The following is a 72,089-nucleotide window of genomic DNA, read 5'->3' as shown; positions in this document are numbered from 1 at the left end:
CTAAATTGAAAATAAACTTCAAATTGTGATTATCCCATTGCAAATTAAAGGTCGTTTTTAAAGAAATGATTACTTTTACAAAGTTTTAACCTATGTGAGAATCTAAATCTGAATTTTTTGTGCTGTTGTTCATCATCACAGTTTGTTTTCCCTCCTTGACCTCTCTCTTGTTTCGCTCTTCCTCCCTTTCTTCTCCTGGCGCCAGTCAGTTTGCTCAGAGATTATAATGTCGGGTGAAGACTGCGGACCAGATTTGAGGATTTAAAGCCTCCAAAATTGTATCCAAAGTGAATCAGTTCTAAACATAGCATTCCTTAATTTATTTGGAGTTGCTTAAAACAGAGCATATTTTTCAAACAAATTCCAACTTCAGTCTGTTTAACCCTCTAGCCCCCAAACATATCATTTTGATACAAGCTTTCTGGAGTGACGTAACATTCCTGAGTTATTCTACCTCTGAAATAGTATTTTACTTGCCTGAGTAAGTTAAGTTAGAGACACACTTTAGTAACTGTGTCTCTAGATATAATCAATCAGAGTTCCAGTTGCTTTTATAAGGCATACAAATTTTTTACTTTTTTGCTGTCATAGTTACATGACTTTCAAAAGCCCTTTGTGCCAACTCTGATATGAAAAGAAAATATGTTATGAAAGAGTACTGTTTCAACAAAAAGTTGGTGTTTTACTCAAAAGATTGCCTTCTTGAGTAGAGATGTCTATAAACTTATTTTGCAAATTTCCATGTATTTTATTACTCTCACTTATCAATTATGATATAAAGAACTTCAGAAAATCCAGTGATGTTTCATAACATTTTTTGTATTGTTAAAATCACCCAAAAAAGCTACATTTTCTGATGCTTTAAAAAAAAAAGTAAAACATCAACCTACAATATTGTGTCCAAAAGGCATCAAGCTTAAACACAGTGTATCTGTTCCTTATCTTATATGGAACTGATAGAACATTTTGACTTGCATATTGTTAAATTTAATTCTGAAATGCTAAATGTATAATTTCAGATGCAGGCTGCCATCTCTTCACCATACTTGGTACTTTCCAAAAGCCATGCTGTATCAATAGTAAATATGTTGCTAAATATGTTTTATAACTGTACCATATATTTTACGAGGCCTTAATAAAACGTGTATGGTCCCAAAAGCCTAGTGTATCAATTATGACACAAAAATGCAAGCAAAGAAAATCAGGCAATGTTCCAAAGATGTTTTTGGTCTTGATAATTATTTCTTATTTAGGAGTTGAACAAATGCATACATTTATATAGAAGTAGTTCTGAAAACACTATCTCTTTAGAAAAGTTTGGGCTTTCTTCAAAAGCTATCTCCATAAGGTGACACTTGTATTCAAAAAAAATAATATGACTGAATCATTACTATTAATGATACATAATGCTATGTAAAAGCATATGTATGTAATTTTTATTTTGGTTAAAGTGTTCAATAAACATCTTCATTTTGATTATCAGTAAGATAGTTGTTATAAAACATTATCTCATACTTTGTCAAAGTTTGTACTTCTCTTAAAAACCGACAGTGCAAATAAGGTGGTAAACATATTTTTAAAGATGTTTTGATAACTTTTTGATTATCATAACATGACTGCAAAAGAATAATGTTTCAAATCTGATATCAACTTAACATAAACTTGGAAAATCTCCCTTTCTTCCCCAAATGTGGTAATTTAAATAAAATAATCAAATAAACAGTTCAATCTTTTAAAATCTAAACTTTCAAACAATCTTTGAAGCACGCTTTCTCCAAAGCTTACCAGGTAAATTAATTATGTTAAATAAATCTTCCCTAAATTATTCAGGTTTCAGAAAATAGCTAAAAAAAATTGCAACTATGTTTGAAGATGTATGAATAGGACACACACACACACACATACACACTCAAAAAAAACACCGTTAGAATTTGGATCCCTGATGTATTTCCCTTCGTGCATTTTTGTCATTTTGATCTTATTTGGGCTTGGCCCTCTCTGGTGGGGTAAAATGATGCTCAAGAAGACCAAATGAGCTGGTCATGCAACTTCATTGTGGCTCTTTGATGATACTCGGTGGTCCTTATGTCTGTTCAAAGTGCTCTCAAAGTTTCTGGAAAGAGTGGAATTCCCTACTGACGCAAAATAGTCATATGTGGCAAGATCAGCTGGTGGACATAACACCAGGAGCTCTTCTCACCTGGATAAAATCGCCAGAAAGAACATGTTCATAAACTCCAATATCAGTTTTTGGTCGTTTGTCGAAGTTATCACAAGGCAGAGGGTGTTTTCATGAATTATGTCCCTAAAAAATGTCAATGATCGTTGTTTGCTGGTTTGGGAGTTTTGCTCCGCCCCCCCGGTGTTTGTCGTAAACCTGGCTCCTGGCTCCAATAAACCCGGGCTAAGAGCGCCCTGGGCTCGCCTCCTTCTCCAAGGCGATCAATAGGATCTCAGGCGCACTCCAAGCACTCTCTTACGTAGACATCCACCAAGGAGAGAGCCGATACAACAACACGGTTGATCTGCTCAAACACAAAAAATCTACCTGCTTTCTGAATCATGTCGTTGAGCCCAAAGCATACAACGCCTTTTTCAGTGACAGATATTTTGAGTCCAATCGAGGAGACCTACAAGAAGTTCAGTGGCATGGACGGCGCGGGGAATCTAACCTCTTCACTGGGAGCCTACCGACAACCTCAGGTGTCTCAGACCGGCATGCAACAGCACTCGATGGGCCACAACGCCACCGTGGCCACCACTTACCACATGCCGCACACCGTCTCCCAGTTCTCCCACGGCGCAATGGGGGGATACTGCAACGGGAGCATTGGCAATATGGGAGACCTCCCGTCGTACCAGGAAAGCATGCGGAATACTGCAGCAGCTACAGGATGGTACAGCGCCAACCCTGATCCAAGATACTCCACAAGTAAGTTCGATTCTCATTTTATCTACACTTTCATCATTTTACATTCTGTATGAACGCGTAAACACCAGATGACCCTATATTCTACTAAATATTAATTATGTAAGGACAAAAGTTCAATTTTTTTGATGGACAATATTTTACAAAAAAAAGAGAAAGAAACATTTAATGACTAAACTGAAAAGGAGATCATTCATTTCAAGTCTGGCTCAACCATTATTATTATTATTATTATTATTATTATTATTATTATTATTATTATTACTTTTATTATTATTATTATTATTATTATTATTATTATTATTATTTTGTTATATCTGAAGATTTTAAAACTTTTTGCAAAGTTCCAGAAATAATTTACATTAATAAAAGATAAATAGTTCAGGCGAAATAGTGTTCTCCTCTTCTGTTTATTGAACGCACGTATATGTATGTATTTTTTAAAGTTTCTAGATTCATGGGACCTTCCACAGGTATGAACATGAGTGGCATGGGGAGCCTGACGGGGATGGGAGACGCCAGCAAAGCTATGCCAGCTCTGCACGCTGCGCCCAGGAGGAAAAGGCGCGTGTTGTTCTCGCAGGCTCAGGTCTACGAGCTGGAGAGGCGGTTCAAGCAGCAGAAATACCTGTCGGCACCCGAAAGAGAGCACCTGGCCAGCATGATCCACCTGACGCCGACCCAGGTGAAAATATGGTTCCAGAACCACCGGTACAAGATGAAGCGCCAGGCCAAGGACAAAGCGGCGCAGCAGATGCAGCAACAGCAGCAACAGGACGGTAACCTGTGCCAACAGCAGGCGCAGTCCCCGCGGCGCGTCGCAGTGCCTGTTCTGGTAAAGGATGGTAAGCCGTGTCAGAACGGCTCCAACACACCGACGCCGAATCAGCAACAGGTTCAACAGAACCAACAACAGAGTCAACAGCAGAATGGAGGTGGAGTGGTGCTTGCGTCTTCAGCCGGAAGCCTCGGGCAGCATCAAAGCCAGCAGCAGGTGAACGCTTTGGAGCTGGAGGAGATGTCGCCTAGTCCGCCTTCATTGCACAGTCAGCTGAACATGGCCCAGATAGACACATCTGCTGTAGATTACACCAGTAACATGGTCAGCTCAAACCTCCTGTACGGCAGAACGTGGTAGGACTTTCAAAAGTACTGTTACTGTCCAGTTTTATGTGAACCTGCGGATGAGCCTCATATATATATATATATATATATATATATATATATATATATATATATATATATATATATATATATATATAAGTAATAATTTGGTGGCAAAGGGTCAAACGGGACAAGGCGCGCAAAGAGGCGCATGAACTGATCAGGACACATTTTCTTGACACCTCTGAAGGACGGAGTCTATTTTTGAACATTACACGAATAGCTACCCTCTACAGAAACCGTGTCGTTCCTGGACCTTTTTGTAATTCATGTTTTGGACCTTCCTCATAATGTTTTAAACGTAGTCTATGTTGTTGAAACGAAAAGAAATGCTGCTTCACTTCTTTGTACTGATGAGGAGGACAGGTGGGATCAGGTCCGAACTCCACTAAAACCACCGCTCCTCCTTTGGTATTTTATCATATCAATATTGTAAACTAATGTATTCATTTGATTAGACTTATTGAATAAAGTAGGTACTTGTACATTTGGCTAACACACACACACACCCACACACAAGGCGTTTTAACTGTATGATATTCGTTATAGCGTCCACAGTTATGTTTTCTTTAATATTTTTTGTAAGTTAAAAAAAAAGAAGGAACACATGCGTGATGGCTGCTGTATATGTTTCAAAACCAAGTGAACGTTAACAATAAATAACTTGAAGTGTGAGAGCTATTCCTGAATAAGTAATTTTTTAAAAGGGGGATCTGATTTGGAGTGCATTTTCATTATGTTGTTATTGAGACCAAATTGAGCTGGAAAGCAAGGTCGATGAGGGAGCCAGCATTGTTCAGGTGACATTTTGGAGGGCTGGCTTTCATGGGAGACATCACCTCTTTTAACATCTTTAGCACTTTTCAGCACGTTTGAAACAAGCAGTTTACCCAATATATTTATTGATACATTTTTAGAAAATCCTTAAAAAAGTATTAATATATATTTACTATATCTTTCTTTGATAGGGCCAGACCATCGTTATGATGCCGTTTAATTTCTCCGTTTTATTTTTATTGTGTGTGTGATTTTGCGTGCTTTCATGAAATACACAATTACAGCCAATTATTGTAATAAGGACGAAAAGCGTGGAATATGTGCCGCTTATTGTTGTTATATCACATTAACTATTATTATTATTATTATTATTATTATTATTATTATTGCATCAAGCGTTTCCAATTTACATTATACATTTTATTAGTTACATATTTACTTATATATTCTTAGAAAATATATCATTCATTATTGCTAACAGTGACTTAAAATTTAAAACCCCTCACATTTTCTACGGTTTAATTTATGCTCAACTATAACTCCAACGTCAGCTAAATATTCAAATTTAGTTCCGTGTCAACGCAGCCTAATTTTCTTTAAATAATAAATAAAAAATGTTAAGATCATTGGAAAAAAAAAAATTTATATGAACTATTTTTTGGCCATAAAGTTCGAGTTTTGTAATGTATGAAAACATCTCTAAAACATCAACAATCATCGCATTACAGGTGTGTATCAGATGTAACATGTAATGAGCTAAGCCATTTTTATCAACATTACAAATTTAACATAGGATTCAGTAACTTTAGTGGCGTTTTTACATTAATGTGACTGGAGTATTTGACTTTTCAACTATTCACTCTTATTTCCACATGGTGTTTTTCATCTATTCTATTTTATAATTGTCCCTTGTTTCATAGATTTTTTTTATTTCAAGTGTGCAACTATAACAAAATTAGCATTTTGTAATAGATTTGATATTGATGTATGTGATAAATGTAATTGTAAGAATGAACCTGAAAGTGATACATTAATTCCATGTTGATATTATTTAGTTTAATTTCATTTCAATAATAATAATAATAATAATAATAATAATAATCACTCCAAAGTATTAATGTCATACCCGTGTTAGCACCTTGGCTCTGTCCTCCAAAAAACCTCCAATTAAATCTGCAGGGGCTGATAATCTTATTTTTCATTTCCTGTGGTGATTTTGAACACGTTCAGAAATTATTTTTCAGTAACTCCCTCTGATGATGATGGCGATGATAGCTATCAGTGTATCAATAGAGACCTTGGAGGGCATTCATTTCCTAAAAAAAACACCTCCACATACCTGACAGCTGCATGTGTACGTTTTATCATCCCTGCACTTGAAGGAAGCTCCAGTAGCCAATATGCACCTGACGTTTGAAAGTAAAGTACGACAACACTTTCGGAAGACTCTCAGAGGGGGCTGCTAAACTAGAAATGCACTCCATAATACACACTTGGGTGCTGCAAGATGTTTCTCATAGATTTTTTGTCTAAATTATTGCATGGCTGAGTTGTCAACAAAGCGTTTTGATGGTGAACCACATGAAATGAAAGTGGAGGTGAAGCCATTCTTTTCTCTTTTCAATAGCCACAGTTATGGCGCACTAATAGGCTATGCTAGGTAATCACTGGTTATTGTGCCTGTTGTTGCTCTCGGTTTATTGGGAGATCGTGGAGGAGCTTACCTCTTTTTGTATGGCAATATGAGACAAGTTTGGTTCTGTAATTGGCTGTGGCATCACCATCGCTGGCTGGGAAGTTTGGGTGCTGCAGCATTTGAATCTATCTGCAAAAGCTGTATAAAAGATGTGATCAACAACCACTATCATGCATATGCACTCTTTGCTCAGGCACATTTATAAACACAGAAAAAGCAGTCGAATAACTCATACATTATATAAAATTACCTCTATTATACAATGCAGATATTTCCATCAGGGCTGGAAGGGGTCTCTATCATTACTTCAATGCCATATACAGTTATAATAAAGCACAAAGCAGGGGATATTGTGTTTTGCTGATGTAAAGGATTTCTTTGCCTATTCTTCTCAGGTAATTGCAGGTTGCACTGCATAATGTGAACACAGAAGGAAGCCTTGCCTCAGTCTCCTGCAGTACCCCCAACCCCCTCCATCCAACTCTCCTCCTCCCCATTATTCTACTTAATATGTCAGAAGGTCTGATCGCAGAGAAACCTTTTCAAGTCCTATTGATGTGTTCCTCAATTGACCATGGCGACCTAGCAACCTAGAGAGCGCTAATTGGCAAGGGCTCCACACTATTTGCTGCATAGTTTACACAGAAACATTGGCCCAACATGTAACCATAATAGTACACAAATCAGATATGTTTTGTTGTACTTATCAAACAGAATGAGAAATTGTTCCATATTGCAAGTCTTTGTGGCAAGGCAATTAAACTGAAAAGCTAAAAGCAGAACCTGGCCTAATTTCTGAGTGGTAGAGTGAATGGGGAGAGTGATAGGTTGATATAGGTCCACTTCATTTGTTGTTTTTAATGGTAGTATACAATATCATAAAGTAACTGATTGAGGATTAATATTCTTTGTTCACTTCTACATGGTTCTGTAACCTCTACTGCCCCTCCTTCTCTGAATATTGACCAAATCTTTCAAACGAAATTTAAGCCTCAAGATCCACTTTTAAAAATGTTTTAATTTTTTCTAAGAACATGAATGCACTGAATTCATTAAGTCTAAAAGATTTTAATTAGAGTTATTGCCCTTGTTATTGGCCAAGGAGAGACCGTCTTTGTGTGAGCATCACAAGTGTTGGATTTATTTAGTTTTCAGGAAAATTTGGCACTGCAAGCTTTTTGCCTGATAAAGGGAAAAGATCTTTTTTGTAGCCATTTTTTAATGGAAAAATACATAGATGGTCAAAAATTTTATGATTTCAAAGAAATTCTAGTTTTCTAAAAGCCTTTCTTACTCTCAAAGAGATAAAGGTCTCATGGATACTTGAAGACACAGTTGATGTTGTGGAGTGAACGGTGATAGTAAATTTGAATGTGTCCAGTAAACATGTTGCTAAATATAATTTACACATATTCTATAACAACAAAATTTCGAGGTGTTTTGTATTTTTTATTTCGCATGCAGGATGTAACTTTTTGGTATGATGATTACATGACTGCAAAACCATATATTGATGCAAATAAAAAACTTTGAGAAAATCCGATCATTTTTCAAAAACAATATTTTTGTTTTATTAAAAGCATTCTGTAAATGATTTTGATAATTAGTTCATATATCAGCCTTAATTTTTTTTTTTTTTTTTAAAAAGATTGAAGTTTAAAAATATAATGGTAAACGTTTTTGGAAAGAACAAGAGTGATAAGAAGTATGCAACGCCTTGTTCATATGTTCTCAGATGGTGTTTAAAGCACCTGCATTTGAAAGATTGTAGAATTTTTTGAATTTTGCAGGCAGCTGCCATGTTAGCACTCAAAACGCAGAATCAGATGAATATTTTATAAGATCTACCTCAGGGAGAGTGTTTTTTTTTTTTAGGGATACAAAATATTGCATCATCGAAGGAACTAAAGTTCCACATTTGAAAAAGTTATTAAACTCCAAAACAAGTCATTCCTCGGCCTTTTCTGTCTCAAAGCCAGGATGCAGAAGCACCTCCGTGGGGTATTCCCGACAGTAATAGATTTCAGCACCAGCTCAACTAATTTTCTTGAAAGAGGAGTTTGTGGGACTTAATGAGGCATAACTAATAGAGGTCCCACAATCATCAGCACCATGCTGGAAGCACCGTGGCAGGACAGAGCAACCATTGATTCTTGCTTCAAGCCTCTTGAGTTCCTAATCAGCTTCTTTTAGCTGTGTGTTTCAGGTCTGAAAAATCCATTGTTGGTCTGTGTCACTGGAGGTCAGTAGTTATTAGTGGCAACTGAAAACAGTTTCTCTAACTACTTATGAGAAAACTGAATAAGATGCAGACGGGGACTTGGAGGGGGATTACTGGCAGTGCAGCGATTCCTGGTCGCCACAGAGGAGAATGTGACATGAGTTTCTAATAAGGGATGCACGCCCCCACATCCCACCCCCTGTCATACCTAGTTAGACATAAACACGGACGCATACTGCTAACCTGGTTCTTTAACTGTTTACTTTTCCTTAAGGAATTTTCAGAAGGTTGTTTTGGATAAAATTGTAAGAACCGACTGGACATGTTTGACGCAAAAACAGCAGCAGAGTTCATTAAAGCATCAGAAATGTAATTCCAAAGAATATTTATGCTTTCTTCAGGAAAAAGCTATCAACAATTTTAAAATGCAGATACAGAATTCACGTAATGATCCAGGAACCAACTTTGTGATTTTTATTCTGTGCACGGATCAAATTAATCATAAGTTAATGAAAAGATGCATTCATACATCCGGCTGTTCTGTAGGGGTTCTTTTATGTGATACACATTCACCCTTGGAATATGTCTTTATGTGTGGAAAAAATATCCACAAATAGAAATAAAACTACCAAAGACATTTAATTATCATATTTAAACAGCCTAGATGAGGAGATGAAGTGAAAATTTGTTAGACGTGGAGTTCCTGCATTCAGAAATATGAAAAAAAGGCAAATTTACAGGACAAAAGAGTTCATCTCTGTCCTTCACAGCGCTCCTTTTTACGTTTGAACCAGCAAAGCAGCTTTTTCCCATCTCATCGTTGCCACGGTAATGGCCAGCTGCCAGTGTGAGGATTACTGGTTAATAGGGCTGGGACTGGAGAGCAGTTCAGTGAAGGTAAGCAATGGACAAGATCTGTGTGTCTTTAATACTAAAAAGTTGTTTTGCAAAGTGTGATTGCCAATAAGATTGTCTTACTTTTATTTCTTTTTATAATTTTTTTTGTGTTTGTAGTCACACATGAATGAATCTTCATTCTGTTTGAATTTAATTAACATAATTGGAAGTAATAGGTGATGACAAATTTTAAAAAAATTAATTGTAAAGTAAAATTAAAAGATCTAAAAACTCAAGGACAGAATTTCATAAAAGCTCATAAAAGTGCCCAAAGAAAAAGTTAATAGGGGGCAATGATCCAACAGCAAACAGCCAAACTCTCACACACGCAATCTAACATGAATGGCAAAAGATAACAGAAGCAGCCATCACTCAACAGCTATGTGTGTCAAATTAAGCCCAGAAGGACATAATGATTTCTTCAAATATAACATGCGCTAATCTGCCCCCTCCAAAACTCGCAGGCGTCTCAATATGACTGTCCCAGAGGGCCATGGGGGCCAAACAGGACCACCCACTTTCTTTTCAATTATCATCTTGCAACAACCTGTCTCCTCTCCAGCATTCAGCAGGAGACACTGACTGCTCTCTAGAGGGAATTACAATTAGATGGCTGTTTGTCCCTCGAATAAACTTCCAGACAGTAGCTGACAATCTCAACTCTGTGCAGCATGTGACCCTGAGGACAAACAGGATTACGCCCTAAATCCCATGTTTCTTTACCCACTCCCCTCGTCCTCCTGAGCAGCGGTAGTCAGGACGCAATGGGTGGTGACTAGAACTGGGAGCGGGCACATTGCTGGATTCCCCTGCAAACTCTGTAAAAAGGCTAATTACATGCAACAAAAATCATATTTAACTAATATAAAAAAGGAGTGAATATAGAATAATGTGTTGTGTATGATCAACTTTAGTTATCATCCACGTTTAACTCTTAAACTGAGGCTTGCAGAGCACCAGAAAATTTGAAAGAATCCTTCATAAAAATAAAGTAATTCACAAAAACATCTTCCTCTATAGGGCATTTGTTTATAGGTAGGAATACAAATGGATTCAAGAATTATTTATTTTAAAGGGCTATTTGTGCCTTGCAAATATTTTAACACCCTTCAACCTTTGTCACATTTTGCCACATAACTATAAACATAAATGTAACTCATAAAGATTTGACTCTCCTGAGTCAACACCTTGTTGAACCTCACTGCAATTACAGCTGCAAGTTATTTAGGGCATGTATCTACTAGATTTGCACATGTAGTCAACATTTTGCTGCCCCTTTTAGTCTTTGAAAAATACCTCAAGCTCAGTCAGACTGGATGGATAGAATATGTAAACATCAGCGTTCAAGTTGTCACACTGGTTCTCAAATGGATTCAGTTACTGACTTTGACTAGGCATGTTAGAATAGCCTAAATCATATTTCTGGATGTGATGAATAGGAAGAGTAGCTCTCTTACCACTTCCCCACTCAATCCCCACTCAGTTCCACCAAACTAGTGACAGCAGAAATTAGTAAACACCTCCTGGAACTGCAAGTCAAATGAACTTATCATACAAGATGCTTCTCTGTCTAACTCTCCTAAGAACAGTTGTAAACAGCATAAAGGAAAGGCATTGTTGTGATGACATTCTGAAGACGGCATGTTGGAAAGAGTAGAAACTTTTCAAGGAAGACAGGAGCCAATCTCAAGGCATTAAATTGCGAAGAAAAATACATTTTGAGTCATGTTTTATTCAGATATTTTTATAATAACTGAAGGTAACATAATTATTTGATTGTGCTATTAAGTGGTACTACGTCACTGGACAATCCATACCACCCCTTCAAGTCTTTTTATAACTTTGTTTGGCTGACCACTCCATTAGCCAATCAAAGGGTGCTAAAATGTCCTGTAAATTGCAAATGTGCCTTACTAAAATTTAGAATAAGACAATAAAAGTGAATCTTAATTAGTTTGACAAACACTTCAATTTTAGTTGAATAAGGTTAAAATTTGAACATGTTTCCAGAAATTATGATATTTGTTGTTGTATTTGTGCCTCTTTGTGCTACTTTTGGAATAACTTATTTTTCCTTGAATGGCCTTTCAGCTCAGGTATGCACATTATCTACATCTTCGCTGTAGATAATGATAATGACACTCCCTTACCAGCTTTAGCCGGCATCTTCACAAGGTCTTGCTTTTTTTCTGAGGTTGATATGCACATTTTATACCAAAACACATTAATTCCCAAGATGAAGAACATTATCCCATATGTCATGATGGTTGCATATTCTTATGCTACCATACCATGTTTATTTATATCAGCATATCATATATATATATATATATATATATATATATATATATATATATATATATATATATATATATATATACCAAGATATGAACCAGACTTGAGATCCACAGTTCTTTTTCTGATATTTTACTTGAATTAGTTTTTTAAGTCACAAAAGGAAGTGCTTCCTTTGAGTTCTTTTCTTAGAATTCAAACAGAGGTGTGCCTTAGTTTGACTCAAATGTTGCTAAAAAAAAAAACCTCAAAACAATCAGAAGCTAACTAAAGCTGTGACATCATAGGTTTCCTTAAAAGACTTTGAAGGCATTGTAATCTTAATGTATGTAAAACATTTCCTCTATTAATCAATTCCCTTGGACAGTTGAGATATTTTTCTTTAATCCTAACTGACTTAAAACAAGAAAAGTCAACTTTATTTGAATGTCAGAGGATGGGAGAAAAGTTGATTTTTATTCAACTTCTGAATGCATAACTGCAAATTTTAACTTTGTGCATCTCAAATGTTTTAATACACAAACCCAAGCACAGGTTCATTCTATTTGTCTTTATTTGAATCTCAAAGTGTATTTTCTGTTCATTAAAACCTCATCAGCTCAAATAGTGACCTCAGAATTTGTTTCTGGAACACCAATTAAAAGACAGTCCACAAGAGACAAAGGTTCTGTTTCAGATATATACGGGCCAGTGGACTTTGAGTGTTTATTTGCACCTCTACAGCCAGCTGGTTATACGAAAGCATAGAATTTGTATATTGACTCCTCCCTGCAGGGGGTGGTAGCACAGCAAAAGGGAAAAGGGACTCTTTTTCAAGTCCCCTCTCCACAATTCAGCAGACCCAATCAAAGGGCCTCCAGAACTCCCTTTGTGGGGGTAGAAAGTGGACAAGGGTGGGCATTGAGAGGGAGGGGGACGAGTTTGGGGCGCCTGTCCCTGGAGCGTCTGCTGTCCTGTCTGTGAGGTCAGCCACACTTCACATGTAATTAGCAGTCAGATTCAGAGGCCCCTAATCAGCAGGACATGTTAAAAGTGCCCTAATCAGGCTTAATCCTGGTTTTGTGTCACACATACCCATCCTGTGTCTTACCTATTCTGTCTGCTGTATTGATTAGGAGATTCTATAGGGTGGTCGCTAGACTACTATCAGTGTGGCTGTCAAACAATTCATTGAGTAGTTAGATTAAACAATGTTTCGGTTTGAGTAATTTAATCTTGAAATAGCTCAGCAATGGCTGTCCCAACAAAACTCAAATGTAAACAACAATGAAGACATTGCAAACTCCATAAATTACATTTTTACCAATCACTATTCAGAATGATAATCCAAGTCGTAGACATACTATGTTTTCTCCTACAATGTCTTTGGAAAAAAAATACACGCTGACCCAATAGTATTCATTGCAATAGTAAATCATAGGTGAAGGCAAAGTAGGTCATACTTGTGAAGTGATACTATGATACTCCTAAAACAAAGTCTAGTGCAACCAAAAAAAAAATCAAAACTCAAATTAGTAATATTGAGATTAAACACCTTTGTACTGTTTAATCTCAATATCTCTAGAGAAGCTGCAGAGAAGCTGCATGTCAACAGCTGTACACTCCACAAATCTTACCCTCAAGGATTAAAAAGAAAGTTAGTGCCAAAAGAAAGACTTAGATGGCTTTGAGGGATAACATAACCTCAACCAGCATAGTGAGATACTTCCCCAGAGGAAAAAACTGAATCTCTCGTGACCTAAAGAAAATGTTGGACAATAAAAAGAAAGCATTTAGGGAAGGAGACAAGGAAATATGGAGGAGTATACAGAGGCAGCTTAAAGTCAAGATTAGAGGCAGCGTACAGGATAATTCTGGAGAACAAATTCCAGCAGAACAATATCAGGAGTTTGTGTGGACATTGATTTGGTTTAGGATCAAGTTCAGCCTCTAACTGTCCTCCCCTCAGGTAAACAGACATCCCATCCTCATTTGAACCAATGCTTTCCTGTCACATTTTAGATGTTTATCTTCCACCTCGGTCATGACCCCTTCTGCTTCTAAATGTTTGTCTGCACACAGATTCAAGGGGATTCTTGTGCTAGACTAAACTAGAACGAGACTGTAGGTTCAGCCCCAGAGACCTGATGGTCTGTCCAGAGCAGCGAAGTGGGATTTTTCTGCATCTGTTCAACCTTAGCCTGACCAAGGAGAAGGTCCTCAATGAGCTCTCAGTGATTATAGACCAATTTCCCTGACATCCCTCATCTTGGAGGCCACAGAGCAAGGGTCCGAAAGTCCAGTCTTCAAGAGCTACCACACTGTAGCTTTTAGAAGATCTGAAGATCATTGTGCCAAGAATGATTATTAGTATAATAATGTATGTGCCAATGTGTTTATAAAATGCATACAACGCACAGTACCCGCTTCATCACTTAAAAATGATGAAGACTGTCTGACTGTTAGTCAGATGCTTCTTCAGGCCCACTGTAATACAGGCACCAACAGGGAGGCCTTCCTTCCCAAAGCCATCACTATCAACAACAACTCTTTAAAGAAACTTCCATAAAAAGAGTTACAATAACATTTAATTTCCCTTTTAGATTATTAAAATGCTTCTGAATTTAATTTAAATTTGAATTAATGATGTCTTGAAAGAATTTGCTGTTGTCCGTTCCCCTGTTAGTCAACAAGTGGAGAACATTTTAAACAATTGATAACATGCATGGCCACCCTTAAAACAGACAATATAGGATGCTAGAAGAAAGCTGAAAAATTAATATCTTTAAGATCTGCATGTGGTTTATGCTACAACCAAAGAAAGACTGCATAAATTTACCTTTCTTCAGAGGTGTGCAACAAGGAAATCTTTGCCTTCTAAGAAAAACATGAACATCATACAGACCTTCGTCACTGACTTTCAGAGCAACTGCTTTTCAACAAATGTTTCTAAAATGTTTTTTTTCCCCTTAACAACAGAACATATTTGGTTTAATACAAATATAGAATTCCAGGAAAGGAACCTCAGACTAACTGTGAGTCATGGAGGGAGAAGTGCCATGGTTTGGGGATGTTGTATGGCAGCAGGACTAGCCCAGCTCCTTAACATATAATCAACCATAGCGCTTCTCTGTATCAGAGAGTGATTGAAGGAAATATGCAAGATGTGTAAAAGCAGCTTAGCTAGAGAGGAATCAAAAGATGCAAACACGATAGTGATTGGAAACATACCAGTATATTCAACAAGGACTAAGTGAAAACTAAGAAATGGTCTTAGAGCGGCTGAGTCAAACCCAGATCTTTATCCTGTTAAGATGCTGTGGGTTGATTTTAAAAAGGCTGTACATGCATGAAACCCCTCAAACACAGTGTCAAGAGTTTCTGTACAGATGAGTGCTGTACATATTTCTTTTGTTCCATACCTGTAATTTAACACATTTCTACTTCAGAATTACACCAAATCAAAATTAGACATCGATATGTGAACAATTCTTAGTAAATAATTGGATATTTAAAGAGGTGTCCTATTTTGTTACCAGACTGTTTTTTCCACCATATTTTTTTTCTGTAAGTCTCTTCAAATTACCTTGAGAAATGAATAGCGCTACACACAAATGAATGTGTCATTTTTCCTTCACTAAATTAGACATTTTGTCAAATGGTTTCTCCCTCCAAATAGATTATTCATTGCCTTGTTTGGAATCATTCATTGCACCCTTTGCAGGTTTAGTCAAATAAACATATTTATTTTATTGTAACATTATTAGAAAAAAACATAATTAATTTCAAAAGCTTGAAATGCCCTTTCTGCATGAAAATGGTAATTTGGTTGCACCATGCTGTAATTTATCACTTGTCATAAGCTTTTGATCATTAACCGATTTACAGAGTTAATTAAAGACTAACACATAGACTCTCAAAGACTGAAGTGCATAATGAGATTTTTTTTTTGAATGAAGAATGTGTTTCTCATCCACTTTGTATGTGATAATTTCTTAAATACTAATTAATGTGTTGTCATAAGAGATTAATAAGCAACAACCATAATCAATATCATGTAAAATAAGGACAAAAGCAGCAACAAAGCACACTGTAGGGTTACATTTGTATTCTAAGTTTAAATAATTTAGTAGGAAGTAAATATATGTAGAATCTAATATAATTAAACTTTTATTATTTGAATTTAAATCATTTAATACTTTTGTTAAATTTGTATTGGCTTTGTTTTACAGCCTTTTATATTTAACTTAATGTCATCTGTACTGAAGTCAGTGCGTTCCATCTGAATCTTAATAGCGGCTGTCCTATTTGCCTGATTCAGTAGATTCAAAGACTACTTAAGAAACTTTGGGTGGGAAAATGAGGTCATCAACATTAGCGGTATGGATGAATTTTAATCCAAGTGCTGAACCATGGAGAATGGATTGGGTAATTACCATACTTTCCAGTCATATAAGGCCACAAATTAAAATCTAAAACAACTTCTCAAGTGACAACTCATCTAATCAGAGGGGGAGAGGGGGGGGACGAGCGACAATCAAACTGAGAATTTGCTGTTTACTGATTGCTCTAATCAAAAATGGCTTCTTCAAACACAGCTAATTGGTCAGTTTACTCACGGCACGGAGAGGCAAATGTAGAGGGGCCACTGTCGTGATTTGAAGGACCCAAATATGTCCCATTTGCATTGAGTGCCACCAGAATACACTTGACTCCCACAAGTTATCAGCAAACCAGACAATTATTCATCAAGCACAAATTGGCACATCAAAGTCAAATCAGCGAATTACCGCCAGAAAGACCCCAAAGCAAGAGCCGAGAGAGGAAATGTGGCCTTTGATTGACCGCGATGCCCTTCGTTCTGTGTATCCGCTCTATACAGTTGAGTTCTGCTTGCTTCAGAATGCTTTGGGCTACTGCACATCTAAAGCGACATGATCATTGAAGGAAATAATAATAATAATAATAATAATAATAATAATAATAATAATAATAATAATAATAATAATAATAAATTAAGATTAGCTGCAAACCTTTATTTCTAAGCAAGTGGAAATTATCTGTAAAATGTCAAAATTTGTCATTACAAATTCCATTTCACCAAACTAAAAACATGTATGCAATCTATATAAAATGCATTTATTTCTGTAAAATCAAAAATAAACATTTTCAACAAAAGGTCTTAAAACATTTTGTAGACCGACTGAAAAGCAAAGTAGTTGTTTGATTTCCAGTATTTATTCAAACCTTAACCTGCCTTTGGTTCTGTAATTCAAACAGTCAGAAAATGTTGGTGACAGGACAGTTTAGCACCTAAAATTTTATTTATCTATTTATTTTACCATGAACAACTTTATGTAATGAAAGAAAACATAGTATTAGACTAATACATTGTAAATGAAAACAAAATGTATTTTTTACTTCATTTACTTAAAGAAAAGAGGCATCCATACTATTTTTCCATGTATAAAAAATACATGGAAAAATAAGTTTAGCGTTTGCTTACACAAACAAATACTAAATATGGCATTTGTTTGCAGCCCTTGGCAACAGGATTCTTTGCTGTCATGATTTGACTGTAGCAGTATCACAATCTTTGCTACAAATCTGTGATGACAACTTATGGATGAGAGTTGGATTTTTATAAGGTGTCCATGTTATGCAATGCAAACTGGAACCCTGACAGTTAAATCATAACTCATAAATGTTCCTAAAGGTAAAGGTATAAATATTTATTTGGAATTCAGGTTTTCCCATTCATGCTCATGTTTACTATGTTGTTTTATTCCTGACTGAGTAAATTAAGTGTATTAACTGGCAATATTGCATCTCATTCTCACACTGCATATAAATTATTAACTCTCACTTTATGCATAAGTGCATAAAGTGTGTATGATCATTTGGATATACTCAAGAGGATTCTTTAACTGTAACTTTAATGGCCCTGAAACACCAGAACATAAAAAGGACAGACTCATGGACTTAAATAAATGTATGCAGATTTATGCACATCAAAGAGTTAGTAAGTACAGGTAGCATTACCATATCACTTCATATATATATATATATATATATATATATATATATATATATATATATATATATATATATATATATATATGTTGCTGATTGACTTAATATAGTGTTGCTATTGTTATTTTTAAAACAAGAAAATAAAATAATTAAATAGAAATAAAAATAAGAAATAAAAGCAAATGCAGCCAATGCTTAAGCTTCAAATGTGTTTTTTATATCAGAGCTTTATATCAGAATTTGTAAAATCTGACAGATTTACTAAATCAAATTGCTTTATGGTGACTATTCTCCACATTAAACCCTCATTGATGAAGAACATGCCTGCAGAATCTTCCAAAGAGATAAAATCCTTATTGCCCTTCTGAACATAAAGGTATGTGTCTGCCGTGGACAGATGAGTGAATTCACAGATGGATTGAAGGATGAATATTCTATTCATAAATTAGATTATAGAAGGTCAGACAATGTAAGGTTTTTTGGGAGAGATCTTTATATCGTAATGGAGCACATTATAAGCCAAAGGGTGGGAATGTGCTGCTACTTTGCAGAGAAGAGCTTCTAACAAAATACAGTCCTTTGCAAAAGTATTGAGACGCCTCTAGCAATTTCACATTGTGTTGCAAATAGAAGCTTCAATGTATTTTCACAGGATTTTAGATGTTAGACGAACACAGGGTGATGTGTAGCAACAAGGCACATAACTTTCAAACTGTTCAGAATTAAAAATCTGAAAAGTGTGGCATGGATTTATATTCATGTACTCTTTGTCAATAGTTTTTAGAACAGATTTTTGGAGTTTGTCCTTACCAGCTCTGAAAATCTACAGTTAAAGATTAGTCAGTTTTTCTTACAGCAAGTTTCCTGGTTGCTTTTCTGATTAATACTTTCCTTGCCTACTGTTGGGTCCATCCATGACAGGAAAGAAAGGAGTAAAATACATACATAGAACAAGCAGACTGGAAAAAAATACAGAATCACAGAATGACCTGCATTAACTATTAGTAGTATACAGGAAGGAGGGTTGTCGCAAATGAACTTATTTCCCTTACTTGCAGAAGACTGCATCTGCAAAAAAACCCTGGATTCAAAATTGGTCAGTCTCACATATGCTTAAAGGATTCTACATGGTCAAACCAAACTGCCAAAATTATTTCTCATTGTCATGTCACTTAGTTTTCCAATGGCCTGTACTTGTATGTTGCTTTCTCAAGTCTAGACATCCCAAAGTGCTTCACACTACATTCAGTCATTCACACACACATTCACACCCCGATGTTGGGAAGCTGCTGGTAGTAGCACAACCAGAGGTGAGGCTGCCATGAACCGGACCATCAGACCCAGGCGAAGTTTCAGAGCGACAGAGGCAGACAGAATGAAACCAGCAACCCACCGACTGCAGGACAAACTCCTACCACCGTTTCCACCATTGTCCCATAGTCAACCATGCTAGACTCTTTACCAGTGACTGTATCCCAACCAAAAATAAAGCCTGAACCTGGCTAATCTGAATTCCTTAAAGAATTATAGACTTCTCCTGAAAATCTTTCCACCAGAAATCTTGTTCAAGTAAAAGAGAGTTGTTTATTTCATTATGTGTGGTGCTAATCTGCTTAAGTGCAAACAAACCAGTGAGCTTGAGGCAAAACCATTAATTTTGTAAGATAAACATTTATTTTATCTTACAAAAAATAAAGTATATAAACTTACTAGATGACTAGTAAGTCATCTAGTGAGTTATTTTACTGCTGCAATATGGATTTATTCCTTTTCATTGTGGTTTTCCTATCATATCCTTGTAGCAATTGCCTTAAAAATGTAAAAACTGGGTCAATTAGCTAAGCTGTTCATGGTAAGGTAAAAGGTTCTGCTATTGCTAAAACTAAGATAGCCACTATTGATTCGTCTGTGTTTACAACACAAGTAATTTATTTTGTGCAATAATCAAATTTAGCAGATCGCAGGCACTCGTAACTCATAAATGTTAATTTCCATGCATAATATGATTACAAAATTGAGCATAAGCATGCAGAATATGCAAAAATAGCTGTTGGAAGAATTCATGGTGGGGTGGTGCTGGTGGGGTTGATTTAAATCTCAAATTTTACAGGCAATCAACAGGTAACAAGAAGGTCATCCAAAGCTCTCCCACTTAAACTTTACGAAAAATTTATTTCACCTGTAATTTAACCAGTGATTTTTCATTCCTCTAAGTTCACTTGTTCTCTTTCTTCTCCCAAAGCATATACATTTAAGTACAGTATTTTTAAACAGTAAATCTGTTTCTTTACTACTAAGAGTAATGTCTTTACTTTACAAATCTGAGCAAACATAAAGTACAAAAACGTCTTACTATGTATGTATGACTTTAATCACTCAGAAGGCCAACATTTTTATGGCTTATTCACATTATTAGTAATTACAGTATACCTGAGGCAACAAGGACTTAACCCATACAACTTGACAGCTTAGATATGACACGAACGTTTGACAGTCTAACAACATTTTATTAATAAGTTGAAAATCAGCTCAGATAATTTATGCAAACTATGTACAATATTTAGTAACAGATGATATTCACAGAAGCCAAATAACATGTTGGAATACATTTAGGAAGATATGTTTTAGTACAGTTTAAGGACAAGCTAGTTAGTTTACATTGTTATTATCTCCCTTCGTGTCAAGAATAGGGCAGAAAAAATAGCAGGACCAGTTTCACCTGCCTTTTTAGCATGGATCTGGCAAACAGAACTGCTCTTAGAGCTTACTATCCCTCTATCAAAGAGAAGGACTGAAATAGCGGAACCATAAAGCCACAACAGGATAGGTTGATAGAACCCAAACAGCCTCTACTGACCCACAGAAGGATGGTTTTCTTTTCCTTCTGGTGCTGGAAGTTGACAAATGAAAAGGTGGTTCTAAAACTATAGATTACTCTGCCTTAAATTAACATTAGATAATTATTCAGTAACTTACTTCCTATCTTCAGACTCGGTAAAACGTTGATAAAAGATGTGTATAAAAGTTAAACTTCAAGGGGTGGTATTATGTAAAATTGACTTTTATGAGCATTACATTATTTTATAATATTATTCCCTCATCAGATACACAGATGGAGTGTTGTTTTGATTTTTTCATGCATGTTTGAGAATCTTATGTGATATTCATTTGTGGATACCTTAACACTACACTCTCTAGCTGAGCATCTGCCTCACAGAGACACTCTCCCCTGCCCCTCCTCCACACAGTTCCTTCAGACTAGTGGCAGCAGCATTTAGCAAACACCTGGTGGAAGTGCTCATCTGTTGAGCTTCTCCTATGATTTACTTCTCAGTACAATGCTCCTAAGAATAAAGTAAACAGCATAAGAAGAAGAATTGTTATGATGATGTGCTGAAGGAGGAGTGTGGGAGAGAGCAGGATATTCTTAAAGAGACAGAGGTCCAATTTCAAGGCATCAAATTATAAAGTAAAATTTTGTTGCAGGCATATTTGATATTTACAGCATTTTTAGAACAACTCAGGGCAACACAGTTACTTGACTATGCTATACAATGGCTCCATTTGCCTGGAAAACATATAATACCATCCCTTTAAACAGCTTAGATAATATATAAATGTTTAATTTTCATTGTTTTCCTGAAACAGTAAAGTTTAAATGTTTGGGTTTTTTTTACATTATGAAACTATCAAATATTTGAGAGTGATTAATAACAATTCAATTCTTAATGATATGCATTTTGTTTTTTTCCCTTCCCTAAAATAATTAATTTATAATTATCATTTAGTCACCTTTGTGATAGAGATGGTGGGATATGGATATAATTCCTCCTTCAGACAAACTGAGAGGGATTACGTTTGTTTATATCATTTTAAGGTAGAACTAAAACATAATTTGCTGTCTTTTTCCTATGACTGTAGCTGCAGTGAAATCTTGTGTCAAAAACTGTCACTAAAAAAAAGCAGGCAGTGTGATAAGAGGATATGAATGGACCATGTGACAAATATTGATGGCACTTGTGTTTTGATGCAGAGGGAACCAAATTCATGGGGGCTAATTGTCAAAATACCTCTTCCCTTTCGAGCACTGCAAGACTTGAGGGTACTTGTTTGCCTCTTCTGCTCTGATGATACAATAACTCCAAACAAGTTTACAGCCTCAGGAGTGACAGCTCTCATTTGTGTGTTCTGAGGTTCGTACTTACTTTTATTACCACGAGAGCTGAGGGCATCTTTGAAGCTCTTAGCAGTGCCACTATGACCTAATGGTACATTTTACCGCCATGATACACTTACAGAGTAAAAAAAAAATCCTCGTGCTTTAGATTATTTTATAGAGCATGGATCTCATGAAGAGAAGGCAATTTCTCAATTAGACATAAGTGACCTTTTGTGCCCTTGAGCAACATCAGAGCTGCAGTGCATCTGTTTGGTCACAAGCTAATAACACCTTTGAAATCCCAGCCGTAAATAAACACTGGCAGGCAGTCAGAGCCCTGTTGATTCAAGTTGGGCATTAGCATTTCTACTCCGTGTTAATTGTTGACCCCGTATTCCCCCAGCGAAGAGCAGCGGGCGTGCCGCCTCCTAGATAATAGCCAGTGTTAATGATGGGGAGCCCAACCAATACCCCCGCTGTTTCCTGGGCTAATCTACGCTGATCACCTTTACTAACTTCTCTATTATCAACAGATTTTAGTCATCAACAAGGAATTACACGAATGACACTTGCTGTGACCCAATCGCATGAAGCATGTGTGCGCAAGTATGTTTCTTAACACGTTTATTCCCTTGTGGAGAAGGAGAGTCAGTTGGAGGTTACAAAGGTGAAGATTTGTAAATGCAAAAACATTCACCGGACTCACCTTATGCATTAGCTTCTTTTCAGAGTCATATTCTCACACAGCAAAAGATCACCAGGCCCCCTGCATGCATGCATGCATAAGAATATAAGACGCAACTCCCTCAGATCATTTAGTATTATTATTGCATTCAGGGAACGATACAGCACAGGAAATCTGTGGCTGTTCTGCTATGCTCTGGGGCGGGCACAGACATATCTCTAGTGGCTATGGGAGAGAGTACCATGAATAAATTTATTGCTGTCCCCAGGAGATTGCCTTCAATCATGAAACATAAGGTGTCAGTGCTGCAACCTTGTATGCTTGTGCAAAATTACCTTCCACCAGATTGCTGAGCTGGGTCTAATAGGACCGGGCAAAAGAGACTGAAGAGGACAGACTGCTAATTAATCTGGCTAAAGTCAGAGCCCATGTCCTGGGCTCTGCTGATAGCTGAACAAGTTGAGGCAGGAGGATGTGCATATTTTCAAATATGCACGTGCTCCAAAGGTGAAAAAAGAGATTACGTTTTATATTTGGGGCATATTTGTATTTTTGTCACTCTAAAAGCAGATACAAATTAAGAGGAGAATTTCTAAATTACATGGGTCCATAAGAAGTAAAGAATCTGAGCACAGCTGTTCCATCCACTTTCTCAACAGCTCTGACCAGTCCCTGGTGAAGAACAACTTCTATGCAGCATGAAAATCCCACTACCATGTTTTAGCATGTGCATTGCAAGTACAATAAGAGAAGCAAATTTCAATTCTTACAATAAATTCTCAGCTGGATTTGGGTCAGGTGTTTGACATGGCCATTCTAACACAGGACTATATTTTTTATCTAAGCCATTCAAAAATGTTCCATTTTTTTTCTCTACTGACCAGAGCATCTTCTTCTGCTAAGTTAATGTTCCTCTGACTTGGACTGAGGCGAACTATGGAGTCCTTGTTACGACTTTAATTTGTAGATTATAAACGTATTCCAACTTTTAACACATTAATCAATCTGAGCTGTGGATGTCTGCAGCCCGTCCAGAAATAACATAGGCATTTTAGCTATGACTCTATTCAAAGCACAACCCGTCAGAACGATGTCTTGGTTGGTTTTAGTAGAATTAAGCTGATTGCAAATACATCCTAGTGAATCTAAGACAGTTGAATATCTATTTAGAGCAAAACCTCAAAAATATCCAGATCCATGACCAGAAAAGAATGTTACAAACCACCACTGGATAAAATGCGTCCAGTCAAATGAACTATAATATTACAGGCCATATCATGTATTCCGCACAGGCTAAAATATTAACGCCTCAATTTACATACAAATTTTCATGCATCTAAAAGCAGAAAACGCTTTACCAAACCATTTTCTCATTTGAATAATAGGAGGTTTTCTGAGATCCTGTTGATTGACTAAACAAAGACATGGCTACTGCATTAAAGCAATTGTTTATTGCCACTGATATGGTGGCATATGTATAATTTTGCAGTAAATGGATATTAACCAATACTGAAACTGGGGATTTAAATAATGGCAGGTATAATCATTCAACCTCGGGATGTGTTTTCTGCCTCATACGCAGGGTTAAAGAATTACAGTGTAGTCAATTACATTTAGCAGGTCACAGAAATTGATTTACTGCCGAAGGAATTTTTTTTTTCTGCTGGGCTTTGGCTCTGCAGCAGCATTCTGCTCACATAATCAAGGACGAGCGCTGCCTGTCTACCCAATCTACTACTTGGTCCCACAGGAAAAAATGACTTGCAACTGGAAAACCTGCATGAATACTAATTTGCCTACTTGGGTTTAACAGCTTTTGCAAGCCAATCTCACAGGAATTTGCAGAATATGATGTCTTTTCGTTTTTCCATATTAATTACCCACTGCTGAAAATAGGGATGGGAGAAGATGGGGATGAAGGAAGAGAGTGTAAAAAGGAAGAGGGAGAAAAAGAAACAGAACCATGGGAAATAATAATAAATGTGACACTCTGCCCTCCATTTTAAATGTAGTTAATTGTAATGTGATCAGAAGCATCTCAGGCAGGGAGCCCTGTGATCAGAGCATCAGCTTGGGCCTCTTCATTAAGCTCAACACGAGCAGACTGCACCAGATATGTCGCTAAGAGATCACAGAAATGGAACAAGAAGAACATTTGTGAAGCTTTTTCTTTTTTCTTGTGGTTTTTAACTTTTCGGTCAACTGTGCATAACACATTTTAATCTAACTTTAGTAGAAAACATAGAAGAAAGATGGAAGCATAACAAGTTGGTCAGTTGTATTTTGTATCAATTTGCCTCATCAGCAAGTCTTAAGACCACCAGTACGCAACAAATAAAGGGACATCTACTGTATTTTTGCTGTTGCATACCTGACAGTCTAGTAGAAAATTTAAAAGTTGACTCCATTCTTGTCAGTGTTGATACAGCTGTTCAACCAAGATAACTCCATAATTAATGTGGAACAAAACAGCACCAAACATTACAAGGATAACAAGGATCTTTTATGAAACCATAGATTGCTAATGTTTGCTAACACAGCTAGGTTTTTTTGCACCAATAAAAAAATTTAGTTTTTTTTAAAATACTCAGTGTACATCTGAGCAGCTTTTAGCTTCCTTCAGTCAGAATGATTTTACTTCTAAAACGCTCACAGCAATGTGAAATATTTCTGCTATAGTTAAGGGAACTATTACCAATAATAACACCAATTCAAAAATTCCCTTTAAATCACAAATTTCTTGGCTCTGTCTCATAGTTGAGTAATTTCTGAAAGCAGTTGGTTGGATTTAATTAGGAATATGCAAATAAATGGGACTGCAAACACACCAAACCTTTTGGATTTTTCTTCGTAAAATACTGAAAAGTATAAATCCTTTTCTTGGTACTTTTTTTTAGTATTTTGCGTTACTCTTTGTGCATCTGTCACATAAATACTCATAAAACTATTGATGACAATGGTTGTATAATGTCACATTGGGATTGCAAACAATATTATTAAGATAAGTCATTTAAAGCGGCAATAACAGTTATAAAAAGGGACAACATTTTGACTAAATACCATGTGTGGTAAAAAAAAAAAGAAAATAAGAAACACTCACACAGATTAACTTATGTGATTAACAAAAATGTACTTATGTATTTTGCTTTGTAAAGCCTTTGTAAAAAGGAATACATTTTATGCCTTTCTAAGTGGTTACCCTAAGAGATTAATCCACATATTTAACTAAAAGTCAAGTATAGTCAAGTTTACTTGTGTAGTACATGTCAATGTCAAGGCAGTTCAAAGTGCTATCATGAAAACATCATACAGCCATCAATTATGAAACAAGAAATAAACATTTAAATTTGTCAAATGTCATCAAAATCATCAAGCAAATACACATCAAATACATTGATCAATTTTCCACTTATTATGGTACTATTCATCAAAGGCATCTCACAACAGGTGGGTTTTAAGCCTTGATTTAAAGGAAATGTGTTTTGCAGTTTTCTGGAAGTTTGTTCCAGATTTGCGATGCATAGAAGCTCAATGCTACTGTTTTACAGTTTTGATTAAATTAGATACATGGCAGATGTTCATAATCACCACCATACCAACTTTGTGCTCCACCAAGCAAAATCAAGCATACTTCCAGAACTATGAAAAAGGCATCTGTGCTGGTGAAAGACAAATGCAACAAACATTCTGTTTCAGATTAGACTTAGATTAGAAAATAAACTAGAAAAGAGAAAATAAATCAGTTAATTTTTTATCACACACTAAAGTTGCAGATTTATTATAATTAATAATAAATTATAATAATTTATAATTATTATAAGATATTTTAATAATTTATAATAATTATTATAATAATTTGAACAGCCTTTATGCCGTTCAAACTCAAGTTTGAACATGGGACACAGATATGGATACATTATGTAGGATTGAACAGTATTGTAGCTTCGTAATCTAAAGATGAAAGCCCAATAAACAAGTGACATCGATCTGCAAAGACATTGGAGGCAGACATAGATGGAAACAACACTCTTTTTGTTATTTCTCCTCCCAGAAGCATTATCATAATAAGATCTTTAGAGGTCTGTGCTGAACAGATTTTCACTTGGCCCTTTGTGTCAAAGATCCTCACCTGGTCCTTGTAGTCGGGGCAGAAGGGAGCAAACCTTTCTGCCCCGACGTTGGAGACAGCCTTCCTCTGTGACACATGCTCTTATTCAGACCTCATTCATGTGCAAATCATCCTTGGACCCATTGTTCACCTGCTGTGCACTCAAATATGTGCTAAAGTAGTACTAAATTTAACGGTAGGTAGGACTGAAAAACACATTCTGTGCTGTCACAACTATGACAGTATCAGATTTAACATGTATGTGTGTTTGTTCAGAGTGTGAAAGTTTAATTACATGCTCTTCGCTGGAACAAAAGCCAACATGAAGAAGTTTTTTTTAACAGCTTCATTATGAAATAAGATTAAAAGGGAATACAAATCCACAAAATCAGGTAGTGTAGTGTGATTTAGCCAACTAAAGATATGTTAATATCCCAATTAATCTGACAATTTCTGAGAAATCAATCAGAAAGATGAAATCTTTAAATTTCTATTGAGGTATTTTTCTTTGGGACAACAATAAGAGCTGTAGCTTCTGTTCTTTCAGTATCAGCTAAAGATATTTATACTTCAACTATTATAAGCATAATAATGAAAAGTAACAAAATAATAATTTATAATTATTTATTTTTAATACTGACTAACTAACTGAGATCAACTGACAAACATTTATCCAAGACACCAATTGTTTTACATGACAAACTACAGCTAAAAGTGGAACATCATATGCCCAGAAAATTAAATATAACAAATATTAAATCCTGAAGATTGATCAGTCTCTCAAAAGTTTAACAATATGGGTTTTGTATCTTAATTTATATTCTAATTTCTATTTCAATTATTCAGGACAAAGAAAACTGCAACAGAACGCTCAGAAAAAGAAGTTTCAAAGCCACTGAAATCCATCAGCTTACAGCTTCAATACCAAGACAATACAACAGAACCAGATGAAAAATCTAGGCCCAAAATTCATTTTGATACTAGCAGGCTCTCAGTTCTGGAGCAGGTTGTTAGATGTCCTGTTGATTCTTCACCTTGAACCGAATCGAGGTTGGATTTGAAAGAAAATGTTCTTAAATAAATTTTAAGTGGAGCTAACTGCATATCAAGGCAGATGGAAGATTTTTAACTTGCACGAGTTTAGACAATTATATTATGAGGATCAGATCAGCCAGTTAGAATAATAGAGTTATGTCAGCCAATAATACATAGTCTCAGTTTTAGACTATAATTTTCTAAAACTGAGAGGCTTCTATTTTCAAAGTTCACAAAATATCAACAATTCACCACTAAATAATGGCTGAGCCTTTCTGCACATTGTTACTTAGCAAAGAGCATGTTTCCCTTCGGGGTTTAAGATGTAACATGGTGAAATTTAGTCATTTTTGGTTGAACTGCAATAACAGATTTCCTTCATGTAACCAAAGTTTGAGCAAATACAGATAAGATAAGATAAGATAAGATAAAATAAATCTTTATTGTCATTGTCACTAGGACAACGAAATTTAAAATTTAAAAAAAAATTAAATTTAAAATACATATTTTAATCCGTTGGTCTGTGGTTGTTGGAGACTGTAGGTTTTATTTCTAATTTTATTTTTGATATGATGCAGAAATGAGTCTCTCTCTCTCTATATATATATATATTTTATTTTTTTTTGAATATATATATACATGTTTAATACCAAAATAAATTAATAGATAAACTAAGTCATTGCATGTATTTTGCCTGAAACTGTCTATGTGTTACGGTGCTGAACTGACTGTCAATGAATCCACCAATTGAGCAGAGCAGAGAACTGTCCTTGGTGCTGAAACGTTCAAATACAACCTATTTTCTTTATGTTCTTCTCGACAACCTTGTGTGATAAAGTAGCTTCTTTATATATTTATTCACTTTAGTATACTCACGAGATAAACATCTACAACCATACATCTCCCCAGCAGCTGTAAAAATTTATAACCATCACTGTATCCAACAAACTCACTCTCAATTAGTTGTTCAAATCCCCACTCTACTTTCTTATCAAAACTGTTTTTTAAGCATATACACATTAGGGCTGTAGCGGTACGTTAATCTTACGATACAATGCAATATGTGATATTCTGCTCACAATACAATATATATCACAATATTTGGCAAACAATACAATTCAATGTGATTCAATATATTCTTAAGATTTTATGAAAGATTTTAGAGGGACAGAGTGATTTTGGTGCCATTTTCTGACTGTTCCATAGACTTGGATTGAATTAATTGATGGTGTAATACTGGTGTAATAAATGTTTGCTTGTTTGTTTTTTTTTTGTTTGTTTTTTTTTGGGGGGGAGGGGGGGTTGTCATACATTTGCTTTGTTTAAATGTTAATTATGGGACTTTGTGTATTTGGTTATGCAGAGAAGGAACCTTTTTTATGTGAATCTGCATGCTTCCATTTGCCTTTCATTTTGCTGCTGGTAAAAGCCATGATTTCCCCACTGGTCAGGAAACACAATCAAGGGGAAGACTGTTTACTTGACAAATGTCCAAAAAACAGTCACTGACCCCATTCGCAAGAATGGTAAGCCACAAAGACCAATGTTAGACAATCTGATTTTTCACAGTGTTGTATCCACGCATATTCATAGTAAGTTGAGAGGAAGAAAAGTCCATGAAAGTTGCATCAGCAACAGGGATAACACACAGCCTTGAGGGGACAGTACATGCCTAACCCTAAATCTAACCAAAACTCAATTCACACTTTAATTCTAAGCCTAACCCAAAAACAGCACCTCTTCTTATAAGGCCCAGTATTTGGCTCCCATAGAGCGTTATTGATACAACATATTATTTGTAGGAAAAATGTATCAAATACACCCTTCACAAGTAGGGTGTTGATGACGGCCTTCTGGACATCTATAAAGTCAGGAGTCTTTACCATGATTGTGTAGCCTATTGACCCATGATGAGACATAATTTGCAGGTGTTTTGAGATAAAGGTGGTACATTTTTAATAGTGTATGTAAACATGTGGTTACAATTATAACTGAGTCAACATTAACATGTAGTTTTGTTGCTATAATTAACCTGGAATTAGGATATCAACTTAAGACATTCACAATGTAACTCTAAAAATTGGATATTTACTTGAACTACAAAGTCAGCTCTATAGAAATATCATGCAAGTGTTCTATGAGAATTATTGTATGTATTGGATTCTATATAAATGGTCATATGTTTCAATCTTTAACATAACATTTACATTTTTAAACCTTTTACAAACTTTAAAAGAACCTATTGACGAATATGTAGCAGAGCATGAAACATCATAAACAAAAGACTTGGATGCATAGCTTAAATGAGCTTTCTAACCTGAATAAACTGTTTCTCTTCAAACATTCAAGGACATAAATCAGAATAGCTTAGACAAACATTTTTACCAAACACAGTTGATCGGGGGTAAAGGATTGTTTAACTAGGTTTAATGGTGTCTGATCTCTTAAAAAAACACACACACAGGCTTGTATAATCAAACGCAAAAGCTTTTGTCTCTTTAACACACATACCAAAGAAGATGCAGAAGAGGCCGCATCAGAATGAATGAATATTTAATTGAGGTCTATTGAGGCAGAAGATCAAAATGACCTTGCTTTAAATGATTATTCAGAGCAAAGTAAGAGTAGGGTAGTGCGGAGAATGAAAGCCACACACTGAAGAGCCATTTTGCAACGCTGCTCAACAATCAAACATGGAGATCTGGAGTACAGGACACAATTTCTCCAACTGTGGTGCACCATAATGCAGCCACAAGATATGTTGTATTTTGAATAATGGACTTGAGTGCAATCAGAAGTCTGTGCATCTCAACATATCACAGTATTTCTTCCTTTCATGCCGTATACTTGTGGGTAAAATGAGGCTGAATAAACTGGAATGGGAAAGCCATTCTTTCCCATTTTCTATCTGCTGTTTGGTAGCAGGCTTTCTATGTTTGGTTCTTCTTTTAAATCAGCTCTGAGATATTACTTGATTGTCAAGCAGGAATGAGGCTGCTTCTGTAGACATGTACATCTAATGAAACCACATTATATCAGACCATGACCTATGAAAATCAGGAGAGCTTCTTTGTGTACCACAAGTGCGTCACTCCATTTACTGAAAGCCTTCTATTTACTCAACATACAACTGATAGATGATATTGTAAGGCTCAACTACTTTGATTGACTGCAACTATAAAGTGGCATTGGAATTTGAAAAAGTGAGCTTCAGCAGTGAGTTTCTTCTCATCTACAGCATTCTATGAAGGAATAAATATTCTATAAGAGCTAAAGAGAAAAATAGCTGATTTACAGTGAAGAAGGCTCAAGAAGCATTTTCATTTAGCTTTTCTTGTTCAAAATAACAACCGTGCCTTGTTTTTTAATATCGAGTAGCTGGTTACACAGTGAAGAAAATGCATCTGACTGTTAAGTACAAGAGCTGGATCTTGATTTGATTCATTCAGAGCTGCTTGTGAAAGTATTTAACCCTCATGAACTTTTTGACATTTTGTCAAACTACAACCACAAAATTTAATTGGGACTTGTAATGTACCGTCACAGTTATGTGTACAGAAAATGTCTCACTGCCTTCTTGAATATACAACAATAGAAAAAGTATGACATAACTGCAAGCCAATAAAGACATGACCGGTTACCTAAACTCAGGAGCTTGAGAAGGAGAGAAATAATTAAAACAAAGAGCCAAAGGGCCAATTGCAACACTGGTGGAACTGCAGAGATCCACATTTCAGGTGGAAGAACCTGTTGACAGGACAGCCATTAGTTCTGACTCAACATTTATGGTCTCAAAGTGGGGGACATAAGTGTATTTACGTATTTTCCAGATATTGTGCCATTCTATAGCAAAATCAAGTAACTATGTTATCTTCAGCATCATAGACATATCGGACGCCTTGAAATTGGCCTCTGTGCTACTAACCTTTCTGACACAGTCCCTTCAACACATCACTGCAACTATGCTTGTGGTGCCTTTTATGATTGCTCTTAGGAGTGCTTAGGAGTGAATTGCTTCTGGACTTAGTAGTAATTCATATAAGCTCAGCAGACACAAAGACTGGAGTCTGCAGTTCAAAGGAGGAACTTTGATAAGAGAATGACATTCTAACATGATAGAAAGCTAAAAAAAAAAAAGTTGATTTTACATATAACAAGTGGAAAGAAGGAAGACAGAAGTGTACAACAGGCCATGTAGGGACAAATCAACAATGGAGAAGAAACTGATTTTTTTTCACCAGAATGAAAAAAGTGGTCAAAAACTAGCACTGCAACTAATTCTGAAACATGGTGGCAGCTTTATCATGCAATGGGCAAGCTTTTATTTAGTAGGGACTGAGAAGCTGGCGAGAGTTAATTGGAAGAAAACCTAAAGCTGCCAGAAATCTGAGACTGAGGTGGAGAATGCAGGTGAATGATTCCTAAACCTACAGCCAGAGCTACAATGGGCTGTTTTAGATTAAAGCACATCATGTGTTACAATGGCCTAGTTAAAGTCCAAACCAAAATCAAACTGTGACAAAAGAATGCCTTTTACTGATGTTCTCTATTGAGTCAGAGCTTGATCTATTTAGCAAGAATGGACAACAATTTTATGTCTAGATGTGTAAAGCTTGTAGAGATGAATCCAGGAAGACTTGTGACAGTAGTTGTAGCAAAAGGTGGCCCTTTAAGGTATTAAACAATAACCAGAGTAAATATATACACTGGACTTTTAAAGTTTTTATTTGTAAAAATAAAAAAATATCCTTCCACTTTACAATTATGAAATACTTTGTGTTAATTACATTAAATCACTCCCAAAAAATATTGTTTGTAAACAGACAAAATGTATTTGGACACAATGAAAAGAAACTTTTACTAGCAAGATCAGCTTTTCATCACACTTACACAGGAAGCATTTACTTCAAATTGCAGAGTTCTAACAAAGAAATTAGATATGATGAGCTGACCACTTCTCATAATTGGCTTTAGTCTGAAATGTCATGGAAATTGAGATGCTCATTTCAGCCATGTTGAATTACTGTAGGAAATTGTTTCATTTAATAAAGACAAAAAATACATCTACAACTCAAGAGTCCTCAGGGAAACTACTATACTAGTTCTTTACTATAATTACTTTTATAATGAGGTTAAAATCAAGTAAATAATTATCATATACATGCATATTAACATAACCTATTAAGTAAAATAGATGGATCTGAATGAAAAGTAACAAAAGCTCAAATGCTAAAAATGCACCTCAAAGCTAGAACCAGTAGTAAGAAAATTATTAATTTAGCTGAATGAATGAGGAAAACATTTTAAATTTACATTTTTATTTTAGATTTCAACTCATGTTGAAAAAAAATGCTGTATGGCATTTTTAACTAACAATTAAAAATGCGATAAAACTGAATTAAAAGTGCTAACTTAAAGACTAGGTAAAACACTGACAAAGCAAATTTTACAGTTAACCTGAAACCAATAACAGTTAACTGTCCTGCTTTTCTTGTAAAAATACTTTTCAAACTTAACAAGAATTACTAAATTTAGCAAAACCTACAAGAAGCAACAACAGCCACATACATTCTTTAGTTTTCGCCTTCCCCACCTACAGTCAATCATTCTTTTAAGGATAATACAAAATTAAAAGTTACCAATCTGTTCATATGTCATAATATTACATGTCAACATTTCAATTTTTAAGAGGATACTAAAATATTTATATAAAGAAAACATTTTTTGGTTCCCACATATAACAGTAGGTGTAGCTACACCATCAAACAGCTTCAGATTTACACAATATTGCCTTATTTTATTTTCCCTAGTGATACACGTTTCCTTTATCAATGGTAATTTGGAGGGCTATGTTAAAGACATTGTCCCAAAGTGAGGAAATAACTGAACAGGTCTTTTAACCTTTAAAAAAAGGTTTTTGGACCATTATGTGAATATATTTGTATTTCTCTCTGAGGCAATAATTCAAATCCTAAAAAACTAACATTTGAGTGAGGATTTGAATTATTGCCTCAGAGAGAAAGGTTAAAAGACCTGTAATTATAATTTGTAAGTAGCGAATTGCCCTTGTTTCTGTTTACATATTTTAGCAAAGTCTCCAAAGATATGAATCACACATTTTTACATGCACACATTTCTCCAATGTGTAGACACAGCTCTTATTCACTGTTTACTTTATGTGCATGAACCCAGAAACAACTGATTAGGGTACTTCATTGGTTACAAGAAAGACCGACTCATTCAAAACATCTTTCCTTGCTCTCCACCTTATTAGTTTCAAAAAGCATATGTACAGTATCTATAAAAAATATAGTTTTTAAAATTCTGGCACTCATAAAAATAAACATTTTTTATCAAAACATTTCTGACTTAAAAAAAAACATAGTGTACCGTGCTAATCAGTTACTGTATGCTCATCATAGGCATGAATGTTTGATCTATTTGGCTTTTAAGGTTGCTTTTCAATAATATTTAATTTTTTTTCATTTTGGAACGATTTATGTAGCCTTCAACTTCAATTTCAACATTGGGGCAAAATTTCTCAAATCCACAGTCAAAATTTTATATGCATGCTTGAATATACAGTATATACCCTTCTCAAATTCCTGAAAAACAAATAACGTTTTGTTCTCACCAATGAACTTCTTGCATTTTTCTGACTGGACATTTAAACATTATTCCTATTAAAAAGAACATAGCCTGCCTAAATTGATTTAAAAGGCTTTTAGATTTAGTACTTTGATTTTTTTTTTTTTGATTGATTTGAAGTCAGGGTTATTGCACAAACTATTTTCAGTCTGCTTTACTCATTCCAACACCAGTTTATCTGTTTGTTTGGGATCACTGCACTGCTACAACAACCAATTTTATCCAAGTTTTTCTATCCAGCTGCTAGCTTAAGAGCATTTTGATAACTTTTTTTCCCCTACATCTTATTTGATGGTGGCAGTTTGAGTTGTATGAATCAAACATGGACAGAAGTTCCAATGGAAGAATGATCTCAAATATTAATCAAAACTGATTTAGTTTTTTTTAAAGCAACATTAAGCTTCTCATTTGGCCTCAACCTGAACAAGACTTAAATGTATGAACTATGCTTTGAAGCCAGGTATGTGCCTGAACAAGAATCAGTTTTAATGGGCTACACTTTTCATAATTATGAAAATAGACAAACATCCAGTCAGAATGATCCCAGAAGTTCTCTGATCACTATGAAAAGTGTGTGTCTCTATGTAACTTGCCCAGAAGCATTTAATAAAACGTGAGTGGGGTGTTTGCATATAGTTGAGCTTGTCTTTATGATTTTGATCCAAGTTTAGGTAAAATTCCAAATAAACTCAAGCCTGTGCATCAAATTGATAGTTTTAAAATTAACTGACGGAATATTAAGTTATATTATTGCACCTTATAAAAGGATAGTTCGAATCATTTAAGGTCCCAAGTTAAAGGTATTAATGGCAACAATGAATGTATGTAAACCTCAGAGTGGCAATGTAGGAAAAAATATCAATGAAAAACATGAGCTGCTTTGATAAAACCAAACAAGTATAAGAGACGAGCTTCATCCATTGACAACCTGAGTCTGAAATCCCATTTGTAACTGCAACACGTACTTACGCCAATAACAGAGTGAAAGAAATGATATGAATAGCATCCCAATTGTCTCAGTGGCACAGACTCAAAGAAGATCTTCATAAAAAATATTCCTGTTAGTACACATTAGTACAATATAACTCCACTTTCACCATGAGCCATCAGTCGCACACAAGTATCTGTTGACATGCTCCTTAACTGGATATTATGTTAGGGAACCTTTTAGCAAACTGTAAATTGCTCTGCCCCATTCCCTTTCCTGTGCTGGGTCAGGGCCGACTGAAGCCATTATTGGTAATGAATGTGGAGTCCTACTTTGAAAGGTTCAGGCATATAAAGTCACCAAAAGCTGACTAATGGAATCCTGCTGACACTGTGTGCCAGGGGGCTTTTACCACATCTCAGCTTGGAAATTTTACGCGGCAGAAATAATGAACTATAAATGTAAACCTTGGAATGTAGCCTCCCACACAGTTAATAATAGACACAGAATGTTCAACGTGCGGGAAAATCCTAAATTACAGAAGACTATTTTGCAATATAAGCATAATTTCAGCTACTCATGAGTCATTAGTACACTAAAAGAGAGAGATTTTAACCATATCTTTGTACTTTCAGTTCACAAATCTGTTCCGGCCCTAAGAAAATGTTTAGAGCATTTGTTGGGGTCTCTAAATGTTCTGAGTTTGCTAGTGCTGCCACACTTTGTGCCCTGAGAGATGAGCCTCTTCAGCGGGTTCACGGGTCACACCGGAGCGAGCAGAGTGGCCATTGTGCTTTGTCGTTTCACAGGTGACTCACATCACTACACTCCAGCTTGCTGCAAGTAGAGCACTCTGAGATGCTTGCAGCATTCGAAATGCAGGATTTTCAGTCCAGTGCAAACAAATCGCTTTAAAAGATCAGTTTAATCTATTTCGAGCTGTTATTATGAGCCGGGAGAGTTGTTCAGATAAAGAGACTGAAGCGGGGTTAACATCAGAGCGTTGGACAACTCTTCACATACTTTATCCAGCGTGAGAGCTGTCAACTTTATTATTTGTTTTTACAATATGCTGTGCATATGATTTAGAATGCAGACCAATAAAAGTATGGTCAGGGGGTGAATAACTAAGAGCCGATCTGCCACATGTCTATTGAGACAGTGTATTATGTCTCACACTGATATAATACGGAGCATTGCAGAAATATCAATGATAAAAGTCATCGGTGCCATCACTGTTTCCGCTGAAAGTTGGAGGACGTAGGGCTGCTTCAATCTCGAAGTCGCTGTCATCAGATTCCTGCCAAAAATCTTTACAAAACACAAAATCACATAATTAAAGCAAAACCTCCTGCAAAAACAACAAAGACAATATGAAGAGGGCCCTATGTAGGATTGCAGAAAAAATAAAAAGCAGTTTCACTTTTAAGATAAAGATAATAAAGAGCAGAAAACACTTTTGGTGGTGTTTTGGCAGAAACACCTTTATTTTTACCCATCTGTTAAACTAAAGAGCCAAAAACCTTCTCCCCTATTAGTAGTAACAAAGTAAAAAATGATAAAAAAGTTTCATAATATACATATATAAAAAATAGAGGCAGAATCTTCCCCCAAATAGGTCGTTTTAGTTGTTTATCATCTGAATTAGTGGCTTCAAAAGAAGCTTTCAGCGAACTAGATTTGGCTTCAAGATCTTTTTTTTTTTTCTTCAAAAGACTCAGCTGCAATCACAGAAAATTTTAATCAAACGGTTGAGAATTTTTGGTGAAGCTCCAATTTTACAATAATTTCCACTATGCTAACAGGCAATTTTTTTCATGGTGGTCTGTTTGGTGTAATTAACATATATTACGTTAGACGCCAGCGTCTACACTCACCTTTTGTTTGCAAAGCAGAATAAACCTTTGAGCCGACTCCTTTCCTGGAAATACAGAGTTAGTTAGTAGACAGGTAAAAGTTTTATTTATTTTTTTTTTCACACAAAAAATGCAAATATAAAACTTACACCAAAATCCGTAATTGTGCAAATAGTACATTAAAAAGTATACTGCAAGTTTATACTTCAAATATAAAATGTGTAATGTAAAATCACTCAGAATCTTGGAGAATAAAGAGACACAAATCAATACACAGACGGGAATAAGGTTTAGCTATACTCAGACACTAAAGCAGGAGGAAGTTTGTTGGCGGCAAAAGACTTCCACAAGGCCCTCTTTATTCAAAAATGGCCCAAAGACCGGGTTGCCAGGTTCCCATAGCTCCGGTGATATCGCTATGTAAATGTGTGACCTCCGAAAAGGCTTTGATCTACCTCGATGCATATGCAATAAGGCCACCCCCTCCACTTTTAAAGGCGTCCTCTTTAATTTACATCACGACAGAGCCTATTCAAAACCCTACAACATATCCCCATCGTCTCCCAGGTTAGCGTACAGATCCACATGGCTTTTCCGTCATCTATTTCACACACGTGCTGATGCTTTTCTTGAAGAAAGTAAGAAATAATGCAGTTAGTTTTGCTGCACTACAAAAAAAGAGCTGTGTTACGATTTCTTCCAACTGCATCACTACAGACCCATGACCTCTTTGACTGTCGTCCTTTCAATCACCCTCATCTCCTCAGTTAAATCTTGGCACATATGACTGAACGAGCATGAGGAGTAAATTACCTTGGCTGTGTTCCAGTTGTTCAAGCTTAAAACTATACATTGGTGCTTTGCAAGACTTGAGAGGAAAGGAGAGAATACAATGAACCTCCCTGTCCAAACTGGAAGATTGCTTTTGTTTTAGAAACTATATATTATTGAGCAAAAACAATCATCACAATATAATCTGTAAATTCATATGATAATAGTGCTTCCTAATAAATGAATAGTTCATAAATTTGTTCAGACAATACATTGAAGCATACAAAAAAATGTGAAAGTTTAAAACTAGATAATTAGCAAACTAGCAAAAGCAATGGGTAAAATGTCCGCAATGGGTTATGACAGAAATTTTGAAAATGAAAAATGTTCAGCACAAATATTTAATAATTCCTAAATGTAGTAGTGTTAGTAGAATATTTGACATATTTCCTGTTCTGCTCTTGATAGATTGACACAAGTGTAACAAGCTGATATTAGATGGTTTAGCTGGAGTATCTGCTCAGTTAGCTAATTTGCAGTCAACTAGGTTGTAGACATGTCGCTCGTACCTTGCTGTCATTAGCAAGCTAACACTATAAAGATTTTCATATTTTTGTAGCTGCAAATTTTTAAAAGGTTGGTACTTGAACACACACACGAATAGTCTTTCATTTGAGTAAATAAACTTAAAAATGGTTACGCAACAGGTTTTGCGACTTTGCTACATCATAAAGATAATGAGTTCCTGCAAAGTAGGAGAAACTCTCACAATAGTAGTGTTCATGTTTTTACGCTGAACAACAGATAAGTTCAAACAGTAACGCTTAACAAAAACACCAATGGAAGTATAGTAATTTAAAGCTGAGGTATAGAGGATCCAAAGCGGGCCACGATGCAGCAAAAACACAGCAATAATCGGTGAAATTACTTCCTCTCCTCTGCCGCAGTAATAGCCGTTTCACAGAGCAAATTGCGCATTTCTTTTCTCGAACTTCCCCCCACAGACCGGGAACGGCCCATCAACAATTCCACTTCAGTGAGGTGCAGTATTGATTTTAAGACAAAATCATTACCACAATGAACAGAGCCTGGATCTGACCCCACAGACCTGAAAATTCAGTCTCCACAAACATTTATCACAGTACATCTTTTCCCGAATTTCCCTTAAATGAGGCAGTTATCTGAATATGTAAGAACTGGCTGGCATGTATTTCACAGGCCAGAAAGACATAGGTGAACATTATGTGTGAAATGATGCAAATTACGGTTGTAATGTATTTTCCCCCTATTGTTGTATCTGTTCACTTTATGTGGGATTTGCAATTGTTTCATGTTCTTGTTTATCTCTGAATATAACAGTTGTTCGCAATAATCTTTAATGCCAAACTGACCCCACAGACATTGTTTTTCCTAATCTTGAGGAAACATATTTTTAGTTCTCACTTTGATTTAGGGTAATTGATGTTTTACTAGTAGGCATGGGTCCATTACCAGTATATGGTAAAACAAGGTTTTAAAGTTATTTTTGTCAATTTTCTGTCAAACCTTTCCAAACTTTCAAAGTCCCTTTTAAAGAGATGCCAGAGAATTAATTGTTAGTGAAAGAAACAATGCTACTTTAAGAATATTGCAGCAACTTACAACTCTCTAAGCAAATTCTGACCTATTTCTCAATTTGGGATCCATTTCTCATTTGATCTAGCATTTGCAAGCAGCATCAGAAGCCACTTAAGAAAGTACTCAATTATATTAATGACAAATTACAACAAAAGTGTTCAGACTAATGAACATAACAGTATAATGTTTAAACAAATGCAAAAGCAATTTGTGTATGAGGTGAGTTAATATCTATACTCAAATACACAACCATAAAATCTTTAACTGCAAATCAAGCAAATTCATAAGACTAGTGTCCAAGAGTCACAAAGATGCATTTTTCATTTTAACCAGGAGTCTCACCAGGAAAAGCAGGACTGTCAAGGAAAATAATGCTTACCAAGCATTTATTACTGCCTTGCCGACAGCTACAACCTGCTTTTATTTATCCTTTTTTTTTTTTTTTTTTAAGCCCGTCGCCCACGCACAAATGCTAATAGCACAATAGCACTTTTTGCTCGGCTGTGCTTGTCTAAAGGTAAAGGGAGACCCATCACCTCATCATTCCCATCAACTCCTACTCCCATCCCAGCTATGACCCTGCAAAAACATTGTTTAGGCTCCGCTTAGATGTGCTCTAACGGGCCTGAATGGTAGCAGGATGTAGCCCCTCAGTGGGGGCAAACAGTGACAGGCGCCTGTGAGTGCAGCATGAGTGGGTGCTCTCCAACGTGTGAGTGCTCTCTGCTGGCAGCGAGCAAGTACTGCAGCTCAACGTGAGAGGTATCTGGGCCACTGATTTCAACACAACACGCTCTCCCAGTGACTGGTGGCGGTCTAGTGGAGACTGTCGGTGTAAAGGCTGGATGAAGGGCAGCGCATTCATGGCGCTTCTGTTGCTTTATAGCCCAGACAAGGGGTGGCAGAAATTGATTGGCTGTTTCTGCGGTTACACTTTAGAAAAGAGCATCTTTTATTACAGCCTATTACACCAGCCCTTTTATTATAGTATATTTTGTGCTTTTGGGGGCTTGTTTCTTCCAAGGTCTGAACTCACTGATATAAATATTCAGAAATATTCAAAAACAGAAAGTGTCAAAAATAGAATTGCATGTTTTATAATCGCACAAGATGTTAAATCCTAAAAAGCAAGTGTAATACAGTGACCTCCACTGGTCGGACTTTCTAAATGCTGCCTTTCTTCTTAGTTATTTTAGGGAGAAAGGGTTAATGGTTATCAGGTGTGAGTGATATCAGATTTCTTTGAGGTCTGACCTGTCAATTCCAAATGTAACACCAATCCTGAATTAAATTATGGTGCAATGTTTTGGATACATGTATTAGTCTGTTTTATATATACTTTTTTTTTTTTTTTTACCATATTATCTCCATTATTGTAAAAAAAAACAATTTGTTACATGCTTCAAAGATCCTTATCATTGGTTATTGTGTTAAAAGTTCTTAGTTTATATATAATCAATGAAAACGAAATTAAAAAATGATTTTTGAGATTCTAATCTGCTAATCGAAGAAAATAAGGAGAAAATTGGCCCATTCTGATCTCAGTTCAGGTGATTGTGGCTGAAAGTGGCAAATCCAACAATGTTTGGTGTAAAAAGCAGAAAACAATTAGTAATTTCTTTATTTTTCTATGAAGTGTTCTTCCATAATGAAACATTCAGAGAAGAAAAGAAAAATAATCCTTCTGATGTGCTACATTGCTTTTCTCTTTTTTTGTTTGACTTAGCTCACTGTTGGATTTTGTAGCAGAAAGACCACTCCATCCCCACTCCTGTTCTCGTTTTTATTTTTCCTCCTTTTCCCTCCCCTCTCTCAGCTCACGTCCCCCTCCAGCCCTCCATCTGTCTTTTAGGTGAAGCGTCAATGCTGCAAACGCAGCCCCCACCTCACGCGAGGCAGAGGGGAGGGGTCTGAAAGGAGACAGATAGAGCTTCTGATTTTGACACATAGTGATTTGAGGTCGAATGCTTGAGCACATCCTGTTGTCCAAACCAAAGCTGTAAACCACTAATGGTTGAGTCAAGGTTTTTGTCAAGCAGGCTCTAGGCACGGCACTTATTATCCCGTTGGACGGCTGCGCCCTTTTGTTTTGTCCGTCTGCACGTGCGTTGAGGATGTTTTTTGGGGGATTTTTTTCCGGGTGGAAAAGGGTGGGTGGGTTAAAATGGTAAGTTAAAAACCTGAACTGAAAAATAAGAAGGGAGTGGCATCTAAAAATGCCTGCAGAAAAGAAAAGCAAGATTATTCCCTCCACAAGAGGAAGCAGCGGCATGCACTCGCATACAAAGGGGAACAAGTGGTCTTTACATGGAGTGCAGCTGCTTATTAAGACTCACTCCTTCGTGCATTATTCTTTTCATCCCCACTCAACCACAAAGTGATTTGACTGCAAAAGATTTACAATGGGGAAAAAAAAAATCTGTAATAAATGTTGCAGATCAGCCGCCTCCCTGCAAGTTATAACACAATAAACAGAACAGTTCATAAAAGTATCAGACTGAAAAACGCTGTGTGGGAGAAAGCAAAGCAGAGGGGGAAAAAAAGAATATGAAAGACTCCAAATCTCTCCAACTCCATAATAGAGAAATGAGCGCATATAAATGTGTTAAGAGTATCTCCTTGCATCTTGTATAGACTGCATGTTTTTAATCTGTAAAGCTTATTAAGGCCGAGTCATTACTATGCAAAGCAGCACCCAGAGCTTTTCTCTCGCTTTTCAGCCGGGAGCAGTGTTTGGCCAATAGCACTGGCCCCCCGCCTCTCATTCTGCATTCATAACATGCAACATTTGCACAATGTATCTCTCAAAGGCCCTGAATAGAAGGCCTTAATACTCATGTAAACAACTGCAAACCAATTACTTAATGAATCGAGCCCACACATAATGAGGAGCTTCACAAAGGGCTATAAATGCATTTTTGTACCAAAGCCTCTGCTTTAAACTACAATCCCTCTGCTGTAGTCCCAGGCTTAACAGGCAAATCATAATTATTGTCTAAGACAACAGAGACGGAGCCATTTTTGTATATTTCGAGTCCAGCTCCGTCCTCCTTTTGAAGTCACTCATGAGCTCGCTGACAAAATAAAGCAAATAATTAACAAGCGGGATGGAGAGGAGGGAGAGGAAAACACGGGATGACAGAGAGGAAAAGGCAAAGAGGGATGAGGAAGGGGCAAGAAAGACGGAGAGAAGGAGAAAAGCTGCAGTGTTGTGCTTCTGTTGAAGTGCGAGGCTTCCAGACCACTTGTGGAAGCAATAAACTGCAAAAGTAGCTGTGGTAAGGGGAATGCTTAAATCAGAGCACAGCGGAAAAATTAGAGATATCTGTGCTACGACAAGGGGAAGATTAAGATGTCGCTCTCCCAACTGAGAGGAGATTACAGTGTTAGACATGCCTAACTACCCATTTGTCCTATTTTACTTACACACATACCTTATGTCTCATCGTTGCATTTGGGATGTCCGCATTTTGCCCAGCAAATTTTGTTTAATCACACACTTTGCGGATTCCACATGCACATCCCTGACTGTGAGGCAGACACCACCTGAGAAGGGCTTTTTTTTTTTGCCCAAAATTGGCTCATGTTTATTAAATACGTTGGTCAGTGGAGCTGGCAGGGGCAAGAGTGAGGAGGACCACAATAGAGCCAGGCCATTAGACCCTTCCATGGACTAATAGGCAGACTGGAGCGCTTGTTTGACAGGGAGATACAGACTTCAGCCCTCGTGTCAGCGTGTTGCCCAGTAATCACATGAAATCAGAGAAGATTATTCCTCATAACGTTTACCCAGCCATTACTAAAGCCCAAATGGGTCTGTGGTGAAGAGGCGCTCTGAGGACCTAAAAAGCGATTGCAGATTTGATGAAGTTGTGTTGATATTCAAATGTAACCGAGACGGTGTGAGCTTCTGCCGAGCCAGTTATCATTAGACGGTAAATAATGTTTGGAGGGTGACAAATGAGAGGACATTTGTCCTTATCGACTCTCGAGTCCCCTTCTTCTGAAACAGTTTTCGGTGATTCTGTTCTTGACATGATCTGTTTGCATTCTGACAACAAGGCTGAAAACAGTAGTGTTATGGCTCCAATTTATTTTTCCAGGCAGCTGATTTGCTTTTGAATCCTGGAACTCTGGTTGAACCTGGCTAACAGTGAGTAAGAGGGGCTTTAGGGGCCTTTTGTCTTTGTAAGCGAGTTAATGGGTGGTGCCCCCTTGATCTTATGGAAATGAACAGGGAATTATGAGAGCTGCCATGCAAATGTACATCAACCACTTTGGTGTCTGGTGGCCCATTTCCTGTGGCCCGTTGAATAACAACAATGTTCTTACCGAGGGTAAGGGTCTTGATGTGAGGAGCGTTTGGCCCTCCCCAGGTCCTCTTCATGGCCATGATTTATTCCTTAAAAGAGCAAACAAGCCCAGATAAAACCATTTGATTCCTGATTGATCTCATCACAGGCTAATTCACAGTCCATACTTGAATTCATACTTATAAGGAAGCTCAAAACTAGTCTTGGGCTCCCTTAATATGCACAAATGAGTAAACAAAAGACGTCAAGATTTTAAATGATCAAGTTCCAGTCGCTCACCCGAAAAGCTGCTTTCCTCCTCCTCCTCTTCAGAACTCGGCAGTCTTTTCTGCATGGCTGACTGTTTAAGTAACTTATATGCTTTTGTCTCTGCTCAGGGGGGCACACACACAGACACAAACACATACAAAGTCAAGGTCAAATATTAGCTTAAAAGGCCGGGTTTTCTGACTTCCACAGGTTTTAGTGTTTGATGAGGCGACATGCTGAATTTTATTTTTTGGTTCGCTGCTGAACTGGAAGTGACATACCAGTGACTGTAAAACAATAACTTGGGAAACAATATCTAAGGGGAAGACATGGTGTTTATTGGGGAGACAAAAAAGACAAATTTGTCATAAACTTCAATGTATTTTAATTGGGTTTTTAGATGATGGACCATCAAAAAGTAGAGCAGAATTGTGATTCCAGTCTCCCCTGTCACATGTGGATTAAATCCAAAGTTGTCTACCATCTGCATATCGGTTTATGACCGTTAAAACGCTGTGAGCTAGATTGGATGATGGAAACTGATAAGTGTAAAAGCACTTTGTGTCTTCAGAATGACTAGAATAGATCTAGAGAAGTTCATACCATTTACGGTTTAAAGAATATTAATCACTCAAGTGATTTGGTGTTTCTGACACTGGCTAAGAGAAAAAAACAAGCCAATCAGGCACAGCAAACAAACAGCAAAGGTGCTCTGGTCAAATCAGGCCAAAATGTCTCGGTAGTGGCAGCATAATGATAGGTGGAGACTTCTCTTCGGGAGGGGCAGGGAAGTCGGTCAGACTTGACGAGTCGGATTAGGATGAATATGGGGAAATCCTAAAAGCTGGAAAAGACTTGAAACTCTGCTTCATGTGTGTGATTGCTTATGTTATCACTTTTAATTATTTTATTCTTTTAGTCTTATTTCATATCTTAGTCATATCTTAGATATACTGTTTATAAAAGCTCATCTAGGGACAAGTCCTGAAAATTAACTTACGCTGTAAGCGCCATGATACAGGCATGTTCAGTTTCTTTATTGTGTGTCTGTCCTTATCAAATAAACTTAATTAATAAATAAATAAAACTTGGCCAGAACTTTAATTTCCAACAGGACATCGACCCTCAACAAACAGCCAGAGCTGCAATGGAATGATTTAGATCAAAGCATATTGGTGTGTTAGAATGGCCTAGTCAAAGTACAGACTTAAATACAATTGAGAATATTGGCTTGGAAATGTTCACAGACACTGTCCATCTAATCTGATGTAGCCTGAGTTATTTTGCTTAAAAGAATGAGGGGCAAAAATCTGAAGATGAGCAAAGCTGATAGAGAAATGTTTGAAAAGATAATTCTAAATGCATGCCAATTTTTTAAATTTTAGTTTGTATAAAATTAGAAAGTCCACATGTCATAACTTCTTACTACACAATTATGTAGTACATTGTGTTGGTGTACCACATAAAACTCCAATAAAATATATTTCAGTTTGAGCGTCTAAAATGATAAAAAGTGAGAAACTTTCTACTCCGACACTTTTTTAGGGGGTGTGAATACTTTTACCTAACTAGTTTTAAAAGTAATTATTCAGTTGGTAAATTTATTTTTTTGCTGAAAATGTTGACACAGGATAGCAATCTCCCAAAGCTCTTTACACACTCTGTTTCTACATCTACCCACTAATGCTACAGGCACACATCTCTGAGCAATTACTCTCAGTTCCAAGGTCATGGTATTTGATTGCGACACTGATGTTGCTCAGGAAAGCAAAATCTTTTCCTTGCAAAATCTTTAGTAATGTTTTTTTCTTCTTTTTTTTTAAGCTGGTTATAGCTCTTTTGATTAGATGTACAATATCAAACTGGACTCATTTTGCAGGCTGTGCACCTTAGGGATGCGGAGGCATGAAAAGCCCAGTTGGAAATCGGACAGCCACGGGTAATGTGGGAATGGCTTTACATTTCAGAGGTGAGCTGAGGGATGGGCACACCAACTGCTTCCAGGATGCCGTCACATCTAGTACTTTTTCAAGTCCAGCCCTGCCAGAGCATTGTTTAGAAGATAATGAGAACCGATGACAGATCTTCTGCGCTGCCTACACTGGCGCCCTGACAATTAAAGCAAACCGCATTATGCCGGGCCAGCGAATTATAAGTCCTGCCAGAATTCGTCGGACCAGGCTGGAAACACTGCTAGTGTTTTCTTGGGAGATAATTAGAGAGAACTAGCATGGCTCTTCAGGTGGGACTTTGACCCTGGATTCACCTTGATCATCCAGCCTCAACCATTGTGTAAAGGAGCCCATTATTCACTGCAGTGGGAAGAAAAACAAACCACAACATAAGGACAGTGTGAATGCTGAGGCACCAGCAATGCCTTTTTACCTCTAATAGGACCACTTTCCACCAGGCTTTTGTCCTGGCTGTCCTCTTCAGTGCTTTGTAGTTCTGTAAGAAAGAAAAGCACACACTGAGAAGCAACGCGAGGGAGAAAGTGAGTCTTGGACAGAAATTGGTAAGGGGGTCCTTCTTTATATCTGAATGAAAGACTGCATAAAAACTGGCAAAGTAAATAACATGTTCTGTGCAAACATGTTTTCCACAAAAGAACATACATGTTTGTCTGCATAAAAGACTCAAAAAGCAAAAGTAAAATAGCAATGAATAGCGTTTACATCTATGAAGATGAACAAAGAAACTGTCTGTAGAACCAGAATTGAGCAATTTCCAGCTTGATTGGCCTTGACCAGTGGTCGGCTGCTCGTAAACTCAAAAATCCAATCCTTTTTCCGGTGAATGCATTATACACGAGTGCTTCCACATCATGCTAACCATAACACTCTTCAGTGTGGATGCTGTTACTCAGAGAAAGGTATTTAACAGTCGCTGTTCGGCAGCATCACTGAAGTCAGAAAAATCTGACGTATTTAAAAGGAAACTATTTTCTATGACATGTCAAATTATGTCTGAGGTTTGTGGAGGCTGTGACATGGCAAGAGAAAGCAAGACTTTCAGCAGATAACAGAAAGGCTGAAGAAAGTAGAACACTGCTCCATTTAATTTTAAGCTTTTAACCTCCATCTGTTTGGAATCCAGGAATATCCTGGATTCCAAACATGATAGATATAGAAAAAGAGAAAAAAAAGTATTTCAACAGTTAACAGGAAGGATGAACCAAGGACAGCAACATTGCTCTATTTGATCTCTTTAAACTTTAGTCTCAATTGTCATTGAATATGCTGGATTTGAAAATTATATAGAAAAAGCCTTTCAAAATCATTCAGCAAAAGTAACACAGACTGTTAAGAATCAGCATAAGTTGAAGTCAGATAAAAAAACTGCAATAATCTTACCTTACTAAATCTACCTGGTAAAATAAAATAATAATAAAAAAATAAAATTAATATTTATTGTGAAATAGTGGTTTTTGCAAGTTAAGATGTGTATTTCTGCTGTCAAGTCAATTTTTCCACTTAATTCCAATAAATAAAATTTTTGAAAATATGATTAAATGCATTTTTGTCTGCTGTTTACAGGTTAAGTGCAGTGAAGAAGGCTATTAGATAATGTGTGACTATTTTTCTACTGATTGCATGCGACACGTATTGCAAGAAAAACTTGGATCATTTTTTAAATAATGATATCATCTCTTTTTTATTATCCTCATAGAAATTACAAAATATAGTCAGAAAATCTTTAGTCTACATTGTCTATTTATAGATAAATTTGAAAGAAAATACCCTCTAACAGACCAAGTGGGACATCTCCTCTGCTTCTGTTATTAATAACTGATGACTGGTTGAAAAATCTTTTTTTTTTCTTTACTTTTATTTATTAGTTTCTAGAGAGAAATTTGTGGAAAAGAAAACACAGACAGTTCACAGTGTCATAAGAAGCAGAGCTCAATTCTCGGTTCAATTGGTGCAACCTAGAGATTTGATTGCATGCTAGGACGTATTAAATGAATTAAAAGCTCAGATTTTTTTGTACCAAGTGTATCATTTTTTGCATACAACTTTATTAGAGCTCTCACTGTAAGCATGATGTGCGATATAAATATCTGCAGTTACCTTGGATGTTTTGCGGGCATACCGATCGGGAGGGCTCCACGTCTGCGACGGCCAAGGCGGAGGAATTATTGCACAAAGAAGAAGAGTCACTCTCATCCTCTGCCGAGGGGCCCTCCTCACTGGACCGGGAGAGAAGTGCCCTCAGAAACACTTTGGCCTGCGCACAGCACAAATTAAAACCACCTTCTTAATTGTTCTCATTTTGTGAAGGAAGCGTCAAATTGAACTTTGGCCATGGCTGCTCACGCCGAGGTGCAGCCATAATGTGTGTTCGTACACCAACATCCAATAACCTTAAAGTCCCTCACTCGTTTAACAAAAAAAAAAAAAGATTATTTTTCACGCCGTTGCGCCTGCTCTCCCCTTCAATCACTTTAGCTTTTCTCATTCCCTCTCTTCTCATCCATGAGATTAAAGAACTTTCTAAAGAATGCAATCACCCTGCCGTTAATGTGCAACACGTTTCAGATATCTTTCCTCTTGGCTGAGAGGATCGAGACAAACTACTCTCTTCCCGCCTCTTCAGCTCATTTTTATCTCTGTGGTGATGAGGACACACAATTAAGAGAAGCTGTTCAGGGAGATGCCACACACAGATTTCCTTTCTCCACACCCAAATCAAATCCTGCCATCATGATCTCTCTTTTGTGATCAAAGGCTTCCTCTCAGCCTTGGACAGCCATTTGGAACTTTAAATGAACGCTAATATGAAGGGGATGATCAGGGGGATTTTGACAGTGACAAAATTTAAGTGCATTGTAATTCGTTATCAGGTGGTCACAGAAAAGATCAACAATGCGAACGATTTAATGTTTTTTCAGAGGAGAAAAAGATACAAACACATGCCGATCTGACTTTCCCGCAAAAGAAACCGTCTTAATTCTTGTCCCTAAAATTCCTTTTTTTTAGATGTAGTCAAATGTACCGTGAGTTGAGGGCTTTCGCTCATCTACTGCATTTTAAATATCAATGAATGCAACTGTTAGCACTTGAATATTCAAAGGGCCACTTTGAGTGTGTGCATGCGAGCTGCATGCTCCCATTTGTTGGAGTAGCCAGGCTGCGTGGCGGGACGTGAATGGAAATGTCTGTCTGAGCCCATGTGCAGAGTGAGCGGTTGTACAGGAAGACAGAGGGACATAAAGGGAGAGATGGGGGGAGTGGAGGACAGGAGGGAGGAATAGATGGAGCGAGACTCAAAGCAATAAAGGAAGAGAAAGATTTCACTCAGCCTCTTTCTGATGCACTTGGATACAATGATGTAGATGGATGTACCCCTCTTTCTTTTGTGAGTTCATATTTTCAAGAGGCTCTACAGCCTTCCTCTTTGCCTCTTTCATTGAGTCGGGTGTACTGCAGCAACAAATTGAAGCCACAATAATCCCAGTAATATGAGTCAAAACAAATGAGCAAAACACAAGGGTCCATAGCTGGACAGTAATTGTAAATAATCTCTTGTTGATTATGAAAGTTTTCACACTCTTTGAAACCTTTCCGTATTTGCACAGCAAACTAATGAAGGAAGGTGCTCCACAGATGAGACCAAACATTAATATTTTTGTGGAAAAGCAAGAATGGAGGTAGCAACATGCTGTAACAGATTACATGTTTTATCATTTTTATTTTTTTAAGTGTCGTTTTTCTTTCCAGATTACAATCTTGAACTACTTTACATTAGTCTATCACAAAAATTAATTCTAAAATACATTGAAACCAGTGGTTTTAATGTGACAAAATGTGAAAGCATAGTATGAATACGTCTGCAACATGAGTGTGAGGAAAATGTCAAACAATAATAAAGAAGAGAAAGTTTTTAAAGAGCAGACTTTTTTAAAACTGATTCAGCTGATGAGTAAAATCTTAATTAAAAGCAAGTATTGTCTTAATAGTGAACCATTTGAGAGTGATTTGTAATTACTGCTGTGTGAAAAGGCCTTCCATTAAAGAATCTCATGAGCAGGAAAACCAAACCTTTTTTCCAAGGGCAAGCAAAACAAAAAAGAAACAGAAGTATAATAACAAGCCATGTCCGCTTGTTAAAAATGGGTGGATGTGTTATTACTGCATGACTCTCTGTGTGTCCTATGAGAGAGTGTGTGCGCGCGTCTTTGACGCTACCTGCTGGCTGTAGTCGGCATCACGCTCCAGCAGAAGCGGCGTAAACAGTTGGACCAGGCGCTCAGTGCTGAGGACACGGCTCTCCTTGAGCACAAGGGCGTGCTTGAACCAGCGATCCCACAGCCGAGCCGCATTGGGAGGGAGGCTGGTGCTGTAGTTGAGGTGGGGGTAGGGCAGCAAGAAAAATGAACAAAAAAGGTGCCTTCTTTAGAAAAAAATTTAAACGAAGATTAAAATGAGCATAAATAGTCATAAATGTGAGCAAGTTTGACTACAGCAAAATACATTACATTTGATAAGTTAATGTTTTGAAGATGTTTTGTGGAAAGGATTGTTTTCTGTAACATAACGTCTATAAACAATGTCAGAACTATAGATTATTGATTAATTTCCAGTTAACACTGAATAGATACAGATACCAATATGACCTCAGGCAGAAAAACAGGCTAGTAGGTCGAGGTCAACCAATTGGCATCTCCAGAGAACGACGCTGCTGGATGTGTCTCTTAGAATTGGAGTATATAATAGAAAAGGTCTCAGTGAAATCAATAGGCTAGTGAAGCAGAACATAGATTTGGCTCAGACTATAACTGCGCATTATCCAAAAGGACTGGAAGTCGCAGATAGGGCATTTTAATTTACTCATGACATTCACCCATGCCGTGTGAGGTGACACCAAAGATGACCTTTCAGGTTTGTGAACAAGGGAGACCGATCAAACTGTAACATGCGATATCTCAGAAACTGCCTTAGGGAGAAATAAAATAAAAGTAAAAAGAACATACAGCGAACTTTCAGTCTGTAAAGCAGATTTCACCTCTGCTGTGACTGAATGCTTTTAGTAAAGAAAACTATTGAACTCCAGCTATTATAGCAATAATGATTTGGGTGTCTGTTTTAAACCTATTATAAACCAAAAAACCTTTGTCTATTTCATTTTTAAAAAAACAAAATTAATTTTATTAATACAAATTAGTCACAATTTTAGCTAGTAAGCTAAGAGATTGAAAACAGTTTTGCACAATTGACATTGTAAATGCATGATTCAAACAATAACAAAAACCCATTATTGAGACAAATAATTAAGCACAACTACAACAATTAACAAAATTCAAACAGAAATACCATTTATCACTTTTGAGATACCATGAAAATAAAAAACACTCACTGACCCTTACCTTATTTCATTAGGCTCAGTGTTAGACTGATGCGCTCTCACCAGCTCCTGTGATAGCACGCAGCCCTTCTCCGTGCTCCATGACAACCTCCGAAGCTCATGAAGGACGACAGTTCCACATGCTTCAAGGTCCTCGTCAATCAAGCCCGCTCCATCGTCACAAAGGCTGCCCAATATACGGTATAGAAAGCAGTCAGCTATTGCCATGGAGCCCTGAGGTGAGCCCCAGGCCAGCATTGCAGAGAACGCATCGAAGACAAACAAACATCCTAAACGAGCATAATCATAAACATCAGCGCGACTAAACATTATGAGGGTCGTGACACCAAATGGTCGCACAACAGATGGAGGTAAGTACACACTATGTATTTAGACAGCCCTGTTCTTGTGCAACATTTATTCTTTTATGCTTTACGACAGGAGCAGCAATTATGGTAAATGATTCATGCTATGAAGTATAAAAACCTTGTGAAAAAGAAGCCCTGTCTAATGAAACACATTCCCTGTCCTCTATCTCTATGACTCCCAATAACAATCGAGCCAGGGTGGTTACTATAACAATCCCATGCGTTTGAAAACCCCTCAGAAATAAAGACGCACGCCTGATGGTGATGACACTTCATCTAATGTGAGAGCCCTCAGCAGAAGGATAATATGTTTTTCTCATCTGCTCAAACTGCTCCATAGCTATTAAATAAATTTACATGGCTTTCCATTTAGACAGGGGGAGATAAGATTGTAAAGTTTGAAGAAAGACAGGAAGGATGTACCTGATAATCCTATTGAGTTGTCTCCCATCTATTGAGGAATCTCTGTACACGTGGCTCTGCTTGCCGTGGAGTCGCCCTTCGATGCTGTCTAGCAGATTAAAAAGTCCTTCCAGGGAGAGGCTAAAAAAAAACAAACATTGCAAATATTGTGATGAAAGGAAATAAAAAGCGGAGGTCATATAATCGATTTGGTTTGAAATTGCAAAGGGAAATAAAAAAAAATAAAAGGATGCCATTTGATCCAAAAATCTGTGACACGTTTCTTTTTTTTTTTTTTTCCAGGTAATTTCCTTGAGATACTCAAGGACCACTGGAGAATCCGGCCATCAAAACGTGACGGCAACAATGCAGAATTTCAACACTTCACTGTCTGTTGATGGTGCCACATGTAATAACAGGTTGCACAGAAAAGCTCTGACACCTAGCACTCAAAAAGCAGAACTTCTGTCTGCTGCTGTAGTAAAACGCAGGCTCAATCCTGTCCAATAAGTAATAAGTAACGTAGTATTAAACAGAGTGAATTTATAAACACCTTAAAAGCTCACAGAAAACAAAAAAAAAATCCTAAAAGAAAAATAGAGGGGCCTTTGGATGATTTCTTTTGGTTGAAGATTTAAACTTTAATCTGGCCTAGTGAGGCTACGAAATGAGAAATGGATCCCTAATGCATGTGAATATGCAGAATTCATCTCTTTCTTGTGCATTAAGCTCAAGAAAGAGAATTCCTCATTGAATTCTCCCAGAAACCCCAACAGAGACATTCTGAGCCGCCATCCTTTAAAGAGAGGCCAGAAAGACTTTATGACAGTCTGTAATAGGCTCTTAGGTTAAGGGTCAGCAAACAATTGCTCCCTCTTTTTTCCGCAGATTGTTTCCTGTTAACATTCTGAAAGAATAGACAAAACATGTGTCTGAGTGTGCCACAAGTTGTTCCTCTTTTTTGTAGAAAACGTCTTAGAGATGAGAGTAAATTAGTGAATTTTCTGCAAATAGTCCAGGTGTATATCTTTACTTTGTATGTTGCTGCTGTTCTCAGGATGTTTTAACTAGGTGGAAGAGGTCAGCAGTAATACTGTACAACACACAGTTCTGACTCGGGTGATTTTTACCACACAGAATTGGTCCCAAAATTGAGTGATTGGTGTCAGGAGGAAGCACACTGCTCGCACAGATGGCAAAAATAACTCAACCAAACTGACAAATGCAGCCACAAATAGTCCCAGCACAGCTGTGGCTTTAAATATTGTCTATGTTCCACAATAAGACGATAATTCAAGAGACAAACTCTGTTATTTATCTTCTTATTGTGTCCTGTTCTGACAGCTTATGCAAACAGTATGGGAGGTTCTGGTTGCTTTACTGTGTTGGGCAGATTTTATCAACAAATCAGAGCGAATGGGAAATCATGTCTGTTACATGGACAAACACGACTAGAGGGAGAGAAAATAGAAAATGGCCAGAGAATCAGAGAAACTACAATGCCAGTCACAACAAAAATAGCAAACAAATGAGAAAAGAAAAACAATATTAAGCATGGATCAGTTAGCAGTACTGAGATATTTTTTTAAAAGTTCTGGTTTCAAGGTACCTAAAAGTTCCATTAGACTACATTGAAAACATTGAAGTGTCCTGAATTTTCTTTGGTTGCATGAGAAAGTCTTCTATATATTTTTTTAGTCCTAAAATTACCTTTGTAGTGTCAAACCTAAAAGGTTTTTTTGATAAAGGCAATATAGTTCACTACCCTGGGCGGCATAGTGTTGGGGGCGGCACAAGAACTCTACAAACAGCAAAAAAATATGAATATGCCTGGAGGATTTGAAAGGACTCAACCAGGCTGACGTTCATGGAAAATCACCACCAGTATCTAATAAGCAGATAGCAGTTTGCAGAGGGACAAAAAGGTTTAATGCAATGTAGTGCATATTATATATTATACAGTACATATGTATGTCCGCATATACACAGTATAATATATACAATATATTACTTCCTTTACCTTGCAGTGCTCCTACAATGACATTGTGATTACATAACAATTAATTATTATGTAATTTTATTCTGCTATAGAATTAGTATGATGTACTGCTCTTTAATTTGGACTAAAAGCGATTGGCAGTACCAAAAAGCCTCGAGCCATTGTGCAGTTAGGTGAAACTGTATTTGTGAGGCGGACACACTGGGGCCATTATGAGAAGAAACTCAGACAATATTTCAGTCTTTCTCAGTCTGTCCGTGCTGGAGGAAGAAAATATAATGGGATAATCTAATGAATTGCTTGGGAATGGGGTTTGAATGGAAGGAGCGATATAAACTCTAACCTTAAGGGAGAGGGAAACAGAGGGAGACGATAGACGCAGGATGTTCTCTGAGCTTTACATCAAAGCCTCTGGTTCTCTCCTCAGACACAGAAGCTCTCTGTGTTAACAATGGTGGCAGCAGCCCCCACCGTCGTCTCTCCATTGCAGGCTAACTGCAACTCCTCTTGGGGTCACAGCATAAAAAATATGCTAGACCACACATAAATGTGCCTGCTGCATCCTTAGAGGGAAAATATAATCTTTCAAACTGCTTTAGAAATACACAAAGGCTGTACCAACTTTTAAATAATGTGCTTCCAATTAGACAGTGCTCAGAAAGGTTTGTGATATTTATAACAGATACAGTAAGCAGATTATAATCTATAATGTAGCATAAGAGGAGAGAGAAGAAAAAAATAAACAAATATGTTTACAAATGCACAAAAATAAAGTGGTTTGTAAAATGCACACAAGGGCCTGCTTATATGAAGAGGGGAAAAAAGCAGAAACGCTGTGTGCAAAAACATTCACATGGGGTTTTCTGTGACTCCGACTCCATCCAAAGTGATCCTTCAACTCAGAAGCCATCATCACGCTAAGGATTTGTGGCTGTAAGTGCTGTCCACATGCCCACCCTCCAGAACACTCTATGGTGCCACAATTTCCTCCTCCAGTGGGGACTTCCTGAGGTCTCTCAAGCAGAAAATTGCTCTGTTAGAGCATTATCTTGGATTATGGCAATATTGTTGTGGACAGGTCCTGAGCTCTCCCCTCTATAAGATGCATCACTGCCACAACAGCCACTGCTAATGCGAAGCTGCAGACAACACTGTGGCATGGACTGTGACTCCCTCAGCTCCTGTCTGTCAGCCCCAGATTTGATACTTGCAAAGAACTTCACCCACTATCACTAACTGCAATGTGGTTCAGGATGAGCACACAGAACATTCTTTTATGCAAGCTTAGCTTAGGTTTTTGGAAAAATTTTCACTAAATTGTGCCAACTCTAAAAGGACAATGTCCTAAAACAGAAGAAAACACAGAAAAATGGGCCACTGTCAGTTAGTTTTAATTTATTTTGCTGGTTTGATGCAAATAATTATTTAAATAAGAAAAGAAAGTGAATCCTCCCATAAACTAGTGTCTATGCAAGAATGTCTCTCATGACACAAAAAAGGCATAAAGCAACTGATTAGATTTTCTTTGTTCTTTCCCATTTTTCCTTGTGTTTTTATCAAATTGTTCCAGGAGTTTTTTTGTTTACGTACACATTCCCATTTAATTTATTCCTGCTCCCATTTCGTACCTGTAAACAAACAATTTTGTACCAGTTTTCATATTTTCTATTTTTTGGTGTAGTTTAATATTTTTATAAAATATAGAGATATACTCCCTCCAAAAACCCCCATTTAGACTTGTTGACTTCTATAAAATATGACAGATTAATACTCCGGATAAGGGTGCACAAGTTGAATATAGTATCACTGCATCTACATTAGTAAATTAATATGACATTTTGGAAAACAATAATTACTAATATTGTGTAAAAGTACCATAAGTTCACCCTTTGCATCTCAATAGGATAATTCAGTATGGAGCCTGTACAGAATGCCCACACTTGACACTGATTACAGTAATCAAGGAGTTAAAGGTCACACATGAAATTGGAAGCATAAAAGAGAGAATTAAGGAAATGTGAATTTATCACAACATCACAATGATTTTCTAACATAACACAGAACCTCCAATGATCAAACAAAAACTTTGACATTCTATTAATAGATGTTGTTTAACAAAGTCATGTATCCAAATTTTATTCAAAAAATTGTAAGATAAATTGGAAGCACTTGGTACAGAAGAGTGGGGCCAAATGATGAGAGAGATCAGAGAGATGATGTTTGGGTAAGGAATGTGCAGGGACACCACTCAAATGGAAAATACTGAAAATAGAACAAGGTCTTAAGAGTTAAAGTCTAGAAGATAATCACTGTCACTGTTCGCCATCCATGGCAGTATCCATTATGTCTTGGGGGTCATCAAAGACATTAGGATCAACCCCTTGTAATTAAACACAACTTGAATGCTATATTAAAAGTTTCTTGTCACTTGTGTTCATGACTAGATGATTAGCTAAATTCACATGCCTCTTGTGATGTCATCAACCCAAACACAAATAAGGAAGAAATGCAGATTTCTTTCTTCAAATCTAATATTTTGTGAAACTCTGTATAGTGGAAATCCAGGCAACATTACCCAGATGTACTTTTGCTGTCAGTGTAGCTTTATAGGTGAAAACAAAACAACACTGGATAGTCTCTTTAAAATTTCAGAAACCAAAACACTTCAAACATACTTTACCTTTTCAAAGTCACCCCCGGTGTTGAGGATTCACTGTTTAACCGTTCTGTGTTCTTAGACTCATCAGAGTGGGGGGATGAATCAGTACGATGCTGTTTGTGATCACCACTTCCTCTGCAAGAGGCATTTCTCTCTGATGCTGCCTCCGCTGGTAAATCCTCCTCAAGCTCCGATTGTGTCAAAGAAATTGTCAGGTCACTGGAACTGCTCTCTGACAACTGCACATCTGAGCATGATTCTCCAACACTCTCACATTTTCCTGAATGTAAACAACCCAAAAAGTATCGCTTGTTTTTAAGAAAAATATAAAAAAACTTCAAAGGGCAAAATAAAGTGCTAAAAACTGTTTCTGTGAAGGCAGATAAAAGCTACAACAAGGTAGTAAGGAAGAAATATCACTGCAAACCTGATGTCTCTTGAGCTCCTTTTCTGAAAGTGGTTTCAGACTTCAAATGGCTAAGACCTCTCTCTTCATCTCCCATTATGAGAGGCTTGCGAGCCACCTCTTGGGAGTCAGTGGGTTCTGTAGCGGGATTCTTAGCCATCGCAGGGTTACCGTTGCTGGGAAATGGATTCTTCTCAGACCTCGTCAAGGTCACCAGAGGTGAAGCTTCTCGTTCATCATCACTTGCAGAAGCCACACAACCAGCTGCCGCTGTTGAGGCACGAGCAGATGGGAGCAGCCCCGACACTCTTTCATGTTTGTCACTCAAATTACAGCCGTCAGGGGAATCGTTTGAGCTTGAAATGTCATCTGATAAATGCGCTCGCTTACTGGCGGCATCCTCTCCGCCAACTCTGAAGTCCTTCAAAAGGCCACTCGGTAGACGTTCGCACGGCTGAACGCTGCGATTGGGCGAACGCTGCAATGCTTGGTGTGAGTGTACACTTGTGGTGCCAGCTTCGGCATCATAGCCCCTGGAGGTCTGGCGGTCCATAAAAATTTCCACTTGCTTAAAGTTCTTGCTGTTGTCCCACTGTCGTCTTTGCACAGCTTTACTCTGCATTCAGGAAAAACAGAAAAATATTCATCTGGAGTTTCTTTCTGAAAATGAAGTGTTATTTAACACATGTAGAAGTGTTTAGTTAATTATAATCAAAAGTGAAATTATTTAAGCAACTCAAATAACAAATCCTATGCAGCATACAGATTCATATCTGGTAGGACAATATATTTTAACTGCCATAGAGTAAAAATCTAAAGGTCAATGATATATTTAGTCTGTTGGATGAACATAAACTGTCCCCAATCTCCAAAGTGAATGTATGTTTTTAGTCACCGAGTTGTGGGAACATCATAATGAAGAAAAAGCAAGAAATTAAAACCTTCATCTCAAAATTTAGCGTGGATCTTACAAAACATGTTTTTTATATCATAAGCCCAACTAAAAAAAAAAGGATGTCAGATATTTGAGCAGTAAGTCCAGGTACTGTAAAGTATATAGAATCAATACTTTGGTTTGGGTTCCCTTTGTATTAATAACTGTTTGGCACTGGAGGTAATCAGAAAGTGGCATTTATGTGGGTATTTTTTTCACAGCACTGGAGAGTTTGGCAGCATTAATCCCAGCTCAACTATAAATTAGCTACTCAACCCTCCACTTTCCATTAAAACTCTTGGGTTTTGCTTCAAAATTTTCTCTAGTCGGCTTGTTTTTCCCCTTCCACTAAACTTTCCAAGAATAATCCTTGCAGACAGCAGTCTGAACAGCCAGTTTCTTAGCAATGACATTTCACAGCTCACCCATGAAGGATGCCAATGACTGTCTGCTGGATAACTATCAAGCCAGGAGTCTTCCAAGTGATTGTATATTGCAATTAAAACAAAAATTATCAAAATTACTTTTATTATTGGTGTTATGTAATATTAAAGATTTCCAAAACACATTACTTGCCAGCCATAATGAAAAATGAAAATACTTCAAATTCAACACTCAGTGTAATTAATCTATATATGATTTAGATAGATTTGCAACTGACATAAACACAATTTTAAATAATACCCTTATCTATTGAGATTCACTCGCTATATGTCACCAGCTTGATTCATAAGAAGTGTAGTTTATTTGGGCAAAGGTTAGAGTTTTCTTCTTACTATGTTTTATACTAATGTGTCAGGATCAATGCTTTAACTTTTAATCTTGTGAAAAATCCTTTAGACAAGTTTTGATTCATGTCTGCAATGTCACCAAGAGGGAAGAGAGAGAGGGAGAGAGAAGAGCAAAAAAAAGCCTCCCTCCAAACATAACAACAAAAAGCGTAGCTTCTGTTTCTTTTCTGATAAGCGTCTTAAATACCAAACAGTTAGCTGCTTAATAACATTCACTGTAACCCATGCAGCCTGCCCAGCAGATCCACAAAGTAGGTAAAAAAAAGAGGAAAAGTTAATTTCTTGGCTGAGTGATTCCATCGGTAGCTGCAGGGCAAAGTAGAAAGTGTTTCACTAAAGTAGCAATTGATTCTTCTATCAATCTGCGGCACGCGTGTGCTCTTCCAAGGAATGTATTAAATATGAAAATCATATCCCGTTATCATCTGTCTCCAGCTTTCAGCCCGGTAAGCTTTCCTTAATGAATGCTGCAGCCTGAGGGACATGCACACTGCCAGCCAATGGCTTGTATGCATAATGGAGTGACGGTACCATTTTGCTCATTACAATATCGACAGGCTGAGGGAGGGGGTGGGGGGCTGCACACAGTTACAAGTGACTGCTCTAGACAGCATGCTCCAAGTTATTGTGAGATGTCTTAGACATTTCATCTAAAAGAGCTTTAACTGCTTTAAGTGAAGGGAGAAAGCAGCCATGGGCTTGAACTACACTGCTTGTGCAGACTCCCCAGCAAGGATTAGACACCTGTGCTATTACAGATACACAGTTTAAACGTAAACTCCTCTACAGATTTACTAGGCATAATGTCTGCTTTTTTCTGTTCTCCTAAATCTGAAAACAGAGCCCCGATAGAGCTGTCTGTAATTTGCATAAACCTTGTAAACATTTTTAAATACGAGCATCGAGCACGAGTTAAAAAGAACCAACAAAATAAGCACAAAATATAAAGAAGCAATACAAAAGCAGCAAAATGTAGCATACACAAGAAGCTTGATGCTCTTATTCAAAAATTTTACAGCACCAAAATATTAGCAGTTTTTACCTTTGCTCCTTCCAGCTCCTCTGTCTTGCTGCTCGCTTCAGTGAATCTAAAAATCTTCTCCAAAAAGTCAGCCTGTATAAAAATGTATTAAATAACCAGATACAATATAGAAAAATAATCATATTCACATAGCATTAGAAAAGGAATACCTCCAATACCAGTGCTCAATATTATATGACTACAAAGAACCTAAAGTGGCAACCTTGGAGCAGCAGGCTATCAGTCAAAGCGAGTTTTCTCAAGTGAGCGTGCCTGGTGTAGAAGAAGATACTCTCCTTAACGTTTATCTGACTGACTGCCTTAATCTAAACTCACACAGTAATTGTATTTCAATCGAACAATAAGCCTTGGTTTAGCTCAAATATACACCTTTTTTAATATGTTTCTTTATGTTTAAAAATAAATAAACTTTCCCAAATTAGTGTAGGAATATTTATTTTTTTCAGGTGTCATAATTGTGGTAATAAAACCATTAATGCAAGAGTGATGCTAAAAATCACCAAAACAAAAACAAACATATAGGGCTCAAAAGCATTCAGAGGAAATAAACCAACTGCTTGAGGGGAGAGAATGACTAAACCTCTGGAGCACTTCAGAGTCTCTATATTGGGCAATTAACTCAGTGAGTCATAATTAGCCAATTTTGTTAATTTGATATTAAGCTGTCAAGCACTGTCATTGAGTTTTAAGTGATAATCTGACTGGCTCATTGTTTTGTCCCTTGTTCATTTGCTTGTGGTGATAAATTGGACTGTTTGAGTGTTTACTTCTCTCACATCAAGCCACTGCGAGCAATTTCAATGGGCTGTCTACTTGTCTACTATGCATTTTCTAAGTAGTAAATGTACAATGTGGCAATTAAGCTAATGTGTACAAAATGTGTTTAAAGTAATCTTTTTCTTTAAGTCATTTGTTTACCGCTAGAGGTGTTTTTTAATCAGATTTTGAATAAAATATTTGCTTGCTTGGGTTAGGGATTTTGCAGTCTGTTGATAGTGCTTATATCAAGGGAAAATCTACATAAGCAATCTGAAACTGTGTTGATAAACACATAGCAGTGTGAGTGAATGTAGTACCTTTTGTTGTTGCAGGGTTCCATGGTCAGAACTGTACTCCATGCTAATTTCCATGCACTCCACATCTCTCTTAAGCTGAAGGTTTCTCATTTTCGCTTGTGCTTCCCTGCCACAGATTTCTTTGAGATAGCTGCGCAGTTTGGAACACTTTATCTGCAAGCTGAAGGCAATGGAGAAGTGTTATTCAAGGGAAATATTATCTGAGAGCATTGTCAAAAACTAAGAGCTAGACCTCTCGTAAGAAAAGGTTAAGCACAATATGATTTAAATTTGAAGCTTGCTCAGAACCCTCATATCAACATGAGCTTTGCTGTTTTGACCTGAAATGTGAATATGAATGAGATTGAAAACACCCTGCTAAGGCTCAGACACCATTTACAATATTCTTGCTAAGTAACTGGTTGTCCAGACGCAAATATTCCTACAGAACAACCTTATACACTGCCTGGCCAAAAAAAAAGTTGCCACCAAAAAATGGTCACACTCTCTAATATTTTGTTGGACCGCCTTTAGCTTTGATTACAGCCCGCATTCGCTGTGGCATTGTTTCAATAAGCTTCTGCAGTGTCACAAGATTTATTTCCATCCAGTGTTGCATTAATCTTTCACCAAGACCTTGTATTGATGATGGGAGAATCTGACCACTGAGCAAAGCCTTCTCCAGCACATCCCAAAGATTCTCAATGGGGTTCAGGTCTGGACTCTGTGGTGGCCAATCCATGTGTGAAAAAGATGTCTCATGCTCCCTGAACCACTCTTTCACAATGTGAGCCCAATGAATCCTGGCATTGTCATCTTGGAATATGCCCGTTCCATTTGGGAAGACAAAATCCATTGATGGAATAACCTGGTCATTCAGTATATTCAGGTAGTCAGCTGACCTCATTCTTTGGGCACACAATGTTGCTGAACCTAGACCTGACCAACTGCAGCAACCCCAGATCATAGCACTGCCCCCACAGGCTTGTACAGTAGGCACTAGGCATGATGGGTGAATCACTTCACCTGCCTCTCTTCTTACCCTGATGCGCCCATCACTCTGGAACAGGGTAAATCTGGACTCATCAGACCACATGACCCTCTTCCATTCCTCCAGAGTCCAATCTTTATGCTCCCTAGCAAACGGAAGCCTTTTTTTCTGGTTAGGCTTACTGATTAGAGGTTTTCTTACGGCTACACAGCTGTTCAATCCCAACCCCTTGAGTTCCCTTCGCATTGTGCGTGTGGAAATGCTTTTGCGTTCACAATTAAACATACTCCTGAGTTCTGCTGTTGTTTTTCTTCGATTTGATTTGACCAAACGTTTAAGTAATCGCCGATCACGATCATTCAGGATTTTTTTCCGACCACATTTCTTCCTGGAAGACGATGGTTCCCCACCATCCTTCCAGTTTTTAATGATGCGTTGGACTGTTCTTAACCCAATTCTAGTAGTTTCTGCAACCTCCTTAGATGTTTTCTCTGCTTGATGCATGCCAATGATTTGACCCTTCTTAAACAGACTAACGTCTTTTCCACGACCACAGGATGTGTCTTTTGCCATGGTTGTTTAAGAAATGAGGAGTTACTCATTGCATCAGCTGAAAGATAATCGCCTATGCAGTACTTATCCTATAGGAAGCTTGTACCTATTTGCTTAGTTAAATCCAGGTGGCGACTTTTTTTTTGGCCAGGCAGTGTATTAGGTACCTTTTGCCTCACACTAACTATGACCTCTTTCTTTGCTTAAATGCTGTTATTAGAAAATAATGGAGCTCTAAAATTCATAACACGAAGGTAAAACTGTTTCTCACCAAAGGCAAAGACTTAAGCATTTTAAAATAATTTTTTAGAACAATAAGAAGAAAATCTTTAGAAATCAATTTTTACTATTGTTTGATACTTTACTGAACAGCTGTTTTCATTGCAATGTTGAGATTTCCTCTGGAGAGTGAATAATAATACCATTTAACATACATGTGCAAGATATGAAAAAAAATATTTAAAAAGCAAAATGAGAAGTTCAGATGTTCACATATTCTTATTTTTGTCAGCTGGTGAAACTTACATTCTTGAGTCTGATCTGGAGTAAGCAAACATCTCCCTCTCCAGCTCCAGTCTGCGCTTCTCACTACATACAGACATGAAACAAGTAAACAAAAGCTGTCATCCCCATGAAGGCTCTGGTCAATTGCCCCTTAGTGAAATAATGACCCCCTCTCATACGCAACCAATTCCATGTCCTCTCTTCTTATATTCAAATTGCGCCTGTAAACAAACTTCTTCCTGTCCATATAACTACTTAACCAGTGCATATAATTTTGTTCTTCTTTTGTAGGAGGTAACGTTACTTAAATGTCATGTGTATTGTACTTACTAAACTTTTTACACCTGCACATCTCCTTTGTACCAATACGGTTTAGTAAATCCGAAACGTCCGGTGGTAAATAGCTCCATTTTGTACCGGACAAAGTTACGTACAAAACCACAAGGAGGGGATTCCAGCACCCTCAAAGAAGACCTAAATAGCTTAGCCCATAAAATGTATTTCTAGGCTAATTATTCGCAATATTAGCGCTATTATTTACAGGCACGCAATCTAATAAAAAAAAACAATAGCGCAATCACTAAACGGAGATTAGCTTTGATAAGTATTCAAGTATGAACACAAGAGCAGCTCCTAGATTTACCTCCGTTAGCTTAAGTTAGCCTCAGAGATAATTAGCCGTTGAAATTCGCCGGATAGTTAGCCGGACTCGCGCGGCATAAGGACACCACCAGGCGGCAGAGATTACAACTCGAGTCCCCAGTCTACCTCGGCCCGACGCTCCTGGTAAGAAAAAACAGAGAGAAACCTTACCTCTTACGCATGTTTTGCTGAATAGAAGCTATCTTTGCATAGTAGCGGTCCTCGCTGTAAGTCGACCCTGCCATTTTCACCTGCTTTGGAGCCGCGGCAGAGCCGAGACCAGCAAAGGTAGGCACACGGAGGAGGCAGAGAGAAAGACGGTTGTGTTTACGGTGGTTACCATGAGAACGACTTCCCAGAAACCTTTGCTGGTAAGCACAAAATTCACATGGTCTATTTTTTTTCGAATTAACTCTTAAATGCTAAAAACGAAGTGTCTTCTTTTGAGAAATGCAAATGCAAGTGCCTAAATGCCATTTCTGATTATAACCTGACTTTCTTAAATATCATCCATCAAAAGCCTTTGTCTTTTGTTTGATAAGCGTTCCCTTCTCTGTCAGAAAAAAACTCGTTTTCACAGATAATGGCAGTTTCCTATTATCTTCAACATCTTGCATCACAGTTTATCACTGACATTTCTCAAAATGTCATGTTTTACCATGTTGATCTTGATTAAGTAAGCTTGTTAAAATAAGACAGCACAGCACGTTAAAAACGTATTACTATTATCATTAAACCCACTCTCTCCATTATGTATTATTAAATTATGACTTTTCCTTTTTCCTCATTTACAGACACATAGCCTCAATAATGTGCCAAGAGAAACAAGTACACAAATACACACACACACACCTTGAAACAGTATTTTAACATTTTGACAGGTAACCATAAATATAAGCATATTTTATTGCATATATGTGATAAACTAATAGAATTGTGTTGCTTTACTGTAAAGTAAGAGCCAAATCAAAGGCCAGTATTGTTTTTAAAATGTTTAGAGATAACAATCTGAAAAGTCTGGCATTAATTTGTATTTTGACCCCATACATAGATGCTTTGTCTAGCCAACATTCCCCACAATTACCTCTGGACATCCTTGGGGTGCCTCTCTACTGATTTTAGACATGTTGAGACTGAAATGTCTCACAATTTATTTTAGTGAGACATTTAACGAAGTCAAATTAACAAAGAGCATTTGTCTTTAAATTTTGCAAGAGATTCCCAATTTGATATTGGTCAGCTTTGACTGAATTGTTCTAACACATGAATGTGCTACAGTATACAATCCCATTGCAGCTTTGGTTATGTGTTTTGGTTTGTTGTCCTGGTTGAAGGTGTATCTCTCCCCACTATCAGGCCTTTTGTAGCTTCTTATTAGTTTTTTGCCAGGATTGCCCGGAATTTAACTTAATCTATGTTCCTATCATGCTAGACAGCTTTTTTGTTCCTGCTGAAGAAAAGTGTTAAATGATTGGTTCAGATCGATGTGCACTGCAGTGTTGTTTTTTCAAACCATGTAGTTTGAGAGGAGGCCTTATTTAGGTCTAATTTTGGTTGCAGAGGTTTAATTTTGGTCACAGGTAGCCAGAGCTCAATTTTCCACGGGTTTCTTTGCATGACTTGTGGCAAACTGGACTTCTGGTGTAAATACCTATGCACAGCACTAAATTTACAGACATAATGTTTAAATAGTGGTCAAGAATGCCCAGTCAATGGCACTCTCTCCCCTTTGCTTCACAGAAAAACATTTTTTTTTTACTGCATTGTGTCATGCATTGCTTTAGTTTATTACACTGCCTGTTCAACTGCTTCTTTCCACAAAGACAAATGCAAAAACCTTACAGTGCCGCACTGTAAGGTTTTAGCTTACAAATTACACTAGTAATTTGTGTAATTTCCACCTTTCCATTACAAATTAGTTTTAAGATGTTGTCTGTACATTGGTGGTTTATTGACCAACACATTAGTTGTGGTGTATAAAAACGGAGTATGATCAGTCAGTTTTAATATACAGTATATATTTTTAATTTTAGAAATAGTGGATATGTATGTTCTCTGTCATTTGTATTTTGAATAACCCTCTTTTGCAACATAAATAATGACCATGACTATCATTATAAGTATTTCCCAAAACCTTTGAAGTGTATTCATTTGAACACTATATGTCAGAGATTTGGATTCCAGGCCCTTAAATGCACATTGCAATCAACCAATTTCCCCCAATTCCAGACCCATCAAATTGCTCTTTAGCAGTTGAACAGGGGAGTTTTGTTGTCCTTTTTTAATGCTAATCTGCCCTATTCAGCATCTCTCTATGAGGCTATTTGTTGTGAAATAAATCCCCCTGTTTGCCTCCTGCATGTATAATTGATATTGTTGCTAGGTTTTTTTGTTTGTGCCACAGAGAGCTGAAAGGCAGTGCTTTAGAGGTGATGAAGAAAATGAGACTTGCCTCATTGCTGTTCCAGCTGAGCCCGTCCAAGGTTGTTGGCTGTGTGATTAACCTTTGTTTGAAGTCATAACATGTATTGGTGATGATTTTATTTACTGTAGTATGATTCAAAGTACAGACAATATCAACACTGACTGTTTTAAACTTATGGTCCTAACCCTATTTTCCACAGTGGCATAGAAAGAGGTTTGTGGGAAAATTGGGGGGATGCACACACAGTATACGCAGGATTAGTTTTATTATACATAATATGTATTCTATTTTATGATATTATATTATATGCTATTCCATTCTATTCTATTCTATTATACTTAATCTATCTATCCATATATACTGTATATATACAGTACAGACCAAAAGTTTGGACACACCTTTCTAATTCAATGGGTTTTCTTTATTTTCATGACTATTTATAAGGCAAGAAATCCCACTTATTAACCTGACAGGGCACACCTATGAAGTGAAAACCATTTCAGGTGACTACCTCTTGAAGCTCATCAAGAAAATGCAGAGTGTGTGCAAAGCAGTAATCACAGCAAAAGGTTGCTACTTTGAAGAAACTAGAATATAAGGGGTATTTTCAGTTGTTTTACACTTTTTTTGTTTAGTGCATATTTCCACATGTGTTATTCATAGTTTTGATGCCTTCAGTGTGAATCTACAATGTCAATAGTCATGAAAATAAAGGAAACTCATTTAATTAAAAGGTGTGTCCAAACTTTTGGTCTGTACTGTATATATATAATTAACATTACATATATAAGTTGTAATAAGCCATTTGAACATGTTTACTTATTTGTTGCTTGTTTATACATTTTCTTCTAATTCAAAACAAATCTAAATACTGCAAATATAACAACTATTTTGCAGTGATTATCTTAGTGTATTTTTAGCAGAGATCTTTCACTGTTTTTTTTTTCTACTGCTCCTGCAGCAACATGCAATGTGTATAGCCATTGATACGCCCCAACAGAGGTCACAATTTGCATAAGAATTAACAGCTAGTAAATTAAATTGACATGCAGTGCACATCTCCATTGAATCCTTCAGACCTTTGTTCCTCTGCTTGGTCGAGCTCATGTTCAGCTCGTAGCCTAGTCGGAAACATCTGTGCAGTTAATAATTTGATAAACAGCTTATACAAATGCTAAATTATTTCCCCATTCTCCTCCCCTTTTTACTCCATCCTCCCTTGTGCAGGACTTGGAACAGTTGGCTCACCTCTCTGTGCTGTTGGGTTTATGTCTTTTGTTGCTCTTCCACTGCTCTGGTTTCCGTGGTTTCAAAGGGGAATAGCATTTGGGGTTAATGCTAAATACCATTTGCTTTATTAAGCAGCGAAATGTGGAGATTTTTTTCTTGTGCATTCATATCTCTGTTTAGTTAGCATTTACAAAAATGTAAAAAAGGGAAACAAAGAACAACTGTGACATTTTCTCATTTTAACATCCACAATGCCCATTGACTGCCCCAGAACTTAGGTGACTCAATGTGTTATTGCAATTTAAGGTCTGACATAATTTTTTTCTCTTTTTTTCCCAGAGAACATTCTGCATCAAAGTGCAAAAGCTTTCAAGTTTCATGTGTTAATTCAATGATCACTTGTATCTGTAATTGGCTGATAACTCCAGTGAAAGAGATTTCACCAGGCTTTTATGATTGTTTCGGAAAGTAGGCACTTATACAGCTACCGGCAGCGCTATAGTTTGATTTTCACAAATTTGTATTAAAGAGATTCAATGTGTGCCGACAATGGTATTAGATACATCAGTTTAAAACCAGGTCACATTTAATTTTATAATACATAAAAAGGAATATCACTTAGATCTTTACAAAGTCAGTGAATGCATATGGTTCGGTGTGTGCATCTTCTGTGACAGAATGCATTTGTGTCGATGAAAGGACAGCAATTAACTAAGTGCTATCAAGTGGATAAAAACCTGCAAGAAGTTCCCTTTATAATTTCATAGAACAGAAAGTTGAGCAAATAGAAAAGCCTGAAGTGGAAATAGTATTCAGTGGTTCTCTTTTTGGTTGACATTCAAGAAGAAAACAGAAAGTGAGCTAGGCTGTGTTAAGACAGCCAGAGATTAATTGTTTTACTGCCTTTGTCCTTTATTAGTTGGAAGAAAGAAGATCCGATTCATGCCAATGTTGCACTTGTTGGTTATTTGAATAAACATCAGGGTAGTCTTGAGTGCTGTCTGAGAGCACAATATGACAGTGTGGTTTCAAACAAAGACTCTGAGGTCTAATGACAATGGCTTGTTGTTACACACGTCTTGTGATGCAGAGTGGATTCGTTCTCTGTTTTGTTAATTTTTTTTTATATTCTTTACTTTGAACACTGGTCTCTTGTGTGACTTGTCAACTTTTTTGACCTGCTTGTAATTCCTGGGTTGATCTTGTTCACTTCTGAGTTTGACTGACAGCTAATTTGAGGGATGGTGTGCATTTTGACAGATTAGATTCCCAACAGCTATTTAATGTTTTGGGTCAAGATATTTGACATTAAGGCCTTGGTGTTTAACGGTTGGTAGCTCTGATCTATGACACTGATAAGATTGAGCCACTCTAAATCCTTCAGAAGTTTTAAGGAAGTCGACGGAATAATTCAGGATTATTAAAGCGATGTCTCATTAAAATATGTAAGCAATTAATATGTTATGTTATTGGTTCTGGAGGCTCAAGCAAAATGCGAGGTGAGTTTATGAATATTGCACCATATCTACACCAAATAATCCAAAAGGTTTTACAGAAAATCAAATAAATAAATTAAAGCTTTCCTTTAGAATACAGCTCAAAGCATTGCACAAAAAGAAACTGATGTTAAAATACCAATTTAATTTTCCTTCTTGCATTTCAGTCACTATGAAAGGGCAAATTGTTCATTCTTGAGACTGTTAAAAAGCTGGAGGAAACAGCTAAAAGTTCATTCAAGTGAAGAAAAGAAAATACAAACTTGTCACATCTTATTTTTGAAAAACTGACTTTTATTTTGGAGGTAGTAACTATTGTTTGTTTGTTTGGGTTGCCACATTAGCAGCCATTGTATGTGCTCCATTGTTGACTCATTCTAATGAGTTTTCCAGTTACTCAGATCTAAAAAGCTTAACTTGTTCTATTCTCAACATGTTTCACATGTTAAGATCATTGCTGCCACTGATAATCAACAACGTTTATGAATATAACTGTCCCATGGAAACATAATAATAATTTAAAAGTTTATAACATCATTTGTATAAGCATATGCTGTTTTTAGAGATAATCTGTTGATATTTTATGATGGTAGAATTCTCCTTTGGACTTGGCACTCACATTCCCAGCCAATGCTCTCTAGGACCAACGGATTTAGATTTACATCAAATGAAGACACTATCAAAGTAATCTACGGAATGCTACATAAACTGCTTCTAATATTTTATTATAAGACCCTCAGTTCAAAAATCCAAAAACATCCCATTGTAAAAACCATGATCATCAATGAAAGTGTGGGCAAAAGTTTTAGTTTGACTCCTTAGTTGCTGCTAAGACCTGGATCTTCCAGATTGGTTGAGCTAAGAAAAGCTGACTCAGTAATTGAGCACCTCTTCCTACAACCAAAGTGCCAATCTAGATGTGGATGGCCCATTTGACCCAGTGCTCAAAAAGAGGTCCAGAAGGCATGACTCACATTCACATTAACACATTAGGAAATGCTTTACTTGTTTGTGTGAGGGGCATCCTTTCCTGTCGGCTCCATGGGTCACACTCAGTTGACACAACCGTTGGAAGTCATTGTGCTTATGTGGGTTTAGTCTTTCAGGTCAAATCATCCTTCAATTTGAAGTAAAATAGAGGATAGCGGGGGGGCAAGGATCAACTCAGGCCCCATCCCTCTCTTCCGCATTAAGCCATCATCATGTTGTAAGGTGAGCTCCTGTAATGAACCCTGTCACTGCTGCCACTGCACCAATATATCCACAACAGAGCATGCATATTGATTGCAAATCGTGAGTGAGAGAACATGTGTGCCTGTAATGTATTTGTGCATGCTCACGCAAGCTCACCTTTTTCTGGCAAGAAGCAAGGGAATCGTCTTACTCTCTTGCTGATTAGAAAGCTCATGCATAGGAAATCACGACAGAGACACTGCTCCCCATCTGCCCACAGTGCAGGTGAAAACAATTTACACATCACCAGGCTAATGGATACATTCATAGGGAGCACACAGAGTGGGAAAGAGGGATTGAGCGGGCAGAGGGAGAGAATTACAGCGAGCGAAAGTGTCTGGTTGTAATGGGTCCAGGCCAAGGCAGGCCAGTGGCCCTGTTCATGCAGCCAAGCCAGATAGCAGCCTATCAGATAACACATAATCACCCGGGTCAGGGACTAATGAATGCGGTCATGGCCTGCCAGAAAAGGCTTTTGCCCGCACTAAAGACACTTGTAAACAATTCGACTGGGTGAAACATAGCAATAATATGTTGATTCAGGAGGTAATGAGGTTCTCCCCGAATCAATACCCCCAGCTAACCTCGCTCCCAGGTGGGCCAGTGAAGAGCAGCCATCCCGGTTGGTTAGCATGCACCTATGCCGATGACCTTTCTGTGGCAGTAAGGACACGAGGCAGTCTGAAGAGGACTGTTCTCGTATTGCACAAGGCGCTGAGTGTCAGAACTTTCATTCGCAGCAAGCAAATGAACAGGCAGGCGCCGCATGCTAATGAGCGGCAAGCTATTTTCCACCTTTTTTATCTGCACATTATGCTCTTGACTTTGGAGAAGGTGGGAATTAGGTTGGACCTCAGTGTCAGGCTGCCTGATGGCTCCGCTCAGGAAAAACTGGTAATTGAAGCCGATGGCTGCCGCGGAGGAGGTCTGAATTTGGAAATAAACAGTTTCAAGCACTGCACGTCATTTCTAGAGAGATGACAGGGGGAATAGAAATGAGCTGTCTGGATCTAATGTGATTTTGTAGCAGGGGAAAAAAAGAGGCCATCTTACAGATAACAATTGCACTAATTAGGACTTCAGTGCCACCATAATGACAAGCAACCAAGTTGCTCAGTTCAGAGAGGACAATTAAGAAGATGCTGGCACAGAGACAAACCAAATAAACAAGGCCACATATGGCACTGAATTTAGCGCATTGTCAAGCTCAACACTGTGACACATACATTTAATAACTTTTAAGGGAATTAAAATACATGCAGCCTTATTTTTTATCCTGGTAGTGTAATTAGTATAGGGACATATTTTGTTATTGCTTAATTTTGCAATAACAAAGTACTTAAATTACACCTCTTTAGTAAGTTGTTCTTGTGTGATTCTGTGCTATGGGTGTGATACACAATGTACCCAGAACCCTAGTTTTTGCAATTTTGAAAATATTATGTTACTTTTTCTTTATATGTTTTATTTATTTTTATATAAAACATTCTTTTTTTATTGCAGTTTGTCTTCATCAGAGAGAATATATGCTATAAACGTCCTCCAAAGGGTGACTGGTCTAACCCCTAGAGATAGGGCATCATCTGAGGGAAGCTTGGAGTAGAGTCACTGCTCCTACACATCAAAAGGTATTGGTTAATTTGGCTCCAGTCTAGA

At 37.1% G+C, this 72,089-nt stretch overlaps 2 protein-coding genes across 4 annotated transcripts; one reads left to right on the top strand and one right to left on the bottom strand.

The window, feature by feature from the left end:
* Window positions 1-2,058: 2,058 nt before the first annotated feature.
* On the top strand, window positions 2,059-4,768 carry nkx2.4a (NK2 homeobox 4a). 2 transcript variants are annotated; one of them, XM_032546427.1, is made up of 2 exons: window positions 2,059-2,932; window positions 3,376-4,768. In XM_032546427.1, the coding sequence occupies exons 1-2, from the start codon at window positions 2,563-2,565 to the stop codon at window positions 4,065-4,067; spliced, it is 1,062 nt and encodes a 353-aa protein (XP_032402318.1). In that variant the 5' UTR covers window positions 2,059-2,562; the 3' UTR covers window positions 4,068-4,768. The 2 variants fall into 2 exon arrangements, with proteins under 2 accessions (XP_032402318.1, XP_032402319.1); XM_032546428.1 differs by having other exon boundaries at window positions 2,060-2,932; window positions 3,403-4,768.
* A 29,350-nt stretch (window positions 4,769-34,118) lies between these two features.
* kiz (kizuna centrosomal protein) lies at window positions 34,119-64,408 on the bottom strand. 2 transcript variants are annotated; one of them, XM_032547527.1, is made up of 15 exons: window positions 64,221-64,407; window positions 63,429-63,491; window positions 61,382-61,541; window positions 60,306-60,377; window positions 57,560-58,154; window positions 57,154-57,412; window positions 52,496-52,615; window positions 51,727-51,891; window positions 50,549-50,699; window positions 48,431-48,587; window positions 46,746-46,808; window positions 44,391-44,480; window positions 44,131-44,200; window positions 37,432-37,475; window positions 34,119-36,865 (listed from the first exon to the last, which is right to left on the bottom strand). In XM_032547527.1, exons 1-15 carry the CDS (start codon window positions 64,292-64,294, stop codon window positions 36,762-36,764), a joined length of 2,187 nt encoding a protein of 728 aa, XP_032403418.1. In that variant the 5' UTR covers window positions 64,295-64,407; the 3' UTR covers window positions 34,119-36,761. The 2 variants fall into 2 exon arrangements, with proteins under 2 accessions (XP_032403418.1, XP_032403419.1); XM_032547528.1 differs by lacking the exons at window positions 34,119-36,865; window positions 37,432-37,475; window positions 44,131-44,200; window positions 44,391-44,480 and adding an exon at window positions 44,487-46,672 and having other exon boundaries at window positions 64,221-64,408.
* Between the last annotated feature and the right edge of the window lie 7,681 nt (window positions 64,409-72,089).

The sequence above is a fragment of the Xiphophorus hellerii genome, chromosome 19, assembly GCF_003331165.1.
Source record: "Xiphophorus hellerii strain 12219 chromosome 19, Xiphophorus_hellerii-4.1, whole genome shotgun sequence".
NCBI classification, from domain to species: Eukaryota; Metazoa; Chordata; class Actinopteri; order Cyprinodontiformes; family Poeciliidae; genus Xiphophorus; species Xiphophorus hellerii.
This window is presented reverse-complemented; position numbering and strand designations above follow the sequence as displayed.

Excerpts from the sequence above, each read along its gene's own strand:
- nkx2.4a (XM_032546427.1), top strand. The coding sequence starts at position 2,563 with ATGTCGTTGAGCCCAAAGCATACAACGCCTTTTTCAGTGACAGATATT. Across the intron at positions 2,933-3,375 it reads TGATCCAAGATACTCCACAA|TTTCTAGATTCATGGGACCT; the intron begins GTAAGTTCGATT and ends TATTTTTTAAAG.
- kiz (XM_032547527.1), bottom strand. The coding sequence starts at position 64,294 with ATGGCAGGGTCGACTTACAGCGAGGACCGCTACTATGCAAAGATAGCT. Across the intron at positions 51,892-52,495 it reads CAACTCAATAGGATTATCAG|CCTTTGTGACGATGGAGCGG; the intron begins GTACATCCTTCC and ends TATATTGGGCAG. Across the intron at positions 44,201-44,390 it reads GGAGGAAAGCAGCTTTTCGG|GAATAAATCATGGCCATGAA; the intron begins GTGAGCGACTGG and ends TGCTCTTTTAAG.